The sequence below is a fragment of the Dreissena polymorpha genome, chromosome 2, assembly GCF_020536995.1.
Source record: "Dreissena polymorpha isolate Duluth1 chromosome 2, UMN_Dpol_1.0, whole genome shotgun sequence".
In the NCBI taxonomy this organism is placed as follows: Eukaryota; Metazoa; Mollusca; class Bivalvia; order Myida; family Dreissenidae; genus Dreissena; species Dreissena polymorpha.
In genome coordinates, this window is record NC_068356.1 from 152,916,705 (window position 1) to 152,988,793 (window position 72,089).

At 33.9% G+C, this 72,089-nt stretch overlaps 5 protein-coding genes across 13 annotated transcripts in view; 4 read left to right on the forward strand and 1 right to left on the reverse strand.

Moving 5' to 3' along the window:
* LOC127870207 (death domain-containing protein 1-like) overlaps positions 1 to 5,008 on the forward strand; it is a 12,696-nt gene extending 7,688 nt beyond the window's left edge. Inside the window, exons 8-12 of the mRNA XM_052412862.1 lie at positions 1 to 155; positions 445 to 576; positions 1,323 to 1,445; positions 2,189 to 2,329; positions 3,114 to 5,008. The exon at positions 1 to 155 is cut by the window's left edge and continues 28 nt beyond it. Of these exons, the coding sequence (XP_052268822.1) occupies positions 1 to 155; positions 445 to 576; positions 1,323 to 1,445; positions 2,189 to 2,329; positions 3,114 to 3,218 (656 nt within the window). The 3' untranslated portion in view covers positions 3,219 to 5,008. The remainder of the gene's footprint in view (positions 156 to 444; positions 577 to 1,322; positions 1,446 to 2,188; positions 2,330 to 3,113) is intronic.
* A 3,872-nt stretch (positions 5,009 to 8,880) lies between these two features.
* LOC127870479 (uncharacterized) lies at positions 8,881 to 15,800 on the forward strand. 2 transcript variants are annotated; one of them, XM_052413065.1, is made up of 3 exons: positions 8,881 to 8,972; positions 11,824 to 11,929; positions 13,145 to 15,800. In XM_052413065.1, the coding sequence occupies exons 2-3, from the start codon at positions 11,846 to 11,848 to the stop codon at positions 14,510 to 14,512; spliced, it is 1,452 nt and encodes a 483-aa protein (XP_052269025.1). In that variant the 5' UTR covers positions 8,881 to 8,972; positions 11,824 to 11,845; the 3' UTR covers positions 14,513 to 15,800. The 2 variants fall into 2 exon arrangements, with proteins under 2 accessions (XP_052269025.1, XP_052269024.1); XM_052413064.1 differs by having other exon boundaries at positions 8,894 to 9,064.
* A 10,839-nt stretch (positions 15,801 to 26,639) lies between these two features.
* Positions 26,640 to 41,202, forward strand: LOC127869501 (uncharacterized). 3 transcript variants are annotated; one of them, XM_052412119.1, is made up of 19 exons: positions 26,640 to 26,840; positions 28,108 to 28,449; positions 28,705 to 28,941; positions 29,137 to 29,418; positions 29,535 to 29,816; positions 30,183 to 30,494; positions 30,733 to 31,062; positions 33,174 to 33,296; positions 34,229 to 34,268; positions 34,444 to 34,499; positions 35,208 to 36,212; positions 36,405 to 36,432; positions 36,914 to 36,981; positions 37,244 to 37,450; positions 37,691 to 37,718; positions 38,415 to 38,482; positions 38,737 to 38,764; positions 39,106 to 39,182; positions 39,666 to 41,202. In XM_052412119.1, the coding sequence occupies exons 1-19, from the start codon at positions 26,777 to 26,779 to the stop codon at positions 39,707 to 39,709; spliced, it is 3,621 nt and encodes a 1,206-aa protein (XP_052268079.1). In that variant the 5' UTR covers positions 26,640 to 26,776; the 3' UTR covers positions 39,710 to 41,202. The 3 variants fall into 3 exon arrangements, with proteins under 3 accessions (XP_052268079.1, XP_052268080.1, XP_052268081.1); XM_052412120.1 differs by having other exon boundaries at positions 37,256 to 37,450; XM_052412121.1 differs by having other exon boundaries at positions 29,535 to 29,636.
* Positions 41,203 to 41,557: 355 nt separating this feature from the next.
* LOC127869502 (uncharacterized) lies at positions 41,558 to 48,536 on the reverse strand. Of its 3 annotated transcripts, none has more exons than XM_052412123.1 (6): positions 48,464 to 48,536; positions 46,909 to 46,966; positions 46,176 to 46,490; positions 44,730 to 45,056; positions 43,361 to 43,432; positions 41,558 to 42,694 (listed from the first exon to the last, which is right to left on the reverse strand). In XM_052412123.1, exons 2-6 carry the CDS (start codon positions 46,961 to 46,963, stop codon positions 42,660 to 42,662), a joined length of 804 nt encoding a protein of 267 aa, XP_052268083.1. In that variant the 5' UTR covers positions 46,964 to 46,966; positions 48,464 to 48,536; the 3' UTR covers positions 41,558 to 42,659. The 3 variants fall into 3 exon arrangements, with proteins under 3 accessions (XP_052268083.1, XP_052268084.1, XP_052268082.1); XM_052412124.1 differs by lacking the exon at positions 48,464 to 48,536 and adding an exon at positions 48,273 to 48,404; XM_052412122.1 differs by lacking the exon at positions 48,464 to 48,536 and adding an exon at positions 47,084 to 47,275.
* Positions 48,537 to 58,673: 10,137 nt separating this feature from the next.
* On the forward strand, positions 58,674 to 69,792 carry LOC127869504 (hemicentin-1-like). Of its 4 annotated transcripts, XM_052412125.1 has the most exons (12): positions 58,674 to 58,772; positions 58,922 to 59,251; positions 59,466 to 59,507; positions 60,142 to 60,441; positions 60,665 to 60,979; positions 61,526 to 61,795; positions 62,153 to 62,452; positions 63,059 to 63,382; positions 63,558 to 63,680; positions 64,246 to 64,416; positions 68,047 to 68,071; positions 68,766 to 69,792. In XM_052412125.1, the coding sequence occupies exons 1-12, from the start codon at positions 58,700 to 58,702 to the stop codon at positions 68,854 to 68,856; spliced, it is 2,364 nt and encodes a 787-aa protein (XP_052268085.1). In that variant the 5' UTR covers positions 58,674 to 58,699; the 3' UTR covers positions 68,857 to 69,792. The 4 variants fall into 4 exon arrangements, with proteins under 4 accessions (XP_052268085.1, XP_052268087.1, XP_052268086.1 ...); XM_052412127.1 differs by lacking the exons at positions 68,047 to 68,071; positions 68,766 to 69,792 and having other exon boundaries at positions 63,059 to 63,257; positions 64,246 to 64,410; XM_052412126.1 differs by lacking the exons at positions 68,047 to 68,071; positions 68,766 to 69,792 and having other exon boundaries at positions 63,558 to 63,723; positions 64,246 to 64,375.
* The last annotated feature ends 2,297 nt before the right edge of the window (positions 69,793 to 72,089 follow it).

A 72,089-nucleotide genomic window follows, 5' to 3' on the forward strand; every position in this document is an offset into this window, starting at 1 on the left:
TAGAGGTCGGTTTCCGTGGAAACATCAAGAGCCGGGACTCAGAAGACATACAGTTCGTGTACAACTCTAACATGGACAGCGAGACAGAGTTCCACGCCTGCGAGGTGGACAAGTACCTGCAGAGGAACTTCCCCGTCTACAGGGGCGTGGTAGAGGTAGGTGGTGTGGCTGACTGTAAATAAGGTGCGTGGTAGAGATGGTGGGGCTTTTTGGCATAAGATAGGGACTAGGAAATTTTAATGATAAAATTAAGCACAAACACATAGACCATTTCGATCTAGTATTGTGTTGAAATCGTGAACGTTGTGATAAATACGTCATTAAGATTTTTCGACTTCACATCTTTTAAAGTGTGTACCTTGTTTTACAGCATATTATGCTCAAATGTTCGGGTATTTTATCGAACTCAATTTTTTTCTGTTCAAGTTTGATTGACTCTCTTAGGTTTACCGGAATTACAAAGTGAAGACGGCGACGACAAGAAGGAAACGGCGGGATTCTAACGAGGAGAACGAAGAACAGCCATACGAGAACAAGCGAGACAAGCTGTGTGAACTCGCCATCAATATCCCAAAGGTAATATAGTTTGCGATCGTTATCAATATTTCTAAGGTTATAATTTTATAGAGCTTACTCACCATCAATATCCTTGAAGAATGACGTCAATATCCGTACGGTAAAATAGTATTAGCTCTTCTTCGATATTCTTATGGCAGTATTGTGTTACATCGCAATACATGTTCCAGAGTATATCTGTGTAATATGGCTATCAATATCCGCAATGTAATTTTTAGTGAGCTCGCCATCGTGATTGCTACAGTCAAACAAGTGTGATTTCACCATAAATATGTCTTATGTACCGAAGTAAGTTCTCGCCAACAACACGCATAAGGTAATACAGTGTACGCGCACCTACGTCATCTGTACGGTAATATATCTATATTTATAATATCGGAAAGTTTACGTTTGAAAAAGTTATTCCGTTGATATTGTTGTTTGAACTAGTAAACATTCAAACCAAGAATTCTAATGCATTCATGCGTTGTTGAACCTCGCTCTGTGAAAGGAGGGTTTAATGCATGTCCGTGAATGGTCCGCAGTCCCTTCAGGCTAATCAGGGACGACACATTCCGCATGCACTGTTTCTTCGTAAAAAATAGTCTTCTTTTTAACGAAAGATTCAATAAAAGTGAAGTATGTCGTCCCTAATAAGCCTGTGCCAACTTCGCAGGCTTATCTTGGGCGACACTTATTACACATGAATTCAACCCACATTCCGCACAGAAAGGCTCAAATTTACGTGTCGATGTGTCTATTGATAGTACCACGTGGAACAGAACTCCGCCGTGATTCGAGCACCTGTCACCATACATAACACCTCGGACCCGGTCAATGACGAACTCTGCAGATTCGTGGCCGAGGAACTCGGCGAGGAGTGGAAAATGGTACTCAGTTTATAATTTGTATATAAGCTCATTTATGCCTAGTGTATACATATATTATGATTTATTTTGTGCAAGTTGTATCAAACAGTAAACAGCTCTCTGTGTTTGTGTGTCTGGCTCTTTGAGCGCTTGTGTCGGAGCTGCTTAGTGGATGATATAATTTGTACAACACTTCCATCTCTTATAGCTCAGAATGCTGAGCGGCAATACATGTGTTTTACGATCTATTGTAATGCTCTGTAATGTGTAATATTGTGTTGATGAGATGTAAATAAACTATTAAATCTAAAATCCTTCTAAACTGGATCAATTTATTTCCAAATTTAGAGATGTCTAGTATATTTATTTCTACATTTAGAATATTTCTTTCAGAAATTCCTTTAAGCAAACAGCACAGACCCAGATGAGACGCCACATTGTGCGGCGTCTCATCTGGGTCTACGCTGTTTGCCAAGGCCTTTTTCCTAGACGCTAGGTATAACTGGGTTAACTTCGTTCCGGTCGTTATATTTCAATCTCAGAGAGGGATTAATTCAAGATCACCAGTCCAAATTTACAACTTACGGTTTTGATAATCCATTTTAAAACAGGGGTTGAAAATGAAAATGAAAATAAATATTTTTCAAGTTGCGGTTTTTATGATTTAACCCTTTCCCACTCAGAAGCAAAGTGAAAATGGCTATGTGCAAACAGCATAAAACCAGAACAGCCTGCGAGTAACCAATTGACCTGCTCGTTTCTAGGTGGCAGGTTATTTGAACGTGAGCAAGCCTCGTGTCCAGGCCATATTGCGCAATCTCCAAAATGGCGATTGCAATGACTGCGACGCGAGATATGATATGCTGATGACATGGCTGAAGAAGACTCCGAAAGCCGTTGACAAGGTATGGGGAACTGAGGGGCGTAACAAGGTAGGGGGGGGGGGGGCAGGGCTGTTGACAAGGTATTGGAGAGTAAGAGGCGTTAAAAAAATGAGGAAGGAAGAGGCGTGGCTCTGTATTGAACAATGATCGGCCTGGACAAGGTGTGAGGCAAGGAAGGGCGTGGTATGAGGGAGGGGCGTGGTGTGTGGTAGGAACGGCCGCGAAAAAAGTAGGGGGGATGTGGACACGGTATGGGTGAAGAAGGGGCATGGAGAAGGTATGGATAGTAGTTAGGGCTTTATATGAGAGAGGGAGGGGCGTGGACAGGTATATGGGAGGGGTCGGGCGTTACGGTTTAAGCGTACATCAATATGCATGCATATGCCGGTGTTAACGACGTGCACGTTAATTAGAATACTAAGGAGTGTGTGTTGTGTCGGGGGGGGGGGGGGAATTAACGGCAAAATGCAAACTTGTAATACACATTAACGTATTATACAAGATACACACCAAATTCTCGAAACAGCTTTTACAATTAAATTGTCAGTCTAAATTTTATATTCATTTTTTACAATAGAAATACATCGTCAATACTTTTATTAAGTATATGTATTGTTATATGTTTAACATACTTGATATTTTATCTACATGCAATATCATAACATGTCAGCTCAGCGTCTTGAAAAAAGTTCGTCGCAAAGATGACCGTCAAATGACATTTAAAAAAATGTTACACAACGATGCGACATTGTACATGGACAAAAATAAAATAAAAATACATACACGCAATTGATCTTGTTTTCAGGTATCGTGTCTGTCAAACGCGTTACTCAAAAGTGGGCGTGGTGATCTTGCAGAAGAAATTCGATCGCGTGACAGAGAATTCCGAGAAAATCACGTCACGAATTAACCAGCAGATATGACGTCACTGTGATTTTATAACTTGTAATGTTGTATGCATCTCCGTAATTATGTTATGTATCCTCTTATAAGAGATGAAACCAAAGACGTGGAAATTGTAAATTGCCAGCCACGTGACACATAGGGTGTGTGGAACTAAAAGCGTGTCCCAGTATTCAGAGTTGGGATTGTGCATGTAATACATATACGATATAAACTGAGATGTAAGTCGTTGTTGTCCTGTTAGTTTTCTGAATTATTTCATTTTGTAAGATGTACACATTATTGGCACACATAAATAATGTATATTCATTTGTTTTTTTCTGTAATCGGTCATACATTTTTGTGCCTTATGCATGATTTAATTACTGAATGTCAGAACAGTGCTGTACAATGTGCTATTTGTAAACATACACATACTAACAAGTGCATTAGTTCTGCATCAGACACTTCGAATGTATGACAATTTTATTCGATTACCTTAATATTCTTGTACATATTGTTTGATATAAACGTGCTTTATTTTGAAGTTGTATTACATGCACACTCGTTGTAGAATTTAAAATATATTATGTTATTTAGTCAGTACAATATTTACTATATCGCATGCGTACAGTTAGCTTGACCGCCTTTACAAATACTGCTATTTGTGATATTTTAATAGTTTATTTTGAGTTGTGTTTTTATGCTTTTTAAGTTAATACATTCTGTGATATAACACTTACCTTACTATAAGCTACCGATTTGACGAGATGTGATATTTCGATTTGTGATACATCTGTATTTTATTTTTGCCTTCTTTATTTGTATTTTTATGTCCATGTGTATAGTTATTCATGTTAGATGGCTCTTGTCCGTTTTGTCTGTCTCTTGTTATGTCGAGTTTAAAAGCAGGTCATTGCTACTAATGACTTCTACTTTTGTATTATTTGTATTATTTGTATAGTGTATACGATTATTGTAAAATTCTATTTTTATGAAATTTTTACCTGGGTTATGATGGGGATAATAAATACATATACATATTATAATAGCCAAGATCTTTAATTTTTTGTTCACAATAAGTAATTTATTTGACAGTTGCCGTAAACGGGTGTAATTGTTCTTAATGGCTTTTTCTCTAAATGATTAGAGTTTAGCGTACAAATGGAGTTTTTTTACTAATTGCCTGTGGATATAAACCTGAACCGGTTATATAGTTTCCACAGAACGCATATTAATACACGTTCCCGTGTTTTACAGAAATGTCGCAATTTAAAAAGAGATATTGCTTCTTTGAATAATGAATTATTTATATTTATGTTTGTAGGCATATTACGTACGCACATTGTTTTGTGTTAACATCCCTGCTAAGAATGTAATATTTTCGTTTTCCTAGCAATATATTTATATTTATCGCTTCAATACCGTTACCACAATATGCATCGTTGAGTAGTCTTGTGTACAGGTAAATGGATTACATATTATAACTAGGTATCGTTGTGCAAATTAGTAAATGGCCCATTTACAAGCAATAGAAATATTACAAAATATATGATTGCAAAGTGTTCAAACGAGATAAAGTTTGGGTCGAAATGCAGGCCTAAATATTAGTGTTTCTTACCGATTGATCGCATATTTTGACGGCGTTTCAGTGTTAATCCTAATATTAACCTTTAATTTCAACCTTCACAGTAACATAAGTTCAGTGTATTCCGTAAGACTAAACAATATTACATTTATTAATTTAATTTCTTCTCAACAAAAGTATTGAGCAATCCACCGTTACTCATGTTTTAATAAAGAATTCGAAATCAGGAATTGTTATTATAAATATCGAGACTAATTCTGTGTTGTGTATGTAATTGTATACCTTTCGCTTTTCACGTCCGACACCGCTGGAGTATCCGTTATATTGTTTGATTGATGTGAGTATATACACAAATAACACGCTATTAATCCATTTTGTTTGATTAAAGTTTTTCTGTATGAATTCGAAATCATAATGATAATACGATTAGACCAGTAACTTCTTTAATCATTATAGCCTTTATTCATGTACTCATGGGCATGCCGTCTATTGCATAACCCAATAGCTGTTAACTGTATGATTTTACCTGTATCACTCAGACAACTAAAAAAGCACACTTGAGAAATAAAATGAATTTCAATCAAACTCTGGAAAAACGCGGCTCAATGCATGTGTGCTAAGTGTCGTCCACGATTAGACTATGCACTCCGTGCAGGCTAATCCGGGACGACACATCTCCGTCTAGACTTGATTTTCGTTAAACTAAATATTCAAAAACTGCGTGTCTTCCTTGATTAGCATTTGAGAACTGACCATGCTTATCTGGGATGGCACCTTACGCAGATGCATTAAGCCACATTTTCATAGAGCGCAAATAATTTATTATTAAAAATACAAACTGTACGAATTTGGAAAGTAGTTTGTAAGATATTTTTTGACTTTGCATTACGTAAGTTTATCAAAAAACACGCATGTAAGTCTACCAGAATTTGACAGCTGATCGACAGCTATCCTACAAACATCCCAACAGTAGTTTTTAATACAGAACTCACTAAAATATTCAGCATAATTGAGTAGAATGATAATTTTTACTTATTGCATACGTATGACACAATGCCTTCCCATTAAACTCAAAATAACGGTCTCGTTACACAATTAAGCGATTATCGACGAATTCTGATTAAATCGTTTTTATGCGGTCGTGTGACTTTAAACATATTTTAGTACTATGGCTCACGGTGTAGATGCATATCGGTGGCCTCTCTGTCAAAATGATGCCTCTCTGTTCACCGTGTGGCTAGTGTCTTATGAATACATTTTTTTACGTATACAATGAATTCGAAAACATCAATTTTATATCTATGTGAACGCTTGTCAGACTATTGAACAAACATGATTTACGGAAATCGAAAGTTGCACTGATAATTTTGATCACGCGGTCAATGTAGAGTCGAACATATCAAAATGGGATTCTCGTCACGTGCTCCAATAACTATGGTGTTTTTGCTACACTTCTGTTTCTCCTTAAAAACAACAAACTCATGTTTGCAATACCAGACGAGACGTTTATTTGCGGGACACTGTGCAGCCAAGTTCAACATTGAATACATACATGACAAGATTTATAGCTACAAAATGTGAACCGACCGGCCAGGAAAAACCAGAGACGGTTAACGCTGGAAACCTGTGCTCGTTTGCCAATTGTCGGAACACAATACGAATGTCGAGCCTCATTCATGTGTCTGGTTTCATATAAAAATCAAAACATATACAATCACAACAAAAAACAACAACACATTTTTCTTAGCACATAGAATTAAAATAAAACCTGTCCGCACTGACTGAAGACGCCTGGTAGAATGAACTCTACATAACATAATCATACGTTTGAGATCCTCGTGCAAGACTAACCAATCATTTTATTACTGTAAAACAGTCTCGTTTCGCGTAAGACAAATATTTCACGCTATACTATCGAAACGCGTGAAATAAAAAGTCTAATGTGCATCGTTTGCCGACCAGAGACATTTTCCGGTATAATTTGATGAGTATTTCGATTTGCATACCACGCTCTGTGTCAAGAATGTATACGGACCTGTATACATGAAGCTCCTTCATAACGCTCAATTTATTGATGCATATTTTACATTAATATATCACGACTCGTGTAGATTTTTAATACGCGGTTTGCTTTAGCGAACACGTCTATTCAGTACTGTATATGATGAATGCTTAAGCTACTTATTGTTAAGTTGTCTTTGTGTTCGCGAATTTTCCCGACGAGTTTAAGAAATATTTTACGTCGAAGCTGATATTTGTCTCACCATATTTTTAAATTGTTATTTTGATTTGTAAGAAAATATTATACATTATCGCTACAAACAATCCTGAAACATAATCAATTCGCTGAATCTACTTTGCGCAGTAGTTTCAAAATTCAAAAATATGTGTGATCTTTTGTGAATCCGCAACTCGAAAAACTCCTTAAAATTGCATTCATAATCCAGAGTAACCATACAAATGATCGATGTATGCGTCGAAACAAAAGACCAAAAACAAAACTAGTAGCAGTTCTTAATTTTCAAAATTATAAGAATTCAAACTAAGAAAAGTCTTTAAACATACGCCATCAATTTTTTTTTAATAATCTGTTTAACATCATCAAAATTGAAATTTTTAAATGAGGTGAAAATATTTACATACAGGTTTCACATTGTGACATAATGCATACGTATTTCTTTGTAAAGAAATACGCGATGTGGTCCATGTCTAGCTTTTTGTCGGAGAAGTTCGCCCAAGTCATTCTTAAAAAGGAGTAGAAGAGACTTTAAGTGTTTTCGGATATTAACGCATAGTTCTATATGGATTCTAATTATTTTACATCTATCGGTACGGTCCTAGAACTTTTATGCAAACTTGTTTGTGTTTGCTTTACACCGATTTGTATATCATTATACCGCACATTCCTTTCTATCTCAACACCATAAGGGCGTCGAAGTTTCCGGTTAAGATCCGTAAAAACTCAATACTTTTATGCTATATAAAAACGTCCAACAACAAAGTGCCATACGAAGGTTAATGAAAATAGGACGATACTAAAGCAAGTATCATGGGTGTCAAAATACAAACATGCTGCAACGTGTTAGCATCTATAAGTCGTTTTACGATGTCATCTTGTTTCGTTTTACAGATGCTCACGAGTCTGGAGCGCATTCATTGCGACTTGCGTTTATCTGCATAATTAATGCAAGCTATTCCAGAAATCTGCAGCTGCCGTCATCATGCTATAAGGAACACATATATTTGTTTTATGGATTGACTTTATTTTACCAAGCATTCGTTGATTTTGAGCATTAACTTATCTTTAAGTAATTATTTGCATTCAGACAAGTGTGTTTTGATACAAGATGTCATGTCTAGTTTTTAAACTATTGATCTATTGTGTTTAGAGTTATGGGCATGTCATTTTAGTGAAATTTATCCGTCATTAAAATTGTAGGTATAGCTCTATAAAAAGTATGTGTACTATTTCATCACATGTTGCCTTTAATTTGTTAGAACAGTTTAGATAGAGAATAGTATGGAATTGTTGAGTCTATTAAAGGAAGCTTATCAATTTTGACACAGGAGCGTTTTTGCCGTGCTGAAAAATAAACTATATTCAAACCTTAACAGGTATTATATTTATAATATCCCTGACGCATTTTTCTGTCTTCGTTAGGAAAATTAAAACGATAAAGGTAAAACAACCACAAAACTAGGGACCTTAAGAAGTAATGTCTATCGCCCTACATCTACTCCACTACGGCTTTCTAACGCTAGGGTAAGAACTTCTTATGAGATTACGTTAAGGAAATATACTTTGAGTAGTCTTTATAAGTTATTTCAAAACGATATTCACCTAAGTTTAGCAGTTTTAAGCACACACTTGGAGCACAATCTGAGTGACGGTAATGTATGAAATAAAGCTATATTACCCGTAGGTCGTTAATCTTTACAGCATACTTGACAGAAAGTCGATTTAAGCAGATCGATAGCATATCTGATTTAAGAGTAGAAATGCACATTGAAGACGCGTTAAATCGTTCACTTGGTATTGATTGTGATTTTATAATCCTATCATGTTGCAATCACACATTGATTTTCAAACTCTTGAATAGCCTTTGTAAGTATTATCCAATACTTCCTTTTTAGCGCATAGGAATTGGCTAAATTATTGAACGAATAGAGAACATTCTTTTGCGAATGAAAGAGGTAACGACTAGTTTCGAGAGGTTATGAGATTTAGTTATGGTTTGCTAATATCTAATAGACAAAGATGTTGGAGGAAATTTGATGAATTTATGGTACGTACCAATATCGTATTTGCATTGTGTATCATTAAAATACAAAAATAGCTTATGTAACCAAAAAGCGCGATTCACGTAATGTGTTATGCTTGTTAATACTACTAATTGTTATTAGTAGTAGAAGCATATTTTGATTGACTTTACATACAATTAATAACAACTAAGCAAAGAAATGTACGAGCTTTTGCAAATAAATGAGCATCACAATTGTCGTTTGCCCTATTTTGTGCTATTGATATTAGAAGACGATTTAGAGTATACTTCTTTGTTTTTGTTATCTTTTGCGTGTTTTGTATTATTGTATTACTCATTTTAAGAACAAAATTAAATAAAATCATGTATTGCATAGCAAAGGACGATCGATTTAATATTAATTTTAAAATAAAAGACAACAAATAATGCATTTTTCGAATTTAAATTGTCCCAGACTAAAGTTAAAGTAGTCGTAACTAAAGTTGTCTGTAAAGCCTCTTAACTAAAGTGCTCGTTAGCATTGAGTATGCCTCTTGGTTGATCAGTGTGAAGTTTCATTGCTAAAAAGTGCTGGTTACGAGCAATGAAATCTTGTTATAGTTACTGCTGTTGTCCGGGCGGTTTGTACAAACAGGTGTGAGCAGCAACGATCATGTGATATACGGACGAGACTGCATTCGCACGCATGTGATCAGCATAGTAGGGTTGCTTTGAGGTTACTATCGACACGTATTTCTCTACACGTGCGCGCGCAAACGCACTAGAAATTCGTCAAGTAAACATGTGCACTTACGACATGTTTTGAATTCAATTCAAGCACCAGTACACAACTGATTGTATTTGAAACTGTGTTATGGTGATCGTGTATGATATTAATAGTCTTGAATATCATTTATGTATACGAAATGCATTTAGTAATGTATTATGTTGAAAACAAACAAAGTAATAGTTTCGTAACCAAAACTCATTAAAGGGATCGTCAACCACGAATGACGAAAAAAGAAAAGTTCTAAAATACCATATTTGTTTACAATTATTAGTTTATATTGATGTTTACAAGTAATGTAATATACCAGTCGTGATATTTTAATCAATGTAAACTAATAATTTAAAAAACACGGTGTTTTAGCACTTTTCTTTGTTCGTCTTTCGTGGCTGATGGTCCCTTTAAGTCGTTTATACAGCTAGCGAATGCTACCATTCAATTTTCTATTGAACTTAATAGTTTAACATGTACGTCGTTTCTACGAACGAGGAATGCCGTGACCACGACCTACTAAGTAGTTTCAACGATATATTAATTAATTACAACAACTTACCAAGTCGATCGCATTGTGTTTTAAACCATGATTTAGTAAGATTGCGTTTTGAAACGGTAAGACAATCCCATGACCTTCTTAGTCGTTTGTACTAGTCTGATTAAGGCAAACATTAAATCATCTGTACCATACTAGTAATAAGTAGTTCATTAAAATAGGCCTCTAACTTTTAAATGCTTCCCACAATTTTATTGCATGGAGAGTTTCACGTGTGAACATGTAGAAACTCATGGCTATCTCATCCGTACCACTATGGCTTTTGGTATGAGGCGAATGTTAAATGGCCAGAGTAAAACGATAAACATTCAGATATATACGTTTTATATATGATCCTAAATTTTTTTGGCTTGAACAACATTACACTTAATGGATAATTTATACATGAAAAAAGCAGTGTTGAACGGTTGTAAAGTGCTTTGGCTTCTGTTTGATTTTCTCAATGTATTGAGTTTAATTTACAGGAACATGATTGGGTCGATTTGATAAAAATGCAATATATGTATAAAATGAGCCTTTACAACAGAATATTAAATGAACCATCAATACTATAATTGTGCACGCCGATCCATTCTGTGTAGGCGTATCCTAAATTTTTGTTTGATGTTTACTACAAAACTGGAGCTTTATAATGATATATTTTTTTCATTCATATACACAATTGATCAGAAATAAATAATACATAGTGATATATGTTAATTATACATCATCTCTACAAATGAACGAAAAGTGACTACCGCACCAAAGTCCAGGGACTTCTTGCTTAACACTTTTCCAAATATAAATAGTGTGTTAGATTGTTTTGTCCTTCGTTTATGTAATATGATTGTTTATCTTTTTTCCTTCACAAAAATGGCTATTGTCTGTTTCACACTTATACGAATTATTTAAGCAAAATTAAGGCACTGCCAATAATTTCCTGTTTTAAGTCTGTATTGTTTACACCGTGAGCGATACTTCGTACTTAGTGTCGGAAGGGAACAAATAATAATCAGTAGCATTGTTCCTCAGTTTCGTGGTATTAATCCGTGGTTTAAATCGTCCGCATGTTTCATACCAAGTAGTGTGTGCGTGCTGGTATTACACCAAATGACCTATCATTCATATATATTGCATCATGTATGGATTGATTGCAGTTATTTTATGTTGGTTTATTCCTCGTTATTAAATTTAAAGTAATAAAATCTGCTGTTGCAAGCAGCGAAACGAATATAATACAATTCTCAAAAGCATAACGGCTTTCATAAGTGGTGCATATTAATCTTTCTTTTTGTTAAACAGTATTGTAAAATGTTCCGCTTTCTCACAAAATGTCAACAAAGATCCGCCATGTTACTACAGCAACATCAAAATTTCGCTCAAACCATACGGATTCTCATCATTTATGTTTTACACCCCCCTCTTTGAAAAACAATTATTATAAACGTTATACCCAATAAGTGAATTCACATTTTCTTGTTTGTATAGATATAGTTCAAGCTGTAAAGAGATGGCTGAAGGTCGTATTGGACTTGTTGAGTCAGAGTCTTCACCTGAGGCAAGGCAAAGCAGTTCATTCAGTCATTACACTCCAGTAAGTAGTGTCCATCTCGATTATCGCTGGGTCAAGTGAAGAATCATTAATGCAAAATACGAATCTTTTACGCTCGTCTATTTTAGCCTACATCTTCATACACATATTATAACCCAATGTTGTCGTTCCTGTGACATACTATATATCCACATGACATACATTTCACGAGGTTGCATGTTTTGGGGAAGTTCTATAATCAACATTCTTTAGCAATTGCGTAAACTGCTCTTTTATTACGCATACAGTACTGCAGCTGCACGAAAAAGAGAAAACATATTTTATGCAAAGTTGTCCTTATTTATAAGCTTTAATACTGTCAAAACATGACATCATTTAAATTCGAATTCTTGTAATACCCTTAATGAGCATTGATACATGTAGTCATCATTGCTAATTGTATACATGAATATAAACTTAAGTAACGGTCATGATCCTTTCTTACACATAATTTCATCGTCCATCGTAATTAGCATCCAAGTAAGTAGGAGCGCAAAATAGTATGCTAAATCCAAACAAGAAACATAACATAACTTTTACAATAACCGTATTTGAAACACAAAATATCGTAAGGCTTTTCATTAACTTTTTACTAAATACAAATATATTCATGCCTCTACAGGTATGTGTATGATAGTGCTGAAGTTTTTTTTCAAGTCAGCTAAATCCCCCACTATGCGAATCCAAAATCGCGTCAATTTCGTCAACATTTGTTTCCTATTGGACCTTTTCGTATGTGCAGTAACATCGTCAGTATTAACTTTATTCCAAATACTCTTTATAAGAGCATGTGCTTAACCTTATTTAATAATATTTATCGTTCTTTGTTTCCGCGATGCGATTAAAGGGCTTCATAACGAAAATAAACAAACATGCATTATCGTAATGACGCTAAAATCATTCTTGTGTGACGCTATTAAGGGTGACAGATGAGAAACAAATACCTTCAAGAACCACATTTAACTTAAAATTTTGTTTTGAAGGTGGTAATTTTGGCAGAGCGCCTCAAATTAGTAATATGGCGAGTTTACAGCTACCTAAAAATCAACACGCTGTAGGTACGATCCCGCTGAAACAACTAAGACATGTTTTTTCGCGTATTGGTGTTATGTTAAAAGCGATAACTTCTGTATCATGTTTGTGTTGCACTTTGTCGATTTATTTGTGTGAATATACTTTACAAATGATGTCCTTAACTTTATTTAACTTTCATTTCAGAGTCAATTGGCAAAGATTTCTGATGAGACCTGTAGACTTATGGACTTGCTTGGATATGGAGAACTTATCAGACAGGCAAGGAGATATGGTTACAGGATAAGGGACAGACTTATGGATGTATCTTTTGGCCATGCGTTTTATATGATCACTTCGGGTAGCAAGGGAGAGGGTCTGGCGAATATGTATGAGAGTGATATAGACCTGTTAGCTGTCTTACGTGACGTCGTGTGTTTAGAAGATGGTTTAAATGACGGTACACTTCCAAGGGTGATGACCGTATTTATTTTGAATTTCGGTTTGTGTTATCCGGGTCATTGTAAACTGCTTTTATGTAAACGAGGTCAAAGGATAAGGCCAATATTGCAAAATGCCTTAGTTGAAGATGGATATGGGGGCGCTCTTTTGAGCAGTGATTTATTCTATAGAAATTGTGAGCATGATTACATGGATGATGACATGGATGTAGAATTTCAACGCAATCAACGTGCCGGACCGTCGTTACCATTTACATGTTTTGGACTCTTTAAAATGGACTTCGTATATTGCTTGCCCTGTCTCTGTCCAAGTATACTGAATAGATGGGCTGCAAGATCCCGGCATTGGCCTCCAACGCATGTAGTTCAGAAAGTCGTATCTATGGGAGCGTTTGTTACTCCGGTTGCATATCAAGGAAGTGAGTATAAACACGTAGAGTGGCGTCTTTGTTTTAATACTGGTGAAATGGAGCTGTTGTGCAACCTCAATGATGTACAAATTAAAGTATATGTTATTTTAAAAATGATCTTAAAAGATGTATTGAAACCTAAAAATAAAGAAATAACATCGTACATGGTGAAAAACGTTGTACTATGGTTGGCAGAGAGAAGCCAAAATTCATTGTGCAATGAAAAAAGTTTATTCAATTGGTTGCGTGAAGGATTAATTTTTCTTAGAAACGCAATAGTCACTATGCATTTACCATGTTACATTATACCAGAGAGGAACCTATTGGCAGCATGTGGAATGAGAGAAGATCTACAACATACATGGATAACAATTATGAAAGAAATGATAGAAGAAGGTCCCAGGATATTATTACGACTGCCGAAAATGAGGAGAGCTATTATCGCTCACCCTGAGCCTCTGTTTTTGTATTACAGGATGAAAACTGAGTTGGAGTTGTTATTCTTGATGTGCACCAACAGATTCATCAAATACATAAATGACGATGTTGATGACAGTGAAGGTGACCGTTTTATCGAAGAGTTTAACATATGCCTTGGGTTGATATTAAGCCCTGTCCTTCCTCTGTTGAACGTTGATTGGAATATTGATATTGATAAGAGAGGTTCTGCTTTAATTGATATTTTAGCCGGACTATTAATGTAAAATGTCTTAAATGTTGTTAAAGCGAAAACATTTACTATAACCGTTAATTCATGAAAATAATAATTGTGTTGTTCTTATTTTGTGAAACATATTTGCAAATGACATTTTGACATTACTAGTAAATATATATTTGCTATTGCCAACGCGATAAAGTACAAGCACAGTTGAGAGGCAATGCTTATTAAATAAATGTTTATTGCAGCTTGCACTGTGTAAGTGAAAACAGTTTAGTACATGTCGAAGGATATCATGGTCCGATTTTTGGGTTTGTGGAAACAATATTGAATATCGGTGAATTCTATGGAAAAATGTAAAAATCCCATACTTGTTTGCAATAAAATTGCATCGATTATTGCAAATCGAATCTGCGAAAATACTTTTGCCAATCCAGAATACTATTGTATTGCAGTGCTGATTTTAAAGTCGTCAAAATCAATTATCAACACGTTACAATATTATAAATATAAAGACTGGAAAGACAGATACACATTGACGATAATTGTTGATAAAGTGAACATTTGAATGCATTACCCTCTGCATTAATTACATAGAGGTTATTTTTAATTAGTTTGTGATTACAATAATTACCCTAAAAAAGAGGTTATAATGCATCGACAATAAACACGTCATATTGTACAAAAATAAAATACATATACCTTTGTATAATTGTAAAACTTTTTTTAAATGTTAATTAAGCAGCATTGATAAAACTTTGCTAAAGAAACATGCATGTATGTTGTAATATAATTAATTTTTCGAAAGTGAAATGTTTTCTCAAATTACTCGATTATAGTTTACACATCAACTAATATTTCATATCAATTGTTCGTGTGACTATTCCTTGATATAACACACCATAGCATTTGTTGACGATAAAACTGCCCAGGAACTATAAAATTTACTTTACTATTTGCACTATCTTAATCGTGACTACGTATCGCGAGAAAGAGAAAGTAAGAATATAAACATTTGATATATAGTTATTGCTTTCTATTCAGTTTATCACTTTGTATCCATGTAAATATACGGGCAAAATGTATACATGTGTTATTATGTCCTGTGCATGTTTAACTATGCATCGATAAGCGTGATGCGATATCAGATCAGGTCTACCAAAGGGAGTACCTGGTTAAGAGCGTTTTGATTATTTGCAGGATACAATCTCTTGAATATTTATGTTATATTTCTTAGCAATTGAAGAAAATACACATTTACTTGAACACCTAAATGACACATGCATTTTGTGGTTGTAATTAAAGAATGAGGACTCCTCTCCTGCCTTGCAATTTCATCGCTATGTTTAAAGTTACATTATGAAAAAAGGTCAATGTAATTACCTGATAAATATAAAATTATAAAAATGTGGTATGCTTTTGTTTTTTTTCTATCACGTCATTTGACAAAGAGACACATAAAAATACGTTTAAGAATATATCGTGAATTATGTTAGTATTAAAGCGGGTATATACGATTTTGTCAAATATCTATGACTTTATATCAAATGTGTAAAAAATTATTATTATATAATATATATTTCAATATAAATTAAAATAAAAGTTAAGAAGAACATGTGTCGAAAAATGCGAAATAAGCCAGATATTTAATTCTTAAACTGAAAACGGCTGTACAGCCGAATTCGCCAGCATGTATACCATACATGTACGATGTGAATCTAAACTTAGTTTAACGGTTTATTTGAATTCCCGCAACGATATCTATTCATACGACACACGAACACTAACTCCGATCCTAATACAAAGACGAATGCTTCGGTAATTGTAGGAAAATATGTACGTCACAATCGGCTCGGGGCGCTAATTTGTCTTTGCTGCATTTGATAAAAATCGGCTTTAATGTATAATTTTTCTTTCCCATTTTATGTTATTGTAACATATTTTATCAATATATTACAATTAAACACACATAAAAAATCGTATATACCCGCTTTAAGTTATCAATTTGACGTGGTATATTTTGCTGTCTTGTTAAACTTTTATAAAAAATGGTCAGTGTAGACGAATACAAGCCATAATCAAAACAAAGTCATTATTCTAGTTCAAGCTGAATGTGATATGCTGATGCCCGTGGTCAATCAACGTTTGTTATTTAATTTTAAATAATTGTGTATAAGTAGTTTACAACACATTTTAAATTTGCAGCCTAATCATAAACACTGATTTACAAACGATTATAACCATCGTCTGATGGATGCTCTATAAAGGAGTCAATGGATAACGAGTTTTTTAGTGTTAAACTCGGTTGTCTTTTAACGTCTGCTGATTTTATTAGCGCTTTTAAAGGGACAGTCTACCAGCTTGACGAAAAAAAAGTTTTTAAATACCGTATTTTTTTAAATTATAAGTTTATATTGATTTAAATATCACGACTGGTATATTACATTACTTGAAAAAAGTTGTTAAGTTTTCATATTTGCAGTATATTCGGTAATACAATTTTACTGGGTATGTCTACCAGGTAACTACCAGTTATAAAACGACCATTTGCATGATTTTGTTATTTACAACCTTCTTCAAAGTTAATAGTAACGGAACCCAGGCACGGAAAGATCCTATGACATTGAATACCAACTAAAATTTCATACTAATAGACATGCTAAATGACAATTTAACGATTATTAGCAGAACAATATATACTTTTTATTTCACTTGTTTAGTGATTTAAGATACACACTGTATAAATCTAATATACACATATATAAACATATATAAACATGGAGTTAAGTACTATTTACATTAACCATACAATACATCTGAATATTATATTTAAAGAGATCAATATAAAGTGCTTGTTGTAACCCATATTACAATTACTTTTACGTAATGCAAATTCCGTTGTTTCGCGAGGTGTCGTCGCCTAGGTCAAAATGCGAGCTTCCCAGATGTGAGGTTGAACGACATCGGACATTCGTCTATCGTTCCGTTAAGTCATGGAAACAAACAAACACAACAAAATAACAGCAGCACACAATTTATGAATAATTTTAACCACCAGATCATATTGATGTTCTTAAAACCGCCGTGAACTTGATTTATTAATTTGTTAACGGTTTGATGTGTACTGTATCATTATACATGCTGTGTTCAACTTGCTTTATGTTTATTTATTATCAAGCGAAGATAACTACGTTGTTTTGTTTCAGTCAGAAAGTTTTACGTAGACACTGTTACATCAAATGTAAACGATACCGATTCCGAAGAAAGGGCACAGCTCATGTTACACATACACTACTATATACGCTCCCTGTTCGTTGGTCGTATGTAGCACAAGAACAAAATGAAAAGGATAATTAAATTTCGAACAATGTGTATGTCGTCTGTTTTCTCATAATTTAGAGACATGCATATTATATTTTTAATAAGGAGGATCTTGGTACATACATATAGCTTCTTCTTATCTGTGGGATATATCATATGTACCTATCCGTCAAAACCAATTGCTGGACATGTCCTTCGATCAATGTATATAATGCTCAAAGGGCCTCAGGCATTAACAATAAAACAAATACAATATTTCCGTTAACGTGTATGTGTGAACATATATTTACGTTTTTAGTTGCACTGGTTATCTTAATTTCATTTAATCATATTTACATGTAAAAATAGGTGCTGTTTAAGTCTACTGCAACCACGGACCCATTGTAACCAGAACAATAGCAATGCGTTGGTGTTCTTTTTGTGAAAAATCATTTTACCCCTTCGATCGTATCATGTTCGTACAATTTTGGTTGAATGTGTATTAAGTTTCCTCAATATTAGAATATTTTCAAATCAATAGTTCAATTTATCGATTTTGGTTTTGCCGTCGGTTGTGTTTACAGCTGAAATGACTTAAAGATGCAATAATGTTAAAATAAAACGTATTGTTTGTACTTTAAACGCAAAACAAACACTACAAAACGCAAACGTAATAGTCCTCTTATATATCGATTACGTTTCAAAACCGATTCGATTTGATTAAATGATTTTTTGCGCTTGATTTGAAACGAAATATGTTTCGAAAGAATACAAATGCACTATAATATTTGCAATAGCCCACATACGAGATTTAATAAATAGTGTGTAAGTGCTTTAAATTATTAAATTAGAGAATCCGATAATATGATAGAGTATAACACTTGTTATGTTATAACATGTTATGAACATCTGGGTATTTTAGTACGCACGAGCGACATAAAAACTTGATATTTCACTGAAAATAAGAAACATCTTAACACACCGCTTACACACAAACATACAGCCTGACCATTAATGCCGAAAAAAGACTTTTACGTCGCAAAACCGCCTCGTAATGTTTACCAGTTGAGGCATTATAAAAGATATAAGGCATGTTTAAGTTATTTAGAAAACTTTTTTTTCTAAATAAAAAATTACAGTTGGACATGTAACCTCTTTGAAATGAATTGTCATTGAATACCATTTAGTTTCCTATGCGACACATCTACTCACCTATGTGAGAGTTTCTGCAAAAAAGTTTGAAATCCATCACATCAATGTAAATTTAGGTAGCTGTGGCGTAGTATGGTATCCGCTTAGCAACCGAGCGGTCACGGGTTCTATTCCAACTGTGGTAGCGTTCTTTAGTTTTAATCCTATTTATTTTAGCTTGATTGCATAGAAAGCCTAATGCTTATTTGAAACGCTATCGTGTCCGTTTCCTGAGCCAAGAACCAGTACTTGGGGTGTATTGTGGAGATCTAAAGAACCCTCAACAGTTGAGATCGATCCCATGACATCCCGGTCGCTAGGCGAACAACATATCCACTACGCCACGTCGATGCAATCGAGCTTTAATAAATAGGTTTCAAATATTTTAAAGAGTGGACAAGCTCTGTTCAATTACATTATATAAACATTCATATTTTAGTTTGACCTCGAAGTACGCCTTTGATGGCAGACACATTGTTGATATATAAGACACGTCGTGCAATATATTTTAACATTTGTGTCTTTTTGTTTGTTTATTTGTTGAGGCAAATTATAAGTTACACAACAGAGTTAGCAAAGCGTTTTCGACAACTAAATCCTTCTTTTTGACATCAAAGATTGACCTTAACTGTGAATGCAGCCATGAGGCAATTCCATGCGGTAAACTGTGTTTTACATTTTTCTAGCGGCAACCTGTACTTGTGTTATTCTAGATCTTTCCCTCGATACGCCCTACTGTGAATTGTTTGTGCTTAAATTCGTTCGCTTTGGAAAACAAACTTTGTTTAAGACAGGATTACAGTTAAATCACTCAATGTTGACATACTAGCAGTTATAATAATAAGGGTTCAAATATATGCCCTTTAACAAGAGTGTTTCACGGTTCCTAATATTCGATTACGAATCGAATGTCCTGTGTCCATCTTCATGGAATGATTTTGCTGTTTAAGACTGACGTTTTTCATACAATGTCAGTTGGCCGGTCTATTTTTGAAAATGCCAAAAGAATAAAATATGATCAATGCCTATCATGTAAATTGTATTCATTTAATTGTATTCATTTAATAGTACTGAACATGCAACAGGAAATATATAGACTACGAAAAATATAATCATTTCATGAATTCCATATTGATTTTAGTAAGCGTTGTAATAATATATTTACAAAAGTGTATTTTATTATCTGGTAAACATTTGCATTCAAACAATAACGTAATATTCATGTTTGAAACAATACATATATGTTTAACATTTTAGTTTGTCAGTTGTGTTGCTCTTAGAAGTTTTTATTGACCATCAATAACTTAATCCTGAAAGAAAGCCCACAAGGTGAGCTTCACTTGAGCTGTAGCGTTATGATTGTTCGTTGGAAGAATCTTATACACGCATACGATAATTTTATGATAATGGCAGTGTCTCTAATGCACTGTTGGAAAATACCTCTCACAGACAAGAAGAAAAACTGAAAGCAAAATGCAATACATTGTTTCTTTATTTAATTATATTGCATCCAAACCATTTTCTTCACGACTGGTGATAAGAAAACAGATTGATGTTAGTTTGAATCATAGAACATACAGTTACTGTTGCATACATAATGTATTCTGTTACTTTTGTCTATTTCGGGAATACGTTAGTAAACGTAAAACCTATATTTGTAAAATTTCAACATTTAAAGAAATTGTTTCAAAAAGTGTAAAGTTCTGGAAATATACATATTAAAATATTGTAACATTTCCGAAAAAATGAGGTACAATTTTCAATATAAATTCAATTTGTTGCGCCGTGCACAATGTAAACATACCTTCTTCATTTTGTGTCTGAATTTTGGTAATATACAGTTTATAGACCCATGGAAATTGTTTAAAAGTGTATGCTCTACCTTTGCAAGTTTTTACCTTCAAATAATGGTCGAACAAACACAAATACAAGTTAAATAGTGCCATCGGTAATGAAACAAAACGATCTTGAAGTTTCCTGGACTACAGATAAGAGTCTTGAACACGATTTCAAAAATATGATATCAGCCTTAAATTTTGTAAATGGAAATTTAGATTCAGCTATTTATATTAAGTGTATATTAAAGGGGCCTTTTCACAGATTTTGGCATTTTTTAACTTATTCATTAAATGCTTTATATTGATAAATGTAAACATTGGATCTTAAAAGCTCCAGTAAAAAATCAAGATTAAAATTAAAAAAAGGAAAAGAACATTGCCCGGAGCTGGTTTCGAACCAGTGACCCCTGGAGTCCTGCCAGAGTCCTGAAGTAAAAACGCTTTAGCCTACTGAGCTATTCCGCCGAGTTCACATTCTGGCCGTATTGTATACTTTATATAAGCAATCTTCGTAGTTATACAAAATTTAACGACAAAAACAGAACTCTCTAAATTATTCAATCGTTTCGCGTTGCAACGCTTTATAATTTTTAGGTTTTATAATCTTCAAAAGATGTATATTATGGCTATATTAGAGCATGATAAATGTTCAGCATTACTGTTTCCTCACAAATATCATAACTAAAACGAAAATTTGCGAATCTGAAACAACTTTTTTCAATTTTGTCAATTTACCAAAGCGTGAAAAGATCCCTTTAAACGTCAGTCTAATGAAAGTCGCAGTAAATAAATGCATTTAAACGGCAGCACGTCGAATTCTAGTTATGTGGAATAGTGTGCCTAATATTTATTGTAAAATATAATACAATCATACAAGTATAAGTATAAGTATTAAATGTAATCCGAATATTTGACATGTCCAAAGTCAACAATCTCTTAACAGTTGATTTTTTAAGAGACACTGTAATAGAAATCTTGACAGAACCGTTAAAACACAAGCACATGCCTACCGTGAATGTAGATATTCGACTATGGCAGTTTTACTTTCGCTATCTACATTTGTGTATTTTATTAGCTATTTGGGCTTGTTCACGTTAAAGATACTCGGGATTCTTCAAAAAAATTGTCCCAACAAAATTGTAACGGTAGTTGCACGTAATTGCCTGTATATTCAATTCTAGTTATAGAGATCAGAGGTAACAAGAAGCGATATACGAAGAAGGAAACGGACGTTAGGGCGTTGACGTAGGATGTACGTATGGTGGGGGTAGATGCTGTGCGAGACGTGGAACGACAGGGTTAAAGGGAGATAGAACGAATGTAAAACGCTCCGAGATATATATTATCGATACACGTCCCTCCTCATCATTGTGACAGTGTCCCTTTCTATTTACTCCATAAAACAGTTTAAACTTATATGTAAGCTGTGCGGAGGAAGACTCGAAATATCGTCAGCAAAATGAAATAATATATATATATATTTGTTATTTTTCTTCTTTGTCGTCTTCTCTTTTGTCTTCTTCTTCTTTTCATCATTAGTCTTATTCTTCTTCTTCTTATTATTATCATGATAAGTAGTAGTAGTAGTAGTAGTAGTAGTAGTAGTAGTAGTAGTAGTAGTAGTAGTAGTAGTAGTAGTAGTAGTAGTAGTAGTAGTAGTAGTAGTAGTAGTAGTAGTAGTGGTAGTAGTAGTAGTAGTAGTAGAAGTAGTAGTAGTAGTAGTGGTAGTAGTAGATTTAGTAGTCGTATGGGAAAATCCTATGGGTAACAAATCCCATGGACACAAATACCAGGGGAAAAAATCAAATCTTCAAGAAAAAGTGCACTTAATTTTTCGAAATTTCGGTTTCGTTTTTTTTCCGGTAGCCGTTTTCAGTAAACTTCGGAAATTAATTTTGCAACACAATTTGTTTAAATAATACAAGTAACCAGGTCTCAAACCAACCTTAATCATATGCGTTGTTATCTAAAGAGTCGATTTTAAAGGCTCTCTTTTACTCAAGTACGTTATTATATTGAATTTTGTGTTCTAAGGACAAATCGACCGAATATTAATAACAACGAGACATTATGATGTTATGTACAGTACGCATGCGTAGTGCGCTATCTGTTCAATTTAAAATGACATATTAAGGAAAATTATCTTGGGTTTCAACCAATAAAACAATGTTCAGTGAAGAAATCGAACATCTGTTATGAAGCAAGGTTAATACAGACGTATTAAGTACAATAACCTTTTTGTTTCTCTGAAACCACAAGGCCCAAAGGTTAATATTTGATTAGCGACAACTTGCTCTCAACACAATATGCTTAAATTCTGCCTGTTTTGTCAAAACAGGCCAACTCCCGGAGGCCATTTGCTTTATGCTTATATATCACGATAATATTGTAATCCTGTTTTCTTTAATATTTGTTTAAACCAATTCCATTGACAGCATTTCAGAGGAAGCATTTCTATTGTATCAACATGCTGTATATTTGGACAGTCGAGAGTATGTTTTGTTGCAATATTGCTTTGTCAAAAATATATGATTAAACCGACATGTATCCTTAATAATGTGGAACGATGATGAACAAATTGAACCGAAAATAGGATGTGATTGAACGAGTACTGTCCATATTGCATTTACACTTAAAGTCGTATGAGTTTCTTCAAAATGTATTCGCCATGCACAGAGTGACAAATTATACAAACTCGGACTTATCTGAGCATTCATCTGCTGTTTGTATTTGTTTGTGCATAGCCATTCATTGAAAGTTAAAGTAATAGTCAAAGTTGAATTTAGAAGGCTGCTATTTCTTTTGATATCAAGAATGTTAATATGTAAACGTGTGTATTGTAAAAATGCTTTATGTAATTTTGGTGTCTGAGAAAAACAGATCAGATGAAAATTGCTTTCCCTATGGCAGTGTAGAATCGTTATTTCTATCGATAAAACGCTTTATACTATGGGTGGCACTTTGAAATGTCAGTGTGACGGTTCCCTTGTAAATTAAGATCCTAGAGCATTAATGCTTGCAATACATCATCCTGTTAACTGACAAAATGTAGAATAGTGATCATGCTATGGGCTTTGTATTCCCGAAAGAGATTTAATGCATTGAGTCATCGATATTTGCTTACGAACGGACGTCGTGGTAGCGAAGAGTATGCAATTTTATGTTGTAGACTACATTGAACTATGTATTATTGTATTAAGTTAGTTTATTATGATGTGCGTGTATGTATGTTGTATGCACGACGTATGCTAAGATAAGAATATATCAATTTAGTCGGTCCTAACACTCCTCATATCGGTTTTACCTTGATATGTCAGTATTATAGTATTTTTGTAAATGGAAAGATGATACACACGTTAGTGGTATAATATAGTATACTTATTCAACTGTGTTATTTCAATGCCTTGATAGCTGCTAACGAGCGGACATCGTCGTTGAGTACTACATGTCGTATATCGATTTGAACTGTAGTATTCGTTTGTATTATTGTAGTTTAGCATTTTCATTAAACGCGTGTGTGTATATGTGCAGACATCGGACGTATATCACAGTATCAGTCAGTCGGTCATACAAATTGCAGTACCAAAAACAGATCACTAAATATTTATATCCATACACTGTACTGACTTTGTAAAATATTTTGATTATTTATTTGAGTATGTGTCTAACTTCTTGCATGGAAGCGTTAGGTGTCGATAATTCATCATAAAACTCGTTTGTCCTTTGTTATGTGAGTTGTTTCCATTGTACTATTTAATGTCGACCGATCATGCTCAACCGTTGATTTACCGACCCGAAGCTTCATTGTCATTATCTACAATAAACTCGCATTTTAATACATCAATTGTTGATGAAATTGTTTTACTTTCATCAACGATTAACGATTGCTCCCTGTCAATTGCAATTGAATATAAAAGTTAAATGTTAAATCAATATGTATCAAACAAACAGTAATAGTTAACGATCAAAATGCCAAACGGCATTGCATATATTCTTTTTGATAATTAAACAACAGTTTTGTTTAAAATCAACTGACGATGAATGTTCAAAGCTGAACCATTACCGATTATAATTGTGGTGTTTGTCAAGACGCCTTTAAAACACGATCAACGATAAAGAATGTGGAAAACTAATCTCGGTCTGTATATCATATGATTCAAGCTTAAATTTCCTCTCATTGTTTCATCACGTGAGGAAATATATATCACGGGACATTCACTTTCTTGTTATTGAAAGCGTGTTAGTGTCACAAAAAGACATACCACGTTAAATCAAGAAGCTTCGATTGAATGTCATAAATATGGTTGTATGCCTTTATTGACAGTTTTAAATCCCAAAACAAGATTTAATTTGTTGTATTAATCACATATAACACTCGAACATAATGTCACTGCCTCCATATTCTGAAATACACGTCTCATAAAACATTAATACTTATAGTATGCAATATATATATAATCACGAATTAGTGTCCACCAACATACACACGTTATTTGTTATTCGTATTTGAGAAACTAATCTATTTTTACACAAGGACTTTATACCTAAATTTTGCCCGAAATGAAACTCAAAATAATTGTTGCGAAGAAACAAGCACACCCAGCACGAGAATCTGAAATACAAGTTAAAATGTGAAACGGGATCGCAAACCGTTTTAAAGCAAACAGGGCCGTTTCTGATGGTCAACACTAAAGATGACGTGAGTCACAATTGCTGTTAAGCTCTTAAGTTTGCAAGAGGCACAATATAAAAATCGCTTATTCGACGTATACTTGCATAGCAACAACTTTCAAAGACGGCCTACTGTTGAATAAACAACCGGCTCAAATTAAGTTATCTTAGTATTTAATTATATCCGAAAGATTGAGTTAAAGTCAAGAAGCTCTAGTTGAATTGTCGAATAACACAAATAAATAAGATAAAATTTTATAAAAACTCATGCGTTTTTGTTCAGAAAGGCTAATACGCACAATTAAATGTAAGCATAGAAAATAAATTGACATCTGTGTTCAAATTTAAGAAAGCTGAACATAAGACCTTTTTTTTTGGGGGGGGGGGGGTGGAATATGTCGTTGTTACCAGTAATAACTGTTAGCAACATTGCGCATTCTCTAATCATACAACTGCAATCAAAACACGTTTGACATATTTTGCTATAATTCAATGTCAATTATAATAACCAAGCAAGAGCACATGAAAGACAGCCTGCACAGTTGGCCGCGACTATTTTGTAAACAATAAATGCATATTCACACGTAATGTGACTACAAAATTCAGCATACATTAATCTTTCAGTGGCAAATCAAGTTTATAAAGGGTATACAGCTAACATGATCACTGCATGTAAACTTCTTACATCCTGCCCATGGTACACTTAAATGGAGCTGGCATCAATTGTTGACATTTAATAAGCATTGATAAGGAAGTTTTAGCTTTAGTTCAGGTCCACACTAACCATTATGTCTAGTTTTAAATGAATGTATCACGTCGATCATATTTGTTACTACATGTGTTTGTTTCGATAGAAAATAAGGTTGTATGATTAAGATGTATAGTCAAAGTACTTGTATCTTGTTCGATTAATAATCGCCCTTGATATACATATCACTACGTACCTTGGTTTAAAGTCGAGGCCTTCATTCAATTATTGGTTTAGCGTCGTCACTGCGTAGACCAATAACTCAATCAGAAACATTTACGTTCAAGTATTTCAAGGAAGAATACAACGAATACAGAATTAAAACTGTCCTGGCGACACCATGACTGGTCCAAAATAATGTTCCGGCATTAGTTCGAGTTTCGCCGAGCAAATTGTATTTATTGTACTATGCTTTAAATTGTGAAACCATAAATCAGATGAGATATAATCTTATATGAGACTTATGCATCAATCTGTATTGAACTATTTCATTCGTAAGTTATGTGAATTACAATTTGTACTAAGATATAAACATTTCAATAAAATGATACGTAAATAAATTATGCGGTGGAAACATAGTGTGTGCGAGCTAATTTGGCTCATTTGGTTCGGACGTGTCATAATGCGTAAGTAGTATTTAGGCTATAGATTGTTTGTGCAACACTCGTTCAATTAAATGGTATTTTTAGAATTCGTGTGTACAAAAAAGGCATTCCCAGTATAATTAAATAAACGCTTAAATAAAATTCCATTAAACTCACATATTATTTTTATATGATCCGTCTCATATGGAATATAAAGCATATTTAACATTCACAATTAATATGTAATGTGTTTTCAATTAAGATTATGCTTATTTATAAACGGCATTGATATATGCATGTGGTGAAATATACATAATCAACATGTCAGAGACGCATATAAAATATCAAAACTCATTATATTCATTTTTGAATCCAAGGGATAATGCTGAAACGACACAAACAATTCATCACTCTGTTCTGATACATTTTGACTCAATACACTTTCAAAAAGTTGTTTTTATAAGTGGATTTAAGTCTGATGTATCTTGTTTTAATTTAATTGTAATTAGTTGTTTGCAATCGGTACATTTCAATTAACTTAATATTTTCATGCTATGTGCATTGTTATATGGTTGCAGACGTCCATATGCAATTATTTTGTTGTTCACAGTAAAGGATATAAATTTTGGGTAAACACACAATTTTTCAAAAAAGGTTAATTTACGCGAACTGAAGGAATAACTAGTGCTTATTTTTCGTTCATAATAAACGTTATGAATTGAAATGTATTTAGTACACGATATCAAAATATTTTAATAAAAATAAACTTAACGATATATTCATTATAAACCTAGTTAAAGGCGTATTTGTTCTGGGCATTACATATTCGACTTCGTGCATGGGACCATTTTCAAATAGCATATATATATATATCTTATTAGTTGGCTTATTGTCCTTTTTCTGCAGTATTTATTGACAACTAGCTGGAAAGTGTCGCTACACATGCGTTTATTGCCCAACATTTTAAGAAGAGTAAATGGGGCTTATACAAAACTATAAAGCTTGGCCTTTAAAAATAAAGTATTACACTATTTGACATTTATGTCTCTTTAAATTTGCGAAATCCATCACATTACATGTTTGAGGAATTTTGCAATACACGTTCAAAGGTCGAATTGAATATTTCGATTGTCCGACATTGAAATACGATATGAATTACACTGGTAAATTGATATATAATAGTAAGTTGATTACAACACAGCGATCCACCCTTTCTATGCTTGTTAACTATTGATTATTCAATATGGTTGCATAGGCACCAGGGACATTTAACTACAATCAAAAAGATAATTCGATGCCGTGATTTCAGTGTCCGGTGGAACCATAGTCACCATTCATCACGAGTATGTAAATGTGACAAATCTAGAGTTAACATGCACTGTAGTCAGTGATGTCCATAAGTCGGTTGGATTCTACGAAGTTTCAACCGAAAAATCCAGTAAGATCCTAGCTGTCGGTGGCTCAAAGAACGAATGTCACGTGACACCAAGTCCTCCACCCAAGCATATGCACTGTCATTGCATCGATGCAAACAATACTCGTTGCACTTTGACGGGACTTACGAGTGCGGATGAAGGGAAAGGTTGGCAATGTTCTGTTCCAGATGGAAATGTAGCCAAATTTAGTGAGATAGTACGCATTAAACTTCCAGGTAAGTTTCAATGCCATATATGCTTGTTCTCACTTTATGTTTCTTCATGTTAACACAATTGTCATTCTCTGTCCCATAAAGCAGCGACACAGTTTCAAAAATTGATTTCAGCAAGGCGCATTTCCGTATGTCAAAGCAGATTTTGAGTTCTCTACAATGCTTTTTTTTATTTTGCCCAGTCTCGCAAAGAGTTGCTTCCGCCTTTATTTCTAATGGTAGCAATTCTAAGAAAGAAAGTTGTATTCATTTGTTTAGATGTTGGTGGGATAACGCAAGAGAAAATAATAAATCTTACACATGCGGAGAAAACGGAGGTTTCTTTTGAGTGTCATATGCGAGGTGACCAACACATCAAATGGTTTAAAAACAAACAGGAATTACCTATGGCACACAGTTCATACATATTAAATTTAACACTGACACGCAATTTGACAAGGCTGCATTGTGAAGAAGGTGATCAGAAGATACAAACCTGGAATTTAAACGTTCTATGTAAGCATGCGTATTATAATAATTGTACGTGAAATATTTTAGGATATATTGAATCAACCATAACGATTGTTTCTCATGTTTAAACAAAACAAACACATGTTCAATACAACAAATACATAATTATGGTATTATACTTGTTACATAAAGTGTAACTATTTAAGATAACAAAAATAAATTGCCATTTATATTTCATAGACCCGCCAAAGGTTCTGCCGATGAAAAACGTGACAATAAATGAACACGAACCTATACATACCAATTGCAGCTTCGAGGTAGGAAATCCTGAACATACAAAAGTGAAATGGACTTCAAATGGAGTAGTCTATTCCAATAGCATTTCAATGGTTATATCAAACACCTCCAGAAATCAGTCAGGTGTATATACATGCACAGTTAGCAATGGAGAACACACAGTAAGCAATGAGGAACATGCGTTTCAAGGAAATGATGCAGGTTCATTTAGCCTTAATGTCCAATGTAAGTATTTATATAATTTTACATGCAAATGCATAGACGCATCTTTTTCGACAAATATCAAATCGATAGTATTGTTGGTATAATTGTTTTAGCAGCAAACGTATTACATTTTTCAGATCCCCCAAGTACACCAGTCATTCTGATAGATGGTCATGTTGTTTCACAAAATGTAACAAGGATGGAAAATAAAAGCATTACATTCAACTGTTCAGGCAACGGTAACCCTTTGCCTCATATGAGACTCACCCAATCCGGCAGTAAATCAAAGATTAAAGAAGGCGGTCTAAATGCATACTTTGAGATTGATCGGCTTTCTTATACGGATACTGGGTTGTATTCATGTTTTGCCTCCAACGCTGTCGGTTCATCTAGTGTGGACATGTACTTAAATGTTCAATGTAAATATATATTTTGACCTGGTTGTAGTAGCTAAACTTTACAAGTTTACATCATTATGTGTATTATGTCGCATTTCAATATTCTAGGTTAAGATCACATTTATTTAACAAGAATGTTAAACATTTATGATTTAAATGTTAATGTTTTTCATGTTTTTAATCGTTTTTACGGCGTTTATCGGGTGATTCTTCAGAATGTTACAAACACGAAATAAACGTTAGGTATTGCATATTAGTTTCCAACTGTGTTATGCAATTGCTCTCTAATAATAATCTAAATAACAATCGAAACATAAAAGTTCATCCATTCAGGGCTGATGTTGGGATAACACACAGTAAATTATAAATAATTTTATAATTTTATAGCCCCGGTTCGTATCAATCCAAACACGAAACATGAGTATATTACGCGACAATCTGACGGCGCCAACTTAACGTTCGATGGACTTGCAAATCCAATTCCACGTGTTGAAGACTTCAAATGGTTCAAATGTACGACGAACCATTCACAGTGCTTACCCATTACAACGGACGGGCGTCGAAACATCGTTACTCACGGTGTAATGTCTCGTTTGACCATTCAACCTCTTACCGAAGTAGACTTCGGGATTTATCGGCTAGAAGTACGAAATGGAATAGGCCAAGCGTGCATTTACGATTTTGTACTGAACGCCCGTGGTATGTTTCACCATGGATATTTAAATATGAGTGTTTAAAACAGTATTTAACGCAAGCAAACAAACTCTGCATGTCTTAATCACGATTCTATTGAGTTAATGTAGGTGCAAGTACTAGTAAATAAGTTACATAATTTTTATTTAAAAAAAAAACGTTAAAAAACCTTCGGCCTATGTTTGAGATATGATTTAGGCGTTGTCATATTTTTAATGTTGCATTTAATGCATGTTTATTTCAGATAAACCATACGTTCCAAAACACTTTCGAGTATTAGATGACAGCATAATGGAAAACTCAGTGCAGCTCGGATGGGTACCAGGGTTTGATGGCGGTCTGGAGCAAACATTTCATGTCTTGTACACGCCTAGCTCTCAAGCGGATTGGAAACAGATAAACATTATAAGGAACAATACCGTTGGGCATACTGAAAATATGACAACAGTTGTACAGGGACTCGAGCCGGGAAAGGAATATGTTGCCAACCTCTTTGCCAGTAACGATCTCGGTAACTCGTCAGTCGTCGGCCCAGTAGCGTTTAGAACGTTAGAGCTCGTCACAATCCAAATAGGTAAAATTTAACATAACATAGCTACTTGTATTGAATAATTGCGTGTTCGCGATAATTTTAAGGCAATTGATAGCATGCAGTAATAATCAGAAAAAAAAACATTCATATGGTAGTGTATTTACTAACTGTACAACACTATTATACTACTATTGAGTTTAATGCATTAATTTAAAAAGTGTTCAATTTTTATTTTTAAATTATTGAATTGATGATATGCGTCCAGCGTCATGTGAAAAAGAGCCTTATGCAATACATGACCAGTGTAGCTCAAGCCCAGTCTGAGCAACCACTCACCGCTATCAAGTCCGGCTAGGCTTGTCATTTAAGGACATGGTCGCTTCTGGACAGTCAACGCTGAGGAGACGGATTTGCTTGAGCTAGGCTGGTCACACATGATATAACGCCCGTCTTAGCATTTTTTTCCGACATTATTTACGAGTTTATTAATTAAACAAATGTTAATTTAATTGCCTGTTTTAATTCCGGAACGTTTTGTTTGGCCTTTATTGACCTATTTTAGAAAGGAATGTTACGATTCAAGTAACGAAAATATTCACATTTCAAAAAGCCGTGAATTTTACTATTTTGACGGAAATTATATAAACATTCATATCCTTGAACACGTGCCAATACTGTTGAATGTCTGAAAACGCTTTCGAATTGATATATATAAAGAAAATATATATATATTTTGGAAAGTTATCAATCACTTAATTGCAACTAAAATATTCAGTTGATGTTGTGCTATCACACTTGTGATAATATTAATTTACTTTTAACATGTTTTTTTGAAGACTGACCTCAACCTAACTATTCTTTAGACATCTTGCCTCACCATTTTACTGACGTTCTACCTCGACGTCTCATATCTTTTAAATACTTGCCGAAATAGTACTAATACTTCTGACCTCAACTTCACTCATTTTAGACTACTTGTCTCAATATTTCCTTGACTACCAACCTCAACTTTTCTATTCTATTCTCTATATACCTCACTATTCCATTGACTTTTAACTCCTTCTCTCCTGTTCACTAAACTAATGACCCCGCTTAACTATTCCCTGCTTTGTCTTGCTCAAATTAACTTTTCCATAATCTACTGACCTCTTGTTCACTGTTCCCTGGCATTACAAATGCTATTTCACTTTTCTTTGGACTACCTTCGTCCACTTCGCTATCCCAATTGCATGCTTACTTTAACCGCTCGTGTTCTGATAACCATCACCGTCTTTGTCCAACACATACTCTGGAAATCCGAAGTTTATGAGCATTTTTACACTTTTTTGTTCAGCTATACTATATTCCTGCAGGAGAAATACGGCTATTTTTGAGTAACGATATTTCTACGCTATCAACATTTCAATTTTAAGTTTGGAAATACAGTTTTAGTTGTACAGTATATTTATGTCATTAAAGAGACCATCAACCACAAACGACAAAAAAGGTAAAGTTCTAAAATACCGTGTTTTACAATTATTAGTTTATATTGATTAAAATATCACGACTGGTATATTACATTACTTGACAACATTTTTAAGTTTTCATATTTTCAGTATTTTTGGTAATACAATTTTACTGGGTACAGGTACCAGGTCACTACCAGTTAACTATAAATAACGCAAGTAGATTGATCATCACCGTCACGTGGTAAACCCAGGAATGCAAAGTGTGCATGTGTAGTGAATTGTATATATTTTATATATAAAATGATCAATCTACTTGCGTTATGTATTGTTTGTATTTCGTTATGTCACCTAATTTCACGATGTTTTTTCGATTTCACATCGCGAAATTTCATTACCGAATTTACTGAAAATATGAACTTTTTCAAGTAATGTAATATACCAGTCGTGATATTTTAATCAATATAAACTAATAATTGTAAAAAAAACGGTATTTTACAACATTTCTTTTTTCGTCGTTTGTGGTTGACGGTCCCTTTAATTATTATTATGAACAATGCAAAAAAGTCATTGTCTAAAAAAAAGTTTAGTAATGTAATGTAGTTTTTCAGACTTTATGATTTGAATAAGTATCAGTAATATACGTTGCATAATATACGCAACAAACACAAGCTTTCACAAAGCAAATAGGCATTCATTTATTTACAGTTCCTGATAATGGCGTTCCTAAAATGATTGCACCGCTTATAGTTGGCATAGTGGTTGTGACCTGTGTTGTTGCTGCACTTGTGTTCCGTGAAAAGTTGTCACAACTTCGCAAACATGTGCTTGGTAAGATTCTAATTTAAACAATGTGTTTTCGATTTATATTTTAAGTTTCAAACACAGTGCACCATACAAAGTAAACCAAACGTGTTCATTGTATGGTAATATTATCAAAGCATGTTATTATTATTTTTTGCAAAATCAAGCCCTTCAAACATAAGTCATATTGTGTGTAAATATCTATAAATATCTATGAGTATATCTGAACTAATGAAATGCATAAATTTAAGAAATAATTCGTGAACGTTATAGTTTGTTGTCGAATAACCCACGGCCGGAAGTTTAGATGCGTAGGGATTCAATCACGAGTGCGAAGTACGAGTGATTTGAAACCACGCATCTAAACTTCCGGCCGTGGTTTATTCGACAACAAACTATAACGTACACGAACTATTTCGATTCTAACACGGTTTTAACTAAATATTTAAACAATGTATCATTTTTCTCGTGTCCTATTTTATGTGAAGTTCCGCTCATAAAAATGACTTTCGGCTGTTCTGTCGATCAGATCTCCGCCCTCAATAACAGCCAAACTGGATGGAAAAAACGTATCATTTCTCCCGTTTGCTAAATAAGAACAACAACAACTTGTGTAAACTTACATGTTAACATTGTACACTTTTAATTAACACAAGGGTGTTACAGCTACTACTATAACAACACTGTATATGTTATAACTATTACGCTGGTGGAAAATGTATCGGCATGTTTTGTTTAGTTACAGCGCGTGCTTTCGGTGTATAAGCTCCGCCCATAATTATTGCAGAATAACCCATGGTTGATTTTCTTCTTTGTTTCAATGAAATTTGGCATGTGCCCTGTTAGAAATACTTAATCATGTATTCATATATTGTGTTCAGTTCTATTGATTGTATCCGGTATTGATAAAGAATAGGTCCTACATGTGTGTTTAGACACATATTTGTATTTTATTTCAGAACAAAGCTTTATACCAGAACGATCAGAAGAACGCGAAATGTAAGTACACATAACATGCATTTTTAATTATCGCTTATATTACAATTGCAAACATAATCAAATAGAATGTTACAATATTTTGAAATGTGTAAATGTGAAACAACCAAGAATTATAGTACGTGTTTTATGTTTCTTAAACGATTAAAATTCGCTACAGGGTATTTCAATCTTGCAGGAGGAGGCTTGCAGACGTAAAGCAATTATCAGAAAATGTTTATTCCGACCCGGCAGGTATGTACGAGTATATGTATATGTAATATTTAATTGTATTAGACGTTGATGCATTGGCTAAAGTGATTTTCATTAAACAGTTGCTCAGACATTTAAAATAATTAACATACAATCGAAACCCGATGGCTCGAACTCGCCTTGACCGACAACAATTGTTCGAGCCATCCGGAATTCGAGCCATCCGATCTCGTATATACTTATGTTTACCAACACAAGTCTGCAATACATTTGCACCTCCTGAAGAGTATTCATACTGCCTAAGCCCCGTACACTTGCGTACTATATTCTACTTTTGAATTAGTAAGAACCAACTATATACTTAATATTTGTATTAACCAATATGTTAAAACAGTTAAAGATGCAATCAAACAAATATCATATAGTAAATTATATCAGCTTGTTTTTATGCTGTACATACACGGGTACATGTAACAGCGAATTTAGAAACAAAACATGCATTTCTAATTCTTCGTCAATTTTCGCAAAATGGCTTAATAGTTTTCTGTGTAATTTGATGCTTTTGATTATGACGAACAAATAATGCTTGCATTTAATCATTTGTATTTTAAAAGTTAATCACGCATTGCAGTATTTGAGGTCTCCCAAAAATAGATCCCATGACGCTTATATCTGCCATTGATAAATGCATTTGCACATGTATTCCATTGAACGAATTGTAATATTTTAAATAAATATTTAACGTTTTAGAAAGCCAAAAACGTTCATGCTCTCGAGGCTTGAAACTTTCAAGAGCTTCAGGAAAATCCGACGAACCTTTCGAGTCGTGCGCAGCACCCAACATAACTGTGGACCGTTCGTCTCTGGATAGAGTAGCTAATATTACTTCTAAAGACGAAAGCCATTATGCAGAATGCGGATCTGAAGAGACAAAAGATGCCAAATCAAAAGGCTCAAAGAATCTTATGAACATGAAAAGGCCTTCAAATTGTGACGCAAATTGCATACCAGGTCGTTCGAATCCTATTGAAGTAACGAGCACAGACACAGAAGCAGAAGAGGTTCATTATGTAGAATGTAGCATTGAAGATAAAGAAAAACACTCAAACAGGAAGAAGAAAGAGAAAAAAATCGCAGTTCGCATTTCAGGACCTTCGTCAATCCATGAGTCTACAGGCAATGTGACAAGTGGAGGTGACGGTCATTATGCGGAATGCGGATTCGAAGAAGCAACTGTAGCAGCTAAAATGAAAGACAAAATAAAGACAAAGACACTGAGTTTAAAGCGACTTATACGCAATGCATCAAAGAAGGCGAAACCCGAAGAAGGGCAATATATTCAATGTATTTCAGAACCGTTAACTGATCCAACATTCCCGTGCCTGTCTGTTGGGCATTACTCAGAACCACTGATAGATGCGCAACCTGTGGTTACGGCTAGTAGCCTTGGGTATTACTCTGAACCGATTACAGATGACAAAGCTGTTGCTTTGGTCAGTGGTGGATATTACTCAGAAATTCGAACGACGGATAATGGAAAGCATCAGTCCCATTCCTCTGAGTGTTCGCCTCAAGCAGATGCAAAAGCTGTTGTGTTAGTCAATACTGGATATTACTCGGAGATCCATCCAACAGTGAATGCACAATCAGGCTCGAATCCCGAGAAAATATACTCGGAACCATTTGTTCACGTGCTAGGGAAAAAGGCAAAGAGTGAATTACCGTCCGAATATAAAGTAACAAACCTTTTCCAAGGTAACATTCAATTTACTGTCACATAAGTATTTCATTTGTACAATTGTGTTGTAACTGATACTATATGTTTATACAACCCTTTACTTTGTTCACCAGTGCCAAGCCCGGGAATTAAGTAACTGTTGACACTGCATAAAGCTGTAGCAAAATATAATGTATAAATACGTTAATTTAATTCAACTATTATTTCAGAAACAGGGCCCAAACCTAGCGCGGGAGGGTATGTATGATATTATAATGCTTGCGAATACCTGAGTGAATTGTTTGTCATATATATGATTTAGTACAACACAAGCGCTAAACTACTTATAGTCCTACTTTAAAAAATGCTCAAACTAAAAATGAAATATAAAGAGAGAAGTTGCGTTCACTTACGTTGGCTAAATTTCTTGTCATTTTAGTATAATAATCAACATTTGAAACAAATGACTGCATCAGTCTACATAAATACTATATAAGCGTTTATGTATCTTGTCTGATATGTTTCAACGCAATATATCAATATTTAATCATGCACTTATATTTTAATATTGTAATAATATTTATGTTATATTATATCATATTATATTATATTATGTTATATTATATATAAAATATTATATTATTTAATATTATTTTATATTATATATTATATTATATAGTTATGATACAATTCAATGTTAACGACATAATAACTATAAATTTACATTTTGTTCATCCAGAGCGGAACGATATGAGATCCTTAATCCTGGAAGAGGGAAAGAACAACCACACTACAAATCCATAGAAGGTGTAGTTTGTATTGCGTCAAAATTATACTATACATCTGTATAAACGTCTAGCGGATTGTTATGTATTTCTTAAATCTCTTTAAGGATATACATGTATGTTGAATAGTGCACATCGATATGTTTAGCTTGCAAAAACAATATGCTACAAATTTGAAATTAAGATTGTGACAGAACCTGTCAATACATGCACACGTGTGTGTAAAACATTATTATTTATTAAAGTTGAGGGTGTAACATAGCAATAACTAAAACAAAGTATAGTTACAATTGCAGATACAAGGAGAACTACGACGGAATACGTAGACCCCGACTATGTAGACATCATCGACAAGACTGGAGCTTGCAAGAAGCCTGTAGTCCCAGCAAAATTAAATTACCCTAACACGAAAATGGGAGAAGACGGTTACGAGACTGCCAAAATGGGGAACCAATCTTCTGAGTATCACGTGACACCACTGTATAAAGAAGGTTGTACATCGTAGATTTGGTTTTAGCTTGGTCAAGTGTAGATTTTGCTTGGCGCTTATTTGTCTTTCGCGTAGCGTGTGTAACCAACTATACATGTTTTAATGTTTGTTTGGACGGGTTGAAAACGTGCTTACATGTAAAGATACATTGTGTTGAGAATATTACATAGCGATAATCCAAAATGTGTGTGCATTAGTTTTTTTATGTATAGAGACATTTATTAGCTTCGTTTTGTTTCAGATCAGGCCAAAAAATCTTCAGCAGAAAGGTATAATAATTCCGTATATTAACGAGTTCGATGTTAAAAGGTTACATTTTAGGTAGACAATGTTAGTGTTTTATAAGGAATGTACAATAATTCGTTGTCCGTAGACATTACAATACTTAAAAATGTCATTTGATTAATCGTGTTCTTGTAAACAAGGTTTTGATGCGTATTAAGATTTATCTTTATTATTTTATAAATATATGCATGAGATGTTAAGACAAATTAATCTTTATTTGTAAATATTAATAAATTGTTGGGTAATTGTACTGAACGAAAACGAACTATGACTCAAACCCATTTATTATAAAACCGTGCTTTAATCTTTAGTTTTAGTATTTTTGTTTAAAAGAACTATTAATCTCGAACGAGGTTGTTCAACAATCTATACAGATATAAGTGACACTATATTTCATGTTTGAATATTTAATTTGAAGCATGTTATGATATATACATGTTCGAAACTAAAGATGCATTACGAACATACACATAATGTATCCGTTTCATTGGCAGTCCATCGCAGCCCATGGGTTAAAATGCTTTCAAGTTATGACGATTTATTGTGTACTGCAGTAGTTTAGTTATTTAACGTATGAGAAAGTATTATGTGCTAAGTTATGAAATTAAATATCAGTGTTTTACTGTTTCGACACAAACGATGTTAAGTAAGACATTCATCTTAGAATATATATATTGCAGGTTGGGATTATATGAGAGTTTAAGACATAGGCAGTCTCAAGATGCTGAAAAGTACAGAGCATTGGCAGGTAAAATGAATAAATGAATTAACTAATCAATTAAAATTTATATTGTAATGTGGTATCAATAAGGAAAATATCGGCATGACAGTACTAGCAAATGCAAAGTGATAATAAAGTGAATGTTTCATTAAATATATAATGGTTGATAAACGAATAACTGACGCTGAATGCATGTAACTTTAAACATAATAATTATAACGGTTTGTTATATTTGTGTAATCATGAAAGGAATTACTGATCTGTTTTTTTATATGTTGCAGCACCGGGACAAGATACTTCCTTGCGGATGTAAGCAAGTTAAATGTATAATTGAACTAATATAAAACCTTATTTGCAAAACCATTACAGCTTTTTTAATGTTGATAATAAAGTAATACAGATGCATTTTGAAACAATAATGAGAAAAAACTGTATTTAAGTTCTACCCATAAACGTTGCGGTAAATGATTTTATAACCAATATATTTACTAGAAATATGCGTTTTTTCATTGCATGATAATTAAATAAAATATATTAACATTTATTTTGTAAAAGATAAGGGTTTGTCTGGCATATGTTATATTAACAAAGATAATTAATTATTGGTTTCGCATGTTTGCATTACTAATTGAAAATCTAATTGCGGACAGGAAAACGACAACTCCGCCGGGACTAGAAGACGATTACGTTTACAGCGTGGTGAACAAAGTTAAAAGGAAGCCTCCAGGTATTGCACGTGTTTTGTTTTAAAATGTTCTTTTTACATAGGATTGGACATATTTGGTCTTCTTTGTAATTAATGAGTATATGTAACTATTCGATCTCAATTATGTTTGAAATATAATGGCCAGAATCAGTATATTTACATGTTTATCGTGTAGGTGTTATTTTCAACATACTAATTTGCACGAGACACTACAAATAATGATCCCAATACAAAGGATTTTGTATTGTTAGTCATTATAATTTCATAAAATGTTAAGTATCAATGATAATATTCATATGCGGAACGAGCACTTATCAAATACAAGTTATTAAATGCTTGTACTATATTTGAGCTCCGAATTAAGTCTATTAAGAAGTAAAGATGTTAAGGATAAAGCAAGCGAAATATACACTGACAATAAAATGTGTCAATATACAAATCAAAAGTTCAATCTTTTATATATCTTGTCGATTTCTTACTATGTCATTTTTCTTAAAATTACAGGTTTTGATGGACCTGTTCCAACTGCGGAAACGAAAGAGAGCTAGGCGTTGTTCAACCTTTTGCAAACAATGTATTAAAGTTCAGAGACCTTTATATACATAGAGTCTAGAACTATCAGAAATTAACATAATTTGAACGCATCCAATATTTGTTCTTCCGCGTAAAAGCATTGTGAAATTATGGTCAAGTGAAAGATTCCAAGCAAAAGCGCAAGTAAAGAACCTAAGAAATAATTTACGTTGATTCTTTGTAATACTTTTAAGAAAATGGCAGTTTATTTACACATCCCCTTTAACACTTAAACTTTGAATAAAATACCAAGATCTCCGATTATGGCGCATAAGTAATTTGCATTAATGGATAAAGCAGTGCGAAATAAAGGTCAAGCGAAGATTCCAAGCTAAAGAACAAGAAAAGAACCTAAGAGATAGTTGTGCTGATCATTGACAATACTTCTCTGAAAATGATAATTTATGTAAACATCCCCTTTTTCACTTAAAGTTAGTATAGCATATCAATATCTGCGAGTATGACGCATAAGTGATTTGTATTATTGGAATGAGATTGCAAGACCGCAAGGTTTTTCGATGCGCTGACGTTTATTGTTCATCTGATAGGTGTTTAAGTGCCATAATTCACAGAGTCAAAAACAGTCAACATCTTTTTATCCACACTGGTCGTGTTTAACTTAACACAGAAGAGACTTATATCGTGTCTATATTCAGAATGAAAGTTGTAAACTTGAAGTTTACAGATTATGTTAGGTATTTAAGTAAATAGTTAATACGGATACATCACGATTTGCAAATAATGTAAATATGGAAATATTAACGATTGATTGATCTTAAATTGTATAGCTGACTTTGAGTTGTTTTGCTTTCTTTGCTGTATCTTGCTTAACTGTGTTAGTTTTTTCTCGCACTGAATTTACAATTACGTTGTTGATAGTATCACTTATTTTTAATTATTAGCACTGAGTTTTAAATAACGATGTTGAGAGTATTAATTATTTTTCAAAATTTCTAGATTTACACAGCAGGTCTTTGAAATATACCTTTCTCCCATGTTGAATAGTTTTGTGTTTGTCGGTAGTGAGCATGACATAAACAATTGAACATGTTTGCAATACACGCACACATAGGATATAATTCGTTCAACGTTAATTTAGTTAGTTTTACAACTTAATAAGCATGTTATGTGATATCAAGTCACATATTATAATGCTGCGTGACTGCATTGTCTACTCGATGTTTGTGTCAGTGTTCCAAAATAGTACCTATGAATGTTATATTCATGTGCAACTTAAGTTGTATTTTTCGGAGTTGATTGCTTGGTTTCTCTCACCGTGGTGCGGTTAGTTTTCCATTAAAATACAATGTGCATGAGATACGGTATTATATCATGATAACTACTCATGTCATTGTTCCACGTCCAATATATATGTAATATGTCATGCATTCTGTATGATGTTCAGTTCTAAGTTTGTTCTTAAATTTACCTGTAAATAAACGGTCGTGTAACATAGCGAATAAAATTATTATTGCGTCCTTTATATAAACCCAATATCATATCGTCAAACTAACAAATCAACTTTGTTAAACAGAATATCCCTAATACTAAATGTTAATTACTTATATTTTTCAATATGTCTTGCACATTGATATCATTAATAACAAAATAACAAAATAACAATATGCAAATAAACACCAGTAAATGTGATATAAAGTATGACCTAAATCAGAAATCGGTCGCATGAGTATTACTGCTTGATAACAAAAGCTGCCGAATAAACATAATGTTAACGTTACAATTACCATTTATAAATAGCTAAATGAATCTGCTGGATTATACTGTCATAGTAAGTATACCAAGCGAAACAATAAGACCTTCGATGTTATTACGAAATTTTATTGATATTCAGTGTATATACAGTCTTAATACGTTTCTAAATAAATGTTAATGTTTCTTTCATCATACATGTTTTTGTATGTATTATAGAAGTGAGTGAACATCCATACACGATACCAGATTAAAGTTACAATCACCATGCATACGCCTACTGCTTTTACTACTGCTTTGTGACCATACATAATATGCATTATATTAGTATATGATACACTGACGTTCAAATATCTTTCTGATCACTGAGTGTGAGGTCATGATGCCGCTGGACGAATGAAGGTCACATATTCATAAACAATTTGTTTGTAAAAGCGACACTTATATCATCATTACTAATATCGCACAACATCAGCTGGATGTATTGAAATCGGATTCACACAGCCGACGCACAATTCAGCCAAAGCATGTCTGTCAAAGGCTGCAGATTGGCAAATAGTATCCAGCGTCTTTTGAAAAATTATGCATAACGTACATGTTTTACATTAACAATCATGTATACTGCTACGAAAGTTGGACACACAACCCCAAATGTTATATCATCAACCCATAATTTGTCTTAAGAAATAAAAGATAGGCGTAATAACACTAAAATACATGCATTTCGCATATATACAGCAGCACTATGTTTTTGATATAATCAAATGGTTTCTATAAATGTTTGACTTAACATACAGTGGAAAGAGAATAGAATAACCGCATAAAAGCACACATTCTCTTAATGTTTTGTCTTAAAACCTTATAGGTGTATATGGGCCATAGTGAACACACTTGTTAAGACATTTTAAACATCAGTGCATTTGCTATGATAACATTCGGCTGAACCTAGCGACATATCGTTAAATTAAATGTGTTACTTACAAAGAAAACAATGTGTCTCGATTGCGCTACTCATGCTAAAAATTGATGAGCTTGAATATTGCGCATTACATTATCCGTACTGTAAACACGTATTGCAATTTAAGTCAGGAGATGCACACTATCAATTTGTTGATTCGTTGGTTCTCATGACGGTATCCGATGCGAACACTGGCGTGCAGTTTCCCACAAGCAACGAAAACTCCACTGGGATATGTGTAGATACTGTGAGATTGTTTACCTCGAATAATATATGATGACTTCGGCAAGAACTGAAATGAGGATGCAAACGCCATTTAACTGTACTTAAAAAAAACACACAACGCTGTTTGCTGTATTTTCAATCCTAACATCATTATAACCAGACATTTTGGATATAAAAATTAGATGAGTCAATCAATTTATGTGCATGGCTAACTTCATGTCAGGAACCAGAACGTCTATATAAAACATTAAAATGTCGAAAGACGATATTTGTTTATACATGCTATAAAAAAAAGTGTTCTATAAGTTTGATGCTATAGGAGCAAAGGTGAATTTTGATTTATGACTGGAAAAGAAAAAGAGCCGAGCTTCCAAATCAACAATACATGTAATTTCTATACACATATCGTCGTCGAAGCTAATACACTGACTGTGTAAACGCGATGTACTACCTTTTTAAATCGTATTTGTATTTAGTTAAGAATACAATATGTACAATTAAAAATCTAGAAACAATACCAGTAGATTCTATATGATATTTGGTTTTGTGTAATTTGTGTAATAAAGATACAATCACAAATAAGAGAATATACAAAATGTAAGCGTTGCAATAAAATATATATGCGAAATACATGTGTGAGGCTTTTAAGAAAGCTTGTAATACTTTCATAAATTGATGCCGAAAAAAGAATTTACAAATAACAGCCGGATATTATGCTTACAAATATACGTACCATATGACATAGGTAGTAGCACATGTACCAGGATAAGTGAAGCAATGGCTATTACCATTACAAAGTAACCATCTGTAATAAAGAACACGACCGCTAAAAATACTGTTAATTAATGTTTATAAAGGTCATGAATTATTATTTTTCCATGGCAGATGTAACGATAAATGTATTATTATATTCCTCGAACATATACGTATCAGATTCTAGTCTAAGGAAGTACAATAGAACCGTGTTATTAAAGAACCGTCGTTAAAATATACGACTTATACAGAGGGGGTAATCACGTGACAAACAGGATGGCGACGTTCATGCCGAGGCACGTATTTATCGTCGTTTTATACCCTTTATTACTTGTATTATTTTCTTTATTCCGCTAACTTTCCAGCCATATTAGGAAGAAAGTTACTGGCTTTTATTTCATAGTATTATTCGCTCTATATCTCGACTTTACCCGATGCGAAATTTCTTAGCGGGTTGACCTAATTAGGTCTCCACTAAGAAAATTTGCGGGGAAAAAGTCGAGATATAAAGCGAATTTAAATACGAAATAAACGCTAATCACCTTTAACTGATTTGGCTGGAAAGTGAGCGTCATTTAAAAAATAAACAGTAATAATTAGTGCAACGACAATACGCCAAAAACTGTATTGCAATATATTGTCAGTTCAAAAACCCGTAAATCAATATATTGCTAACTTGTACCAGAATTATAACTCGCCAGCTAATCACCAAAACCAACTTAATTACATGCACATAACCTTTGTATTGTATGTTTAAGTTCTAGTTATATCCTATTGGCAATTCTAGCCTTTTTTACAAAATGTCTACAAAGTCAAACTCGGCGTTCGTTTCGTCTGCCATTTTGAGAACTATTATAAAAGAAGACAAGAAAAATGATAACACGAAAGAGAATTGTGGATGTTTAAAAGCCGGTCGTGTAACTTATCAGAATGTTGTTACGTATTTTTTTTTATGATTATTACTTCTGTTTATAATATAAACACCAATTTACATTTTTATTATGTAATTTATTGTTGTTGTTTTTTCGTATTTCCATAAGCTTAATCTTAAATTTAACACCTATTTGTTTTGTTTACCTTGATATCATTATTTCGGATGGCTTTTCTGGGCGAAATATGGATGAATTTTTGTAGAATATTCGTACCGGTATGATGAAAATCGTATCGCAATACAATATGCGGATTTCGTATTGCAATATATACCGATATACCGGTATATTGTTGCAGCACTAGTAATAATAAAGGGTATAAAACGGCGAAAAATAACTTTCTCGGTATGGACGTCCATCTTGACTCTCACGTGATTACCCCCTCTGTTATAGCCTGCGAATAATTATGGTGACGATTACCTGTTTCATATTCTTTAATGCCTAAGCTATCCCGGATGCTGCTATTCGCTGTTTCGTAGCATGTATACGTTCCAATAGTGTCATTCCGACGTTTTCTTATATTAAGACTTCCACCATTACCAGTGTGAGTGACAGAGTAGAAACTTGTAAACCAACTGCTTTGCAAATAACACTTCCCGACATTAGATTTACATGCTGCTATAATTGCCTTTTGTCCAGTATGCGTATTTGTGTATGCAAACGTTATATCCTTATCAGAAACACATACGATTTCATTAAGGTTATTTATGTTTTGTTTTAATTCAAGGTTATCGGGATGGGTTCGGACTGAAAGTATATAAAAAAGCAAAAGCATTAAACATTATGATTAAAACATCACACGGTGTCAATTAGAATTGTTCATATGTGGTAATAATATCTAACTTAAATATTCTCACCATGTTAAAATGGTTTTCCGATTTCAAAACTTGGTGTTTTATAAGTATACCGTTTGAAACAAGTACCCGATTCATATGTGTATTCGTCAATTTGTCTAATAATAGTTCGAACTTGTGAATATACAACACTGAAATTAGGTGAAAGCTTGTCATTTGGTAGATAGCAGTCGCTTTTGACTAAGAAACATCCGCTTGGTAGAGTTATTTTGTACAGTTCGTTAAGGACAAGGTAAAGGATATGTCCACTGGATTTTCTAAACGCAGCAGAAGAACATTATGCTATGCAGTTTGTTTAAAAAAAGGCGTGTCCTATGATTTTAAACACCAGTAGTTTAATAAAGTTATTCTAACAATGCAGGATGTACATAGAGAATAACAGGTTACCGTCCCATCGTTTTGTAATTTATCAGGCGAGGCTTAGAATAATTTGCACTACGAATGGGAAAAGTACACTCGCTTTAATTATAAACGTCTTGAATTGGAGATCAGGAATGGACTGCAGCGACAATTTTAATCGAAGAACACACTGCACCTAATAGTTTTGAGACGCCATTTAGGAGATGTGTATTGAAATTGACATTTTGATGATGGTGTCAATATTGACATAAGCGTGTTAAATCGTTTGTTTAAATAGTTGAGGATAAGCATACAGTTATCATTTGTCTTGACTTTCTGTGCAACACTTGCGAGTGCAATGACTATATCGATATTTAAGATTTATTGTCCCATTTATGACGTCATTTAACCAATGTAGTGCGGATTGTGGTGATTAAAAAAAAGCGTTTTTGTGATATATGACTTTTAACTAGAATACAATAAGTACGTTTTTGATATCAAATTGTTTGTTTTATTAAACCTGATTCATGTTGATATAAATTGTTGACTTCATAAGAAATTCCTGTTGACCATGATACAAAAAAAATATATCAGGCAACGTTATATCAGGCAAATATCAATGCGGTATTATGATCATATAACTTATCATGTCTTGTATACAGCATTAACTTACGTGTAGAGTAGTCATATTTTTCCAAGTGGATGCTAGCACTGCCGTTGTCAAATCTCTCGATGCACGTGTACGTCCCAAAAGTGTCATTATTGGCGTTAAGAATGATAAGTAGAACTGATGCATGCCCAGATACAACCTTGAAGTTCTTCGAAAAGGCTTCATTTAAAAGATAACACTCAGCGTTGACCATGTAACAGTCTGCTATAGGTGTCTTTTCTTTAGTCCCAAAATGTGTTAAGATGAAAGATACTTCTTTGTTTGACATACACTCGATTATACTACTGTGACTGATCATTTGTAATGATATCGTCGTTACTAAAATAGATATGTTACATAATTAATATATCAATATGTGTCATTAGACATGTTTCTATTTAAATATATATACACCATCGAGTTAGAACATAACTTACGTTTCAAGTGTTAACATTAGTTTAAATATTGATACTGATCGGTTTAAGCCTTTTTACAATAGAAAGATCAGTTTAGATGCAAATACTTTTTGTCTGAAGATGATTTAAAGTTATTTATATAGTTTTATAATTTGGTTGATATGTCCGACAATTTATATTTTAAACATTATGCGAGCATTAAAAGTAATATGGTGTCTGCTGGTTAATAAAGTGAAACAATAAGAGGTATACTAGCGAACATCACCAATTTGCACTTGGTAAAGTAAACGCTTCACATTCGAGTATACAGTAGTAACGTTCAAGAATTAATAACATAATACCTGGTGTTGTAATTATTGCCAGATGTATCACGAAACCGATTGTTGCATACATCATGACCTGTAAAAACAAAAGTTATAATCAATACATGTTTCCACCATTTCTAAATAATATCCATAGTAAATCTTACTCATGATACATAAACGATTGTTATTCATGGTATGCTTATATCCGTACTGTATATTTTGCTTTCATAACAATTGCTCATATCACTAATGCCTCAGTCACAAATAATCCGGTCGCCGGCCGATGTTTCCGATCTCCAGGCATCGGGAAGACTGGACACGTCGGGGCCGTCCGCCGTCCGATGAGTGACAAAGTTTAAAACCTCAGTCACAAATAGACACCGATCACCGTCTGATTAGCGGCCGACGTTTTTTTCCGCTCATCGGGCTGGCGCCGGCCGATGATCGCACGCACATCGGGTCGTTTTGTAGCATCGGGCGGCGTCCGGATAAATTTTTTATATCACAGTTTGTTTTTCCCGACATCGGGCCCGGAAAGGAATCGAGTTGAGATCGAAAAAAAGATCGGACGATCAACGAACGGTTATCGCCCGGCGTGCGCCCGACATCGGAATCATTGGACGTGTATCATAACGAGCATCGTCCGGCGTCCGTCGGGCATCGTGCGGAGGCCCTCCGACAATCAGACGGTCGCCGGCCGATTTGTATGCCTCTGGGAAATACCTTTACTTTTGCCGATACACGTTCAATGAATCCGATGTCGGGCGATCGCCGGGCGATACCCGTGCGTTGATCGTCCGATCTTGTTTCGATCTCATCTCGATTCCTTCCCGGGCCCGACGTCGGGTCAAATTTTAAGTGAGACTTAAAATTAATCCGGACGCCGCTCGATGCTACAAATTGGCCCGGTTTCCGTGCGATCATCGGCCGGTCGCCAGCCCGATGAGCGGGAAAATACGTCGGCCGCTGATCGGACGGTGATCGGTGTCTATTTGTGACTTAGGTATAAGTAAGATATTTTGCATAATTATTAGCGTAATTTAAACTCGGTTGTCGCTGTACAATCTGATCCGTCACAAAAAGTCAATTCGTTTGAATAAAAGTTGGCACTCTGTCAAAACATGAAACCTCAAGTAAACCACAATTGTCTCTTTCACGAATATAGATATGACACATAGTGAATGAGTTATATATGGCGTGTATTCTATAAATACGCGCATTCCTCACTGATCCGAACTTACTCACTTGTTGATAAAAAACAACAACACATTAACGTACAAGCACGATGTCATATATCTTTGAATGAGTATATTTGATTAAAAAAATATAGAGAAATTACGTTGAACGAAAGTTAAATATCTTCAACGATACCTGCGTTAAATAACATGTTCAATTTTTACCTCAATAAGTTGCACTTGAGTATAGTAATTGTTTCGACATTATGATATATTTCATACGAAAAGCCCTTCCTATAATATAAAAGTATAATTATGGCCAGTTTATCGCACACTTTTAACCAATGTGTTCACTTGATTATTTAGTGCATTAATGTTAATAACGAACTGGCTGTTTTCGTAAAACAAAGACTTACGTGAAATAAACAAACAGTAGAAGCTGTATCTCCAACAACGTTTACCGCACATTCCGCTTACGTTTAGTCATAGTTTATTTTCAAGTACACGCAATCGGAATTTCGGTATTCATTTATGTTGAGTTGTTTACCATTTGGTCAATTGCGTTTTAAAAAGGACAATAATTCTTTACTGACAGATTGAGTTTTACAACGTCCGGAATATCCCTTAAAAGAACAAAATAAGCTCGTTAGCGTGTTCATAATGCTGACAGTTTGCAACTTTGAGTGTATCGCATGTTTTTATTTATGACAATGTGTAATGATAGTTTCTATTGTATGTGTTTTTGTGTATTCACTTTTGTTCTAAATCGTATATTGCTTGCTGCTTGTGAATGACGGCTGCATACACTAACACCTTATTTGAAAAGATATGTTACGTCATGCTGACATATTGTATTAAAGCAAACGGATGGTACTCATCAGCAAGAAAGTGATAAACGTTTATGTTGTATTAAAATTTGCTCTTTATCCCGACGTTATCTTGACTTTAATCACTATCAATTTTCTTAGCGGGAGCTGTTATTTTTTGATCCCACTAAAACATTTCGTAGAGAATAAAGTCCAGAAATAGAGCGAATATTAATAAGAAATACACGCTAAACACTTATTTGCTGGTATTGCTTGAAAGTGAGTGGGATTTATACAGACAGTACAAGTAATAACGGGGGAAAATATCTGCCTCGACATGGCCGTCGCCATCTGGAATGTAACGTGATTACCCTCTGCTAATGATCTATTATATCCAAGATGTTACAAGATTGGCGTTTTATAGCTCATCGATGATTGTTTTCATACAGGTTTTAGTAAAAAATGTTTATACATTCCATCATGATCTGATATGTTAGTTTCATTGAACATGCGCTATAATTAAATAGTATTGTGTGATATATGTAAATTAAAGTTAAACATATTTTGTAATACAAGTATAGTCATAATTGCACGTCTAATACGTTTTCGATGAGAGAAAATGTAATAAACGATACAACTTTTATGTGCAAATAATTCGTGTAAAAAATAATTTTGTGTTTTCCTGTCCTGTTGAACATAAACACTGTTTAAAAGGTAAAAGTATGAATTAGTATGTAAGCATATATAGAGGATAATAGGTTGGTGACGTGGATGGAGAATGGGTATTTGGCAAGTCGGAGGAATTTATCGGCTCACCCGATAAGATTCTCCGACGAGCCTGATAACCATTCTCCATCCACGTCACCAACCTATTATTCTATTTATCCCGTCACATTTACAACATTCGTTGAAATGTTTCTAAAATATCTTTTCGAGCATTTTGTGTTTAAATATTTAATATGGTAAACATCACGAGCGAAAAAAAACATGGTGACGTCACGTCAGGCAAAGCGCTTAGGCTAACTTCCATCTTGTTAAGACACACAGAAATCGAGTTACTCGTTATTAATTCAATACACAAAGACGAAATTATGCTGTTTAAATAATAATGTTTAAAAAAAGTATATTTTATTAATAGAAAATAGTAAATGCATGCGCATGCGCGGATAGCAACTGACGGATATTCGAGGTCACGTGGTCATCTAGCCTAATATCTTTTGGGATATTAGGTTACCTGGTTATCGGGCTGATTCAAAGGCATGTGACAGGATAAGTAAGAATATGTAGTTAAGATTATAAACGAATGCAGTTTAATTTACGACCATTTATGAAATTACATTACTGTTGCAGAATATGCTGCCAAAATTTCTGACTATGTCAGTCTTAAATGCTTATGTAAGCGTTAGGCAAGGCCTTAAACCGGTTTAAACACCTAATGCTTTGCACTGACCGTTCCAATGCGGTGATACCAGTTTTGATCAGTAATATTCGGGCTAAATGTTTAGTTATTAAAGTAGAGGATAGGAACAAACATTTCTCTGCTGACATACTTTCTGTTCTTTTTATGTTTGTTTTATTGAACGTATGAATGTCGTTATCGTGTTATCATTTGGTCTATTTATTTTAGCTTGATTCCATCAAAAGCCCCAAACTAATAGAGACAGTACCGATATCGATAACTGGGTAGACCCAGTACTTGTCTTTTTTTAAGAATTTCTTGAGAATGTTCCGAGAATGGGGATGGATTCCTGTTTAGGTCGCTCGATTAATGACATATCTTTGTCGTTTTAATTATTTAAAAATTTCCTCTGCTCATTATTTTTTTATCCGTTGAGGAGTTTCCATGTTTGCGATATTACATTTATTAATGTTGTTATCGTGTGAAGTTTAAACCTTTTTTATTTTAGCATGAATGCATCAAAAGTCTAAGACTTACGGAATTACCAATTCGCGGGAAGAACCATTAGCTGATGTTTAGAGAAAATTCTTGAGAATCTTCTTAGAATTGAGAACGAACTCGATGAATGTTGCATGATCAATCGCTGGCAAACATATACTTTCATCATTTTAATAAACAAACCATCCTCTTCTGATTAAACATTATATCATTAATTTCTCCTTCAGTTATATCTAGGATTACAATAAATTAAAATGTATTATGACGAACACTTCTAAACAAGTATAATTTATATGTTTCATACAATATTTTATGTTTTTTAGCGTGGAGTAGTAAGACGTGTTTACAAACCTACTCTTAATGCTGTATATTCAAAAAGTGTATGTTTGTCGTAATCCGTATATCTGCTGACTGAGTGTGTGTTATTTGACAACTAACAATAATTAACACACTTTGTCTTATACACTAACACGATCTTTGTTTATTTTTATATTATGTTTTAAACTTCCACAGTATTTCTTGGACATATATTTGAAACAGCTTTTAAGTGACGGCACTGTATTATGACGAACACCATGACGTCAGAATAATTAATAAAATGTGATTCTTAATGACATTAGATTCATTGAAAGCAAATGACCAAAGAACATAAATAATATGTTATCTAACACATACAATTAACTGCTCTGATTTGTTGGAAATAAATGAGGATACGATGGCTTTACAAAATTAGTGAGATTTATAAATGATATTAATAGGATTGTTCTACGTTCGTATTAGTGCTGGGAAAAATAGAAATATTTGTATTATGTTTTTTATTCGTAACTAAACCGTGAATCAAGTGTAAATATCAAAACACAACATTACTCAACACACCTTTTCAAATTAAGGAATGCGAATTCAAACAAAAGAGAGTTCGATGCCTGCAAACAAAAACACTTGCATGGATTCAGGTAAGTGTAAAAGTGAAGGTATCATGTCGGCGGCCGAGGTTTCATGACAATAAGCGCGGCCATGTATTCAATATCTTGCGTATTTTTATTTTATCTAACGTGTGCTTCGAAGAAGATGTTATTTTCTTAGTAAGCGGATTATTAAGAAGCGGCACAAAGAGTTGTTTTGTTTCAAGTAAGTCTTATTATCGTTAATGATATTGAACGTGTTTTGCGTTCGAAGATTAAACATGAGTTGACATTATTTCTTTCGAGAACAGCCCTAGGTCGTGTTATAGACTGTTCGATTTTACGATTTTAATCTGTTGCCATGTTCAAAATTATATATGCGTTGACCCTTCTTACACATGTTTGTAATCATCTGGAATATTAAACCATAAGTGTCATAAAACTGACGTGTTTGAAAGCACGATTGAATGTTTGATACAAGCAGTGTTAAAATACTGCTTTTGAAAATGTTAATTAACTAATAATTATATTGATGTTCAATTCCCGTTTTAATTGAAATAAATAATTTCGACAGTCAAAAAGGCCATTACTAAATGCATACATGCTACAACTTGATTACAACAACATGTATGTAATTATTATAAAATAAGGCGCACTACAATAGGAAGCATGCATTGAGAAGACGCCGTTTTTCTATTTGCAATATTGAGCACAACTTCCCGATGTGTAACTTGTTATATTTCTTTATGGTATATTTCGATATAATTGTTGATATATTTTATTACAAAAGTATTCGACGTATTTGTTTATTGATACATATGTGTGCTTACCTTTATAAAGACGACATTGATAAATATGCAATTATTTAACTTACTCTACTTTAATGTGTTACTAAATTAAATATCGTAACAAAAGCACCAACACACATGCTATTAATAGAAAGCTTGACCTTGTATGTGGTTGCCTTTGTCAGTATGGAAGGGAATATCTGCCAGTCAATTCATGTCAAAATTGTAATGCGCGATGTTGTAAACCGCAAAGTGCCTAATGTTTGTAATGCGCGATGTTGTAAACCGCAAAGTGCCTAATGTTAAAAGCTTAACGACAAACCGTAATACGTCTCACGCTTGACTGCAACTCGAATACGAAACTAAACTGAATCTTAAACTTGTTTCTTAATATTATACTATCCGATGCGTAATGCTAAACGATTTACCGCAATTGACTGCAATTCGAATACGAAACACAAACAATACTTGTCATAGCTACTGTAACTGAAACGGTATCGAGGTACATTGTCGCCCTTCAAGTTTGTCAGTTGTAGCATGGAGTTACTTGACTCGTGTTGACGAGCGGTGACATCAATGAAAGGTTTTTATTTTGTAATGATTCATTTCATAGACCTCTCGATTTTTAACGAAAACATAGATAGATAAGCATGGTTGTTTGCCGTAAATCTCGTAGTCTAATTATGATACCCGAAAATTTTCGATGGAGAATGTAGTAGCCAGTCTCACTATTTCCGTTAGAGCCCCGGTTCATCCCGGTTTCCAAATACTGGATGACCGGCGAGAACCAGGATGATGGCGTACATTTTTTTTAACGCGGTCACACTATTTCCGTGTGCTGCCCCGGTTGAAGCCGGTCAACAACATGGCAGAGTCCCGGTCAACCCCGGACTAGCTACGGTTTATCCCGGTAAATCCCCGGCAGAGCCACGGTTGTCGCCGGTAATACACAGGGGGAGCCCCAGTGAAAGCCGGCAGCGTCCCGGCAGAGCCCCGGTATACCGTAACTCCACCGGCACTCACCGGGGCTATACCGGCATCAGACCCCGGCAGAGCTACGGCAACGCCCCGGTTTAACCCCGATCGTCGCCGGTAATGCCAATGCGAAGCCCTGGTGAATGCCTATGGCGTCCCGGCAGAGCGCCGGTTTACCGATGTACCGTAGCTATACCGGGACTCTGTCGGCATTCACCGAGACATCACCGGCGACAACCGGTGCGTTGCCGTAGCTCAACCGGGGTCTGCATGGGCTCGGTGAAACTACGGTGCCGTCCCGTTTTTTCCGGTGCCGTCCCGGTTGTTCCCGGTGCCGCGCCGGTCGTTGCCGGTCCTTCCCGGAGGTATTAAACATTGTAATACTTTCCCGGAGCCCCGGTCGTCCCCACCAGCATCATAGTGAGACTGGGCCCTTACTTCCTTCCATAACACTTTTGTTACAGTTTCTCATAGCGCCTTCAATATTTTACCGGTCTCTTACATATTTGGCATGAAGGTACCTTGCATGGACTTCTACCTTTTGATGAGGTTTGTGGTCATTGGGGTCAATGGTCACCTAGGCTAATCATAGATCTTCTTAAGGTCATGTACTCTAGTGACCAGTGTTATTTGGCATGGAGTTCCATTTTAAAGAAAGATTAAATGTATAGTATTACTATACTATGTATACTATTATTGCCATTAATTATTATTAATACCTGTTTGCTTTATTATGAACATAAGGGGAGCATCCATCGTTGAAAACGATACTTCTTGCTATTTTAAGGTAGATGTACCGAATGATACTTTCATGAACACGTGCTTTCAAAGCGAACAACCATGTGATTATAAAAAATACACGTGCAAACTACTTGACTTAGTAGCATGTGGGTGATTTTGTTTATATAAAACGATTATTCTCCAAATAAAACAATTATATGTGTAAATCCATATGCCGTAATGAGCACGAATCCGTTGGAATTTTTGCGACATCTTGATCCGTGAAAAAATAATGGAGCTGCAAACTCATATTTTCCCAAATGTATTTACATTGTGCGGAATAAAAATCAAGGGGTGGGTAACTTTTGTACCCTTATAACTTTTTAATTGCAGCTTTGATTTTAAGACAGATTTCATATTCGTGTTCAGCGACAAAACGTCATAAAGACAAACACTAAGTTATTCCCTCACTAACTCACCCACTCACAGTCAGTCACTCAATCACTAAGTCACTCAATCAGTCACTTATTAAGTCAATCAGTCATTAAGTGTTACGTACCAAGATTTGGTATTAATTATCGGATACATTTAGCCCTTAAATAATATTGTAAGTTCGTTCGCTCTGTTGCGTTTGAAAAGTCGTTTCGCTTAGCTCAAGACAATATGGATAACAACAACAAGTGAGTGTCTGTAATATTATTACACTGTTGTTTGTAATATTTTAATAGTTTCAGACAAAAAAACTGGGTAGAACCAGTAATAATAATGAATGCATATTAATTGAATATAACAATAAATCAAGTATTTTTTGGAGGAAGGGTTATTAGAACCAGTAGTACCAGTACTTACAAAGACTACATATTAATTTAACAACATATTTACAACATAATTAAGTCACGTTCCTGGGTAGAACCAGTACTTGACACAGAAATACATGAAGACAACGAGAACATAATCAAGTTTCCTGGGTAGGGTTAGTAGAATCAGTACTTACAAAGTGTACACAATAATTTAACAACAAATTTACAACATAATAGTCACGTTTCAGTGTAGAACAAGTACTTGACACAGAAAGACATGAATACAACGAGAACATAATCAAGTGTCCTTGGTAGGGTTAGTAGAATCAGTACTTACAAAGTGTACACATTAATATTACAACAAATTTACAACATATTAAAGTCACGTTTCTGTGTAGAACCAGTACTTGACACAGAAGGACATGAATACAACAAGAACATAATCAAGTTTCCTTGGAAGGGTTAGTAGAACCAGTACTTACAAAGTATACACATTAATTTTACAACATATTTACAGCATAATAAAGTCACGTTTCTTTATAGAACCAGTACTTGACACAGAAAGACATGAATACAACGAGAACATAAGTTTTCTGGGTAGGGTAAGTAGAACCAGTACTTACAAAGTATACACATTAATTAAAAAACATATTTACAACATAATAAAGTCACGTTCCTGAGAAGAACCAGTACTGGACACAGAAATACATGAATACAACAAAAAATAACAACATAATGTACAACCGTTTCATGGGTACAAAAACCAGTACGGTCAGCAGACACGGGTCACATGAACTCAAGGATAACCAACTCCTTGTGACTTTCGCAACTTGCAATTTTTCTCAATGTTACGTAGTTTCTCATGGAGTTATTTTTCCGAGAGCTGCGCTATCTTAGGTTTACGCTTATCACGTACATCTAAGATGGACACTGTTTTACTCGTGTCAACTGATTCAGCTATCTCCTCTGCAAAAACTAGGCAGATCTCGCCAGTCTCGTCCTCCGAGATTTGCTTGCGGCTACTCTGTCTGAGGCGCGACGAGGTCGTCATAGCGAAGACGTTATCCTCGTCACTAGACACCTGTTCGAATAAGCAGAGGAGAATGAGGAGGAGGACTTGTCAGACATAAACGTGTTAATATGTATTTTCGTTTATTTTAAGAAAGCTGCAAAGTGAGTAGATTATATAGATTATATAAGTAAATAAATAATTGGCTTATCGCACTTATCTTACTGATCATCGTTAATCGTGTTGCATGACATGATTTTTGTTGGAATATCGCCTAGCCGCGTGACTTTCCATTGTCAGCGGGTAGTGATTAGCGATAAATATTAGTTTTACAATTTCAAAACTTTTCTCAATCTGTGGCGACTTTCAATTTTCTCTTAGAATACAATGATCAAAATAAGATAATAATCACATACATGTAAATGTACTTATATTGGTCCACCGATCTATGTCAGAACTGGTTAAGTCCGAATGATCGCGAAAATAGGCTTCACTGTCAGCATGGTCAGCCAGTGATAAAGTCAATCAAGTATCTCCAATCCGATGATTTCTGCACAAACGGTCACTGCACAGTTAATATTAAGTAGACAGTTATGGATATATTGCACCACATTTTGAACACTGTATCGTTCTTTAAGTATTTAGAATTAATAACAACTTTGTGACTGTCTGTCCCTAAGAAAAATGTCGACCACTATGTTTTGCGCATGTCACTCAATATTGGAATCCATGTATTCGAATTACAATAATTTCATTTCTATTGAGAAATGAGCTATATACAAAAATTAACAACCGCAACATTTTGTAAGAAACTGAGTGAAACAATAAACATCTTGCTGAAAGCAAATGTATAGTTTAATTACGTCATTAAGTAGAGCTGACATCACGTTTAGTTTCGTTATCGAATTCAGTTTAGCGAATTGAAGTTTAGCGTATTGCGGTTTACAGTTAGGCGATTAGCGGTTGCGATATCGCACATTGCCGATCTAAAACAGACAATATCATAACAAAACACTTGAAACGCGGAGTGGAAATTACCGAAAGAAAAGTACATTTACACACATTTCAACAGTGTTTGAATACAATAGTTCATAAAAGATAATAAACAAGCATAAAAAGTCTGTAATAATGCGCATTACAATTTTGACATGAATACTGCTCTATAGAAACAAGCATAAAGACGCAAGTAAGACGCAGTTATGTTGTAGCAAATACAAGAAAGCAAAATGCAATTGTCATTTAGCAATATGTAATTGTCATTTGTCAACATGAATGGACTGGCGGATATTCCCTTCCATATATCAGGAGTCTAATTAATTATTGTCAAGTACCACGGAATGTCTCGTTATCAGTTGTCGGTGCATGGAAGTTTATTAAAGGTATTAAAGTATATTAGATTCCTACTTAAATGACAATAATGTTTATTGCATAATCAAATTGTAACAGAACATTGTAGACATTTCCCTTTAGTGATCGTTCTAGCAGATGATCAGTAAATTGTATGGGCACGTCTGATTGTGATAGGCATAGCAATTGGGAGATTCGCTTATACAAAATCTGCTCTTAATATAGCAGGGTATCTACCTGTATATATCTGTTCAACAAACCATATCAACGCATTTTTGTTAGTTTTTTTAATTTTTCCAATATATTGTATTTAAATGCGTTCTTAAATCAACACATTCAGTATGCATATGTAATAAACAACACATTTCTAAGGTTGATTCCTTTTCGTGTATCACATCTATCCAACATTTTGATATTGGTTTATACATAAATGGGGTCAACACATGTGGAATCCCAATATGCAAGTACCTAGATTCAAAACTTTGGGTTCCCAACTATTCTTAAAATATCAGAGGGAAATCAAATCGCTCGTGCATAAGGAAGCGAACAATGTAGCTATCGTAAGCGCTATTAATTAACTTAATGATGGATGGGAGGTTGTAAACTGATAAAGAATTAATTTTTCACGTTTCCGTGCTCTTGATTGGTTCAAGCGACCGTATACGGTCATCTTTTTCAACTCAGATAAATCGTTGATAAATAGATATTTTTAAAACTAGACAAAAGAAATCATCCGAGAAATAAGAGTTGTAACCAACTGCAAAATGTTAATTGTTTACAGTCGATTACCTTATCAAATTTTATCAAAATATATTGAAAGTAGAATTTTTTTCCAGGAATTAAGAACATGTGTACTGTTTAATCTATGAGTAATTTATCGTCGATATGCCCTTTATTTACAGAGCTAAAGTTTAGCGTGTTAAATGCAGAAGTCTTGCACGTAAAGGAAACTTTGCGTGCTGCTTTTTAAATATTCGGAGATAACACCAGCTTACTGATAATATTAAACGCAGGCAATCGCGATTACGTTAAACTATACATTATATGGTTCAAATATGCGATATTTTCGAATATGTGCCGTTTTTGCAAGCTCGTGTAAAGGGTGTTTGATGCATTGTCTCGATGGGATGAACGCAATTAAGTTTTCTTCCTTATTGCTAATGGAATTATTATTGAGAATTATGTAAATACTTATTTACGTAGTTTTTATCTGGGCCAAAGTTTTTGAGAAATCGTGCGTGGTTCATTTTGTTATTAAAAAAATTAATATCCGCGTGATTGTCCATTTCATTACTAATCAATAGAAAACGAAACTTTTATCTCTAAACAATTAAGAAGTTGGACCAACAATTAAACAGGACATTTTATTTGATTATAATTTTACCAAGGGCCACACGATGTTATCCATATGCGTTTGATCCATGTATTAATAATGCATGCGAAAATTATATTTTGGATGTTATTTATTGTTTATTATTCATGTAAGTATCAATTGTTTTTGTTTTTTTAAAGTCACCACTTGTGTATCTTATCATACAACATGTTTTATTTATTTTTTTACCACAAATACATCTCTGAAAGGTCCTTATGAATTTCTAAATATAACACAAATCTATTAATACTATTTCAGTTTCATTGGAAGTTAAACTTACTAAGAAAATTGCGTCGCCAACACGTTTGAAACTTACGTGCTTTTGGTCTTATACCCAAGCGAATTTAGTAGCATTCTATCGCTCTTCCAACGATAACAAGTTCCAAAACGCCTTGCAAATAGTGAAGCCTGACCGCGGTTGTGAAGTAAGGACTGCGTTGGAAGCGAATTGCACTTGTGGGAACGGGACATATGTAGATTGTTACATCAACGTTAATCAGGGTTTAGTAGCAGTGGATCAGTGGATGTGTTCAGTGCCGGAAAACGGAAGTCTTTATAGTAGCAATACAGTGATTGTCAGAAAAGATGGTAAGACAGAGCCTGTATTTATTAATACTATTACCTTGACAAAGTAACATGAAGTGTCAATCACATAAACATGTGGTTATATGTTTGATTCTTTATTACGTAAATAACTTGTGCTTACTAATAACGTATATGTCTAACATAGCATCAGTGACGCAATTTGTTTTGAAATTAAGTTTAAACGCTTTTACAAATTACATATTGTCCTATATTTAAGACTATGGCGATGTGCATACAGACGAACATTCCAAACAACATGGTAAGATATGTTAGGGATTTTGTTTGCATGCAGAAAATACTACTGACAAATTATGTGAGAAAGTGGCATATAATAATCAGTAATATTAGTCATATTAATTAGCGTAATATTCATGTCAAAATGAAGAGTTCCGTTAATACGTGGAGTGTTTTTTTTAATTAAATCCATACAGATATCATTGACAATAATAGAACGATTTGTGGAAACCATTTTAAAAAAGCAATCGAGTTATGTGTGTGGAAATTACATTTTATTGCAGCCAGTTACATTATTCACACTTATCATTTTTAAGCTTAACATTTCTCTCAGATTTTTCACAACTTGTTATACTTAATTTCGAAAACAAATACCAAATGAAATCCCTTGATAACAATTAGGAAGTAAATGGCAGTTTGTTAAGTAATATGTAGATAATATGTAGATCCCCACGTAACTGATATGGCAGGGAAGGATTAACGCTAGTTGAATATTAAAATCCACCGATCTTTCACAGAGCAATATAAATTGTAATACATATTTTCTATTTTACTAAACTTCCTTATTCCTTATTCGAAATATTACAAGAAGATGAATATCGCGATCGCGTAGAGCCCTTCGACTATATGCTACTTAGTATTTAGAGAATTAATTTCAGATCCAGCGACAGTCGTTAAATTTGCAGTAGAAACATTTGAAGGGCTGTCAAATGTCAGTCTTAAAGAAAACAGTACAGTGATATTTCACTGTGTTGGGAACGGCTCACCTACGCTGTTTATACGAATCGTTAAAGATGAACAAATACTTGAAGAGTGCCGTGACGATAACGACATCAGTTCTTCTGGTGAAATACATCACGTCATATCACCAGTATCGTCACAACACTCAGGCGAATATAAGTGTGTTGCGTATAACAACCATGGTGAAAGCGAACGATTCATATACTTGGACATATTGTGTGAGTGAACGTGCAGTAAATGTATTTATTGTTGTGGTATACTTATAGGTTATGTAAATTTGCACATTTATATATTTTCTGTGTATGCATTTGCTTAGTTTATACAAAAAGAAACAACTGTGCATACATTTTCTTGATGTTTAATATACTGAGCTCGGATGGCCATTGCTTTTTATTTTGTATTTGTGCGTGTCATAATAGATTATTGTGTTTTTTATTACAGATCCTGTGAGGATGTTCCAGAACCAGTTCACTAAAAATAAAACCATTATTCCATTGCTCGAAGATTTTGCGTTGACGTTCCACACAATTGGCAACCCACTTCCTGATTCTTCCAACTTTACATGGCTTAAGAACCAGAATCCCGACACACGTGAAGACAATAGTACTGTATTACGATGGGTGATCGAAACAAATGGCGCGGATTATAATGTTTCAATTAGCAATATACAAAAAGGGGATTATGGGATGTACGTGTTTCAAGTCAGCAATGGTGTCGGTGAACCTTTTAGGATGGTGTACGTTTTAGAAGAGTTCAGTATGTATTCACACATGTTTGAATATAAGTCCGTTTGTAGGTATCATGAATTTATTTTAACAGCTTTTTTAGGTAAACAAACTTATTGTATACTAAAAATATGTACCATATGGAAATGGTCAAACGACCCGATTAATTTTAGTTTAAACATATGTATTTTCTCTCGATTGTATCGAAAGCCTAGGGCTTATATGGAACGCTCTCGACTCCGATTCCGTGCACTAGAATCAGTGCTTGGTGTCTATGGGAAGATCTACAGAACGCACACGACATTGGGATCGAACCCGTGACCTCCCGGTTGCTAGGCGGACACGATATTCACTACGATACCGCGACCGATTTATTTGAATACAGTCGATGTTCTTAGCTTTAAAAAATCGTCACTTATATGTCAGCTTGATACACATAAATATTCTCGTTTATTGTTAACACGCTTTATTTGTGAAACAATAGCAAGTTTATATTAAGAATAGCTTGCGCAATGTTGAGTCATAAATAATCTGCTTTTGTTCAGAGAAGTTCAACAATGTGTTTTCTGTATTTGAGTTCCACCAAATGTGTTGCCTTTGGATCCTGTGTACATCTCTGAGGGAGAAAGTGTCAATACGTCATGCAAATACGAACACGGTAACCCGCAGGACACGAACATACGTCTGATCAAAGACAATATTACCATCAGCAACGGAACACTATTTATTGAAAAGGCAAGCAAACGTGATCGCGGCATTTACACGTGTGAAGCTACAAATACGATCAGCGAAAGCAAAATGAACTTCACCGGGATAGACCGAGAATTATTTAACGTTTATATTTTATGTAATTATATTGTTTACTAGTTTCAATTTAAATCAATATTATTTGAATGACCCTTCAAATGTAAACATTTAACAGAACAACATGTCCTATAGTTAAGTTATTGTAACTTTCACATTTAATAATTTATTCATGATGGGAATGTAAAAATAAATTCATTAAAATAGTTAGTATTGGTTTGCTGTTTTAAAACCTATATATTACCTCAATATTGAGACAAGTGTATAAATCTAACAGTGTCCTTGTCGTTTTGAACAGGTTTATGTACGTATTATTTGCTAACAAACTCGAGCAATGAATCAACAATCACTGAAATTTATTTTAATACTATCATCGGGCACATGTTTTCTTTTATTTTAGATCCGGCGACAGTGCATAACTTTTGCGTGAAGCAATTTGAAGGTGTACAAAATGTAACACTGTCTGAAAACGACGCTGCTACATTACATTGTATCGGAGAAGGTTATCCAGTGCCCTTGATGAGAATCATGAGAGGAAATACTCAACTTGTGGAACTCCACGGCAATGACTCGAAGAACAACACAATAGAGTTCGTCCATAACATGTCCGTCGTTACGTGCGACGACTTTGGCAATTATTCATGTGTGGCCTTAAATAAATTCGCTCTTAGCGGGAAAGAGCTACATTTGAATGTCATTTGTGAGTACTTTTTTCCCTTCAAAGTGCTTTGCTTATACCGTATTATTTAATTTAAAAAAATATTAATTTTAATTTCGCTTAACAGTTTTGAAAACGTAGTATAACTTTAAGTGTATTATACTGGACTTTTTCCCGATATATTTCCATATAACATGACGTTGGAACATAATATATCTGCATTGGGTTTTAATTCTAAATATACCCCTTACGTGGGCTTAAAACTAGTGATGCAGGTTTTCTAAACATTTAGTTCAAGAAAAAATCGGTTTGCGCGTATAACAAATGTATTACAAAAGCTTTTTTTTATAAATCTCGACTTTAATATTTAATCTGCACGTTCAAATTGTTCGTTACCTAGATTACAACATGTTTGTTAGGTATACTGAAAACAATGCATACGAATATTTCGGGTAATACAAAATATTGCTCAATTGAAGAGGTAGACATCACTCTCCTCGTGGGCAATATTAACTATGCCCCCCCCCCCCCCTCACTGACTACGATATTTATAAAATATATATAATGGTGTTATTTAATAGGTTATTATTTAGTTTCATTTATTCTCGTCACACAGTTTGATTTGTATAATATACGTTGTACAAACAGGCCCGGTGCGAAAAATAAAGAGTGAACCCAATGACAACCAACGAAACGAAGCGAATGTACCACTGAACGGAGAAGTGACATTTCGTTTCCACGCATCGTCTAATCCGCTACCGAAACGCTCCGACTTTTCTTGGAGGAAGTGTATGGATACAAAAGAATGTATTGACATTGTACCAAACGACAGAGTGAAACTAGAAACGTACGGTGCGAGCTGTAATCTAACAATAAATAACATTACTGAAGCTGATTATGGAATGTATATTTTGCAAGTAAGCAACGGTCTTGATAAAATGCATACAGAGGTGTACCTTCTCAAACGACCGTGTAAGTAAACTTGAACTTGTCAGCATCACTTGCCGCCAATAGGATTTTCATTACTGTTTACTGACACGCTTACCGGATTATATGTATTGACCAAATATATGCGTTTTGAGCCGTGACGTTCACGTGATTCGGTGTAATCTTTAAATGATAATACACTACTGCATTTCATTTACAGATTCAGCTTCGACAAATGTAACCCTGATCATCATAGTGTCCGCCACTGGTGTCGGTGTTCTCCTGACGATCGCGTTCGCAGCTTGTTTAAACAAGATGTGTTGTCGCCGGAGTGCTCGGTCTGGTAGGAAGCCCTGTTAAGCAGAGAACGTATTTTGCGCGTCAAGGTCTTTGATATTAGTCTGCTTTGCTGTAATACCGCTCGTTAAGAATTAAAGATTTTATGGTCAGTTATCTATCCCTGATATATTTATGATTTAACCTTACAATAGTGCTTCTATGGTTTACTGGCGGAATTTGTGTTGTTTTGTTATGAAATAAAAGCACATTTTGTACTGCCGTTAGAACTTAGTTTTGCTGCGATGGGGTAATGTTGTATGTACTCTTTATTTTGTTTGGGCCAATTTAGTTGCATTGTCCCTTGTAAAATATATTAAAAGGTTTAACGATATGTCATCGAATCGTCAGACGTTATAAATTTAGTTATGAGCAAAATACTTTACGTGGGTTATTTAAGACACGTCAAACACTATGTCTGTGTACATGTGCGATACACATACGAATACATAAATTGAAACTATTAGATATCATATTCAGATGCACGAATTAAACCAATGCGCTTACCACCCACTACCATTTCGTATATTGTTTTGTTTACTGTTGTTTTTCTTTCATTCAATGAATTGTAGCACTCGTGGGTTTTCCAATGGTAGATCTCATTAACACAACTGATATTGCAAGAGCAGCTGTCAGAAATGAACAGACGTTTCCTAAGTATAGACCAGGAGACAGCATGGTTTACTATGAAATCCGACCACCAGAAGACCCTATAGTCCTTGCAGACGTGTCATTTGGAGACGGTATGTAAACTGAAGGATGACCCACAACTGTTGTATTCATCGCCTACTGATAATAAAGCATTGTAAACAATCGCATTCCTCATAGTGCAGATATTTATGAAAATCATGATTTACATATAATGATGCCGCTAAGTGTCCACAGCACGTGCTATTTTTATAGTATGGACCCTTTTCACATTTTTGATAATGAGTAAAGTAAAAGTTGCCTAGATAAAAAACACAAGGATGACTTTGCGTTAGGTGGAATTGCCTTTAGAGGAATTATTTGAAGAGTTTTACCGAAAGTTTTAACAACATAATATGTTGATTATCGTTGCGCGTGTTAAGGATGTAGTAACTTAATTGTAAAATTTGAATTTCCATGCGTATTTGACGATCCGATCATAAAAACTTTTGATAACGAAACCAGGGTTTCCATCATGCTTTGTTTAAGTAAACAGTTTTTTTAATAAGATCATATGCTTATCATCGTACCTTTTTCGTGTCTTTCTTCATCATAATTTAGATACGTATCAAACAGTGAACAGAACAAGCTAGTTTAAACAGTGTTCAGGTGTGATGAGGATTAAATGGGAACTAGGGTACCCGTGGGGTAATTTTTTTATCAAGAAGCAGGGCTATACGTATATTCATGCCACTGTCTGGTAAACTGTTAGTGCTTCATATTGTAGGTGTTTTTCTTCAGAATTTCAAAAATCTAGATGTTAAATATCTCGTGATAAATTTCCTCAACGTTTGTGATATTTACATATTCCCTGTCATATTCAATGTGATTTTTTTTGTACAGAACACTTGCATACCTGAATGATTCAATAACAATTTATATATAGTTGTAGTATGCAACCATTATTAAATTAAGTTTGGTTTGTTTGATTTACAAATAAATTACTTTTCATTTAGCGTGTACCACGTTGATTTTGTTTTTGTAAAATGAAAACATTAGCGATGAATTTCTATTAACGTAACAAAGTTAATGAACAGTAAAGTGTGTACTGATATAAATAACATAACATAACATTTATTAGGCATAAAACAGCATATTGCAAATTTATAGCCTATACACGGTATGTGTTTGTGAGAAAGCAAAGACATGGTACATGTATTTGAGAAGTACAACACAAAACGATGAATACGAATAGTTAGGTAAAACAAAAGAGAAAAAAAGGCATGTCAAAATAATTCAAAGAATAGAATCAATAATAATACAATGATAATTGCTTTATCCAAATATATATACATTAGGCAAATGGAAACAATAATCATAGTTAATACGGTTAACTTATTATTACATCTGTTCTAATAAACATACTAAATTGAAGGCATATACTTTATATTACGTTACATTTGACCTTAGTTTTAGGGCAAAATAAACATATTTTGATAGGTTATTTAATACCTTTGTTGATTTTGATGACATTAGAATTTCGAATTTGTTCAATGTTGGCCAATGACGAAAGTACGGTTTTAGGTATTGTTTTCTGATTCCGTTATATAGGGGGCATACTAATAAAAAGTGGAATTCGCTTTCTATAGCATTCATATTACAGTAAATACACTTCCTATTTTCTTTTGGTATGTTTTCACGACGACCTATTTCTATCGCTAGATTATGTGCAGAGATTCTGAATTGTGTAAGTGATATTATAAATTTATTGTTTTTAATGCATTTTAAATATTTTTCCGTTTCAAAGTCATATTTGAAATATCGGTATGCAGCCAGTCTATTTGAGTTATTTATATTTGTGAACCAAGTCTGTTTATATATATCCAAAATTCGATTTGTTATTATTTTTAGATCGTACTCGTTTGGGATATGCGTATTTTGTTGCATCCATATTGAAGCTAATCCTATGTGTTCGAGAAGTTCTTTAATCTGATAAGCCCAGTTCCTACCGGCATATGTATTATTACTTTCAGCATCGCTCTTAAGCAAACTATAAATAGATTTTGTCAGTAGGTTGTTGTTCGGATCAATGATTTTTAACCAGTATTTAACTAATGTCAATTGTCGTTTTACATACATTGGGTGTCTACCTAATTCCCCGTAAAGTCCGTCTAGATTTGTGGATTTTCTGACTTTTAGTATCTTACGTAAGAATTTACAATGTATGCGTTCGATATCTTTTCCTTCATGAAAGCCCCATGTTTCGGCCGCGTAATTTAATTTGGACCCAACTAGACTGTCAACAGTCTACATTTTTCGTCTATGTTTCATTCAAGTTGATTAAATACTGTAAACAAATTGTGTACTGCGAATTGTGAATGTTGAGCGATATGTTTTTGCGTACGGTTCCAGTCTCCGTTTTTGTAAAGATTTACACCCAGATATTTAAATGAATCGACAATATCTAATATTGTGTTATTGAATGAAAAATTATATCGCGCATAAATAACTTAAGGCTTTGATATTATGCGTTTCAATTAATTATAGATGTTTGCAGTAAGTAAGCTCTTATGTCAATAAACTTCAATAAATTACAATGCGTGAAACACATACATAAGAAACCGAATTAGCACAAATGAGATTTGTGAATAACACGCGTAGTTTCAAAATGGCATGAAATATCTAGTGATAACAAACTGCGATTACTGGCAAGTAACACCAATGGAAAAACAATACATTATTTAATAAAAAAAGATAATTATACATCCCTAAAACTAATGTTGTTATCAATATATGTAGAACAGTCCTTTTACGTACAAACCAATGATGTATAACTACATTTTTAACATATAATGCGCATGTAAACTGTATTGACAAATGGGCTAATCAAGAGTATTTTTGTATAATTAAGTTACGTTTTATTTATTTTAAATTATAATTATAAATAGTATTTGACAAATTGAAAATTTTAATGAAGACAGTGTCAAAGCTGTCGGGACCATGGTCAGTGTATTACTCCACTAATGGGTAGGGCACGGAACCTGTTGAATGCTTAGTTGGTACTTGATATCTTAAGATTAAGACCGATGGATACACATTATGGGTTCAAACTGACCATGTTCCCTTACAAGGCCATAATGTGATACTTGATGCGACCAGGTTTCGTTATACTTTCCCCTTTTAATACCAACTAAAAAACGATATAATTTATTTAATTAGAATTTTGCATTTATTTTAACTAGATTTTAAAACCTGACATTCGCGTTACATGTGAATGTGTTTCAGGAAGTACAATTTGTTGTCAGTTATCAGTAATAATCGTTCAATTACCGTTATACACTCATTTATAGCTTTTTCCCCAACATCGCGAGCCTCGTTTTGAATAAAACGATGAATCATTGCGTCGTAATTATTGCTAAAAACGAAAAGGAGAATCTTTTTGTTTCGTCTGTCGTCGAAATAAAGTCACTTCATGATGATGTGAATATGGTATTAATAAGTAAGTCTGCGAACAAAGTATGCATTTTGTGTCAACACTAAATTAAGTTTTGACAGTGCATGAGTATGTGGTATGCCTTGAACAAATTACCTTGTTAACACATGTTGCATTTAACATGCTTTTGTTTTATTATGATAATATGCAGCCTGCAAAGATATAGAAAGAAGGCAGAACATTTTTTATTAAAAACATATACTGTTTTACACAGAAAAGATCATGTAGATTTAAGTAGGATTATGTATTTCAGATGTTCCGGAATATCCAACAGCAACGTATGTACTCAGCTGTCCCTTATAAAGTAGAACTTTCTACAAAAGGGCCGGAATGGCTTCGGACTTAAAACATCTTGTCGTCTGAAAACGTCTTTCATTCATGCTTTCATTCATTGTCATTAAAATGAGTTTCAAACATTTCACTATTTTAGAAACGTGCATACATTAAGTGATAAAAAGTCATTTGCACACGAACAATCAAGTATGTTGATTGCTTGTTTATGTCATTTACGACCGCAACTTCTGCTATACTTTTTTGTGAAAAAGTCGCTTGCCTTACATATTGCAACTTGCGTTGTGGACTAGCCTGGTATTTAACAGTGCTTATTTTTATATTTACTTCAAACAACAGCTCTAATAATCCGTCGAGAAGTTCTTAATGCTTTAGAAACACTTTTCGGCGAAAAAGGAAAAACAATTAAGAAAAAACTCATCATATAAGTTTATTTCTTTGAACATTACAGCATCAGTCATTACTTTCGTGTAATCACAAATTGAAGTTTGTACACAGATTGAACTTTTTATACAAATAACCTTAGATAAATATCATAATATATAATAATAATATATAATATTCAGCTTAAATCCTATTTTTTATAATATAGTATCGACATGTGTACCAAATAGTGTTCATAAGTTCGCTGGTAATAAACGAATGCGTTACTTTTAAATATACAAATGTTATACTTTTTAGGGCGGACCATGGACGCTATGAGAGTCTTATCAGAACAGGACAGGATGACGTTCTTCAGTACACCAGTTTGACGTCGGGTCCAAATAACTAGGTGTCAAGATATTTGAACAATTTGTTTGAAACGGTCAAAAATTCACGTGATTGTTCCTTACGTATGTTTGGATCCGTTAACGATTACCAATTCATATAAATAGTTTATTACTTCAACAAGTAGCTTATAGCGCAAATACAAAAATGAGCAACATACTGGTGCTACTTCTGTTAAGAACTCATATGGAATGTGCAATTACTAATTTAGCATGTGTATACTTTGATTGATATATAATTTTCAACAACGCATAATCATACAAATTTAATTAATTTAATTATATACGTTACTACCAATACTATTAAAACATGCTGTATGACATTTTGCTGTGTATTGATGATATGCTTTGTAATGCATGTATCTAATCCCTTGTGGTATTGTAGTTACATAGTGACAGTTGTGTTTTAGCTTTATCTACAGAGCATTTATAGCAAGAATCACTGAAAGTGTACACCATTAACAAGGGCTGTCACGATGCGCCGTTAGCGTATCGTGATATATCATGATGCGGCAATACTGTATCGCGATACGTATCGCGGTATTTTACAGAATGTATATCTGTGAAGAAAACAGCAGAATAACAGGTTTTACAACTTTATTAGACTCAATAATCTGAAAACCATGGTATAATGGTACGACTAGAAACTGTAATAAATGAGAACAATCATTTTCTGACTATAACCTGTCAAAAGGTGATCAACACAATCTAATAAACTTGATAGAACTTCAAACGATTATTTAATCAAAGTATGTTCTGTATTTATCCGCTGTGCTCATAAAAGAATCATTTTAAGCGATTTTTTTAATGACATACATCGCGATATACCGATTTACCGGTGAGTCGTGACAGCCCTACCATTAACGATTGTATACGGTTCGAGTTTGTTTCTCCTGATGTATTGCAGAAAACTAAAAACTAAATTAAACCTTTGACTTATATTTTGACTTTACATTTGTTTGGGTTTGCTCAGAAACTACGATACAGCTTTCAATCAAAATGTCAAGGGAAAAACGTTTTGTTTAAACGGATCGATGTCGTTTCATATTTGTTACAGAATTGAATCGTTCAAATGTCTTAAAAAAAGAAATGGAAGTGCACACGTTATCAAGTCTTTTATATACATCTGGTCAAAGGAATTCTATGAATCATTCGAGGCGGTTTCGATATGAAAAGGATGCATGCACTAATTCAGGATGTTCACATTCAAAGATCGTTATATGTTCTTGCTTACAATGTGTTATTTGAAGACAACGCAATATGGATGTAGTGAATAATTCTTTTCGGATTTACCGCTAGACAAAACTGCCTGGATTTAGTTAAGATAGCTATACTAACCGGAGGCGTGCGCTAAACATCGACGTTTTGTTTTAATGATGCGTATTGAGTCGTTGAGAAATACTAATTTACTCTGATACGTTTGAAAGTATACTATATATGTCAAATCTCCTTATATTTTTAGTATTTCTACCTTTCAAATGTATAAACATTGTGTTGCGTCATTTAAATTAAAACCAGGAACGAGCTATTTTACCACAAAAGAAGTCAATATAATCATGTCTGTACAATTAACATTGTAAACCTCATTTACACTCACAATCAGTAAAATATTGTTTGGCAAAGTCATGTTTGTTTTCCCTATCAGTATTTTGGAATATTTAAAGTTACAATTGTTTTTTTACTAAGACTTGTTTTGGTTTTAATAGCGAATTTGCGGGAAATGCATTCAAGCCTTATTTCAATGGACAGTATTACCACCTGTACATTTTTCGAAATAATATTATTGGCTGATCCGAGAAACATGAAGTTACACAATTAAGCAAACTGAAGACATATTTTTAAAATTCATTATTATTTGTAATAATTACTTTGTCTTTTATGTTTGAATCGCTAGTGACCAGGTAGCATGTATTCAAGGTCGTCATTATTAGGATTTTCCGATGAATCCGCAGATAATTTTTCCAATACCTAATTAACAAATCATGTTGTTAGCTCTTTAAAAATAACTTCAGTAAAACAAAATATCTTTGGAATAATTAATAATCAATAATGATTAAAGAACACACAATATTTAGCTTACACTTTCGGATGTATTATTTGCATTTAAATGCAAAAAGTTTCATTTAAGAAAACAAAATGTAGATAATAAATTTACCATAGTCAAATATAAAACTACAAATCGCCTTATATAGTTAATTGATTTGTCCTCAACGTAAATATCGTAATTTCTATTGAAAAACGTGTTGTTCATGTTTCCAATTTCCATCAGAATAAGCAGCTTGCTGAGCTTAGCAACATTGTTTAGTAATCTGCAGAATTCTCATTGAACCCTTAGATTAAGGCCAAGAACTGTGGCTAGTCTATCTCAGGCATTTTTAGACAAGTTAAACAGTTGGCTCATTGTATCAATATATTTTCTAAGCTTTGTAGACCGGAGCCTATCCGTTTGTTCAGCTCCTCAGTCAATTACAATTGAACGTAAAAAAATCGCTCCTGAATATCTAATGATTGGGATATATATACTTGGAATATATCTTTATTATTGGTAGCGTTTGTTGCATACTTAGTTTGCTGTGTATGAGGAGGTCAATATGTAATTTCATATATTCTGGATGCGAGATCATAAGCAAATTCTTTTTCATTATATATTTATATTTATATTTATATATTTTATATTTATATATTTAATTATTTATATATTAATACTATTAAGCGAAAAAATAATCAACGTGTAATAATTTTACATCGATATCCGAATATCCTGGTAAGTTTGTTTTCTTGTGCACCCAGTATATAGTATTTCTGTGGCATATCTTTGTGGCTATGAACATCGGGTTAAGGACTCTGCAACACAATTCATTGTAAGTAAGTAATATACAAACTCATACCCTAAGCGGTACTTGTGATAATTTTACAATTGTTAAATATCCTGACATATTAAATTGCGATATATAATGAAAAAGAATTTGCTTATTTGCAAACGTTACATTTTATTTCAAACTACTTCCATCATTGGAACCAAACCACTGAACAGCGATAAATTTCTATAAAATGTCTTTGCATAGTGTTGTCGTGACTGACTAAGTTTTGCTAAAAGATAAAACCTTATTCTCATAATCGAGTTATTATCTCTTCCTAGCAATGTGAATATAATTAACCTGTTATCTATACCAAAATATATAATTCCTCCACCGGAAGGAGGGTATATTAAAGGCACTGTGTCGGTTTGTCGGACAGT

Coding starts and splice junctions, on each gene's coding strand:
- LOC127869501 (XM_052412119.1), top strand. CDS start 26,777: ATGCGGTGGAAACATAGTGTGTGCGAGCTAATTTGGCTCATTTGGTTC. Junction 36,213..36,404: donor AGTAACAAACCTTTTCCAAG/GTAACATTCAAT, acceptor CTATTATTTCAG/AAACAGGGCCCAAACCTAGC. Junction 38,765..39,105: donor CAAGATACTTCCTTGCGGAT/GTAAGCAAGTTA, acceptor AATTGCGGACAG/GAAAACGACAACTCCGCCGG.
- LOC127869504 (XM_052412125.1), top strand. CDS start 58,700: ATGCGTTTGATCCATGTATTAATAATGCATGCGAAAATTATATTTTGG. Junction 64,417..68,046: donor AGACGTGTCATTTGGAGACG/GTATGTAAACTG, acceptor TATGTATTTCAG/ATGTTCCGGAATATCCAACA. Junction 68,072..68,765: donor CCGGAATATCCAACAGCAAC/GTATGTACTCAG, acceptor TATACTTTTTAG/GGCGGACCATGGACGCTATG.
- LOC127870479 (XM_052413065.1), top strand. CDS start 11,846: ATGGCTGAAGGTCGTATTGGACTTGTTGAGTCAGAGTCTTCACCTGAG. Junction 11,930..13,144: donor CATTCAGTCATTACACTCCA/GTAAGTAGTGTC, acceptor CTTTCATTTCAG/AGTCAATTGGCAAAGATTTC.
- LOC127869502 (XM_052412122.1), bottom strand. Junction 46,491..46,908: donor GGCAATAATTACAACACCAG/GTATTATGTTAT, acceptor TATCTATTTTAG/TAACGACGATATCATTACAA. Junction 43,433..44,729: donor CATTAAAGAATATGAAACAG/GTAATCGTCACC, acceptor TCTTTATTACAG/ATGGTTACTTTGTAATGGTA.